Source organism: Mesoplodon mirus, assembly GCF_964341445.2.
Source record: "Mesoplodon mirus genome assembly, chromosome: 11".
Classification (NCBI taxonomy): Eukaryota; Metazoa; Chordata; class Mammalia; order Artiodactyla; family Ziphiidae; genus Mesoplodon; species Mesoplodon mirus.
Genome location: NC_138987.1, coordinates 82,463,880 through 82,535,968, shown reverse-complemented (window position 1 = coordinate 82,535,968; position 72,089 = coordinate 82,463,880). Strand labels below are relative to the sequence as shown.

General features: G+C 40.5%; 1 long non-coding RNA gene across 1 annotated transcript; it reads left to right on the top strand.

Annotated features, from left to right (window-relative positions):
- Window positions 1-48,912: 48,912 nt before the first annotated feature.
- On the top strand, window positions 48,913-71,730 carry LOC309812463. The gene is made up of 4 exons (XR_014295333.1): window positions 48,913-50,118; window positions 50,800-50,873; window positions 70,803-70,923; window positions 71,019-71,730. It is a non-coding gene; the product is annotated as an uncharacterized lncRNA (long non-coding RNA).
- The last annotated feature ends 359 nt before the right edge of the window (window positions 71,731-72,089 follow it).

Sequence of the window (72,089 nt, the reverse complement as noted above, 5' to 3'; positions counted from 1 at the left end):
TTTTGACAGATTGTTACTGATGAAAAATCAACTACTGTTTATCAAAATCCTATTATGTGTCACATATTGAACTAGGTACCTTCAACCAATAACTCTGTGAGAGAGGTGGTTTTAGTATTATTCCAGTTTCACAGATGAGAAAATTGAGGCTCAGAGAGATTTAAATGTTGAGTTTGAACCCGATTCTTTTTTACTTCAATTTTACTGTTCTTTTCACCATATCAATGTTGTTTTTCAAAACTGAGTAAAGAGGAAGGAAGAATCTTGAAGACCCCAGGTGCTGACGAATTATCTTTATTATAATACGATTTAAATATATATATAAGACTAGGTAAAACTCCTAATTATTGTGGCTCTCAAATGACAATAAACCAAACCAAATTTATAAATCAAAGTCAAGTAAAACCAACACAATATAAATCCACAACATTAACATAATGGTTGATGTTGTTTTACTGAAACTAAATTGTCACTTTTGCATTAAATAGTGGAAAGATGGATTTTGTGGGGTTTATTTTACTATCTACATGATTCCTTTGCTTTCCCACATGATGAATCCTTTGATGCACTGCCATTAGCACTGCAGTTATTTTTTCTTTCTGATATTTGACTATCACTACTATTTTGTTTTACTAGTAATTTTAATAATGTCCTGCAGAATACAATAATTAGAACAATTTTGTAAAGTTTTACAATTTTAAATATGCTAATGTTAATAAACTGTCATAAGTTGGAATGTACCTACAGAGACACAATATATACACTAGAATCCTGCTCTAAGATAATAAGTTATCAACCAGAGCAGTTTCTCTTGAGTTCAACAAGTCTATACACCATGCTCAATGTAATGATTCAATTTTCCTACCACTTTCCTCTATTCAAACTACTGGAAAATCTTTACTTGTGCAACATATCATGATTTTACTTGGCTTGCTATTAACCCCATCATAAACAGAAATGCAAGTGAGGACACTGAAATCATATGATGCTACTCAGGTATAACGTAGTCATTCTGATTTTTTTTTTTTTTTTTTTTTTTTGCGGTACGCGGGCCTCTCACTGCTGTGGCCTCTCCCGCTGCGGAGCACAGGCTCCGGACGCGCAGGCCCAGCGGCCATGGCTCACGGGCCCAACCACTCTGTGGCATGTGGGATCCTCCTGGACCGGGGCACGAACCCGCGTCGCCCTCATCGGCAGGCGGACTCCCAACCACTGAGCCACCAGGGAAGCCCAGTCATTCTGATTTTTCAAAAGATACTTGTTTTAATTGTTTTAGGTAACAAAAAGAAGCACACACACACAAAAATTCTCTTTGAACTTCCAGATTCCTGAGAAGACAAACATGGACATAAACATAGGTACCATTAGATGTTAGTAAGTGTGCTGTAAAACAAAACAAAACAAAACGTCTATCGTTGAATATGTTTGGGGAACTCATTACCACGTTAAAGGCTCTGAGAAACTCTCGTTAATTTTGTTTCACTCAGTTCAAACTGGAATGCATTTTGGTGAATGCCACTCTAAACAACAATATACAGGGTACTAGAATCAATACTGCTAGAGAGAATCTCATAATTTCAAGGACTGATCATCTTGAAATATTGACTGACGAATTGTTTTTAACTCAGACTTAAAAAATTTTTTTTCATGGCTCAGTCTTCAAAGGTTTATAGAAATCAGTTATCTGTTTATACCATATTAAGCACCTAGTAATAATATCTGGGTTTCACTCTTATTTTAGAGAGAACAATTGTATCTTTCATTGTGAATATGGCCCAGTGCCTAGTACAGTGTCTCGCCTGTGGTAAACATGCAGTAAATGTTTGATATTTGACTGTTGATGCAATTTCTCTATGCCCCAATTGTAATTCACAGGCGTGATTTCTTTGATAATAACCAAGACCATAGGGACTGAAGCACATGATTATAAGTGACAAAGCCATGGTACTGGCAGGAACCTCTAGCCCTGTTCCTATTGAATAAATATGAATAAAATTTATGGTATATGCATGAATAAAATATACAGGACATTTTTATTTATGAATACAATAAACAGGGTTGGAAAGAACACGGGATGTATTTTTAGCCTGTGTTTTCCCTTCTTATGAGACTGGATGGTTTGATGCTTCATGTTTTAAAAAGATGTTTTCATTTCCTTTGAGATTTTTATGAGTTCTTTTCATTTGGGAAAAACTGCTACCTCCTGTGGCACATAGGGCTGTGGAAGCTGCTGTGGATTTTGACTCTGGGGATGTAGGCGTTATTGTGTATTTCTACGATAAATTTTCAGGGATATTAACTTGCCTGTAAAAATATGCCTGTGGGCTGAATCTTGGCAGTTAGCATTTTAGTAAGAGAATATATTAGTAATATCTGAATGTCTAAACACGTAACACATAGGTAAGCTATTTTAAAAAATTGAGTGACAAAAAAATTGGTTGTCATTTCTACCTTTTGAATGTGTTTGGCTATAACTAAATATCAACTTTAAATTTATTTTTTAAAAAACATTTGAGAAGCAAGGATTTGAGTTAGCCCTGCATTGGCTCACCTCATCATGAAAAACAAATAACTCAAGTCCTTCATTTGGAAAATTGGTGACACTGAGCTAGACTCTGAGTCAGTATTAATACCTGTTGACTTAGGTTCTCGGGTTTAAACTTTGAAGGATAGCAGTGATTTGGGGCTCTCATTATGACTTCCTTTTTTCTTCATTAATTTAGTTAGTTTAATAAGTATGTATAGAGAGTATTTAACATCCCTAGCTTTGTCCTGAAAGTCTACAATGGCAGCACCTAAGAACCGGAGGGCATTAGCTTTGTTTAACAGGTGACTGTAACTTGAAGTGAAGATGAAACAAATACAAGTAAACCACATTGTAATGTAAGTCCATTGTTCAGAAGTATTGTCATTAATAGTTTATGGAAAGGGAGACAAATGAACTAATTAACCCACAAATTGAAAAAAACAAATGAATAAATAATAAGCATATTGGGAAGATAGGTTAGTGTGGTGAAAGCTTCATGCTTTGAATCCAGACTGTACCACTGCTACCTAATCTCTTTTAGCCTTAATGCCTTCTTTTGTAAAATTGGGGTAATTATAGCTACTTTTCAGGGTTGTTGTAAGGATTCGACAAATACAAATGCTCAATACATAGGGACTATATGATGAATATTATTTTCATGGCCAAGTCTCTGTTGGAGTTTCACAGCAAGTACTATGGGTAGTACTCAGTAAGGGAAGGTTTGTGAAGTGCAGAGCAGCCAAGAAATGCCTTATCTTTGCAAAGGTAAGAGCTGCATGAGCAATAGACGGTAGAAAAGGCAAGGGAAGAAGCTTGGCTTTAGGAAGAAGCCTTTCTTTGATCTCAAGACCTACGTGCTAAAGTCACATGGTGTTACCGAACAAAACTTGGGTCCCCTTGCCTGCTGCACAGCAAAGCCAATCTTCTGACACTGGGCTGTGGTAAAGGAAAGTACAGCATTTATTTGCAGGGCACCAAGCAAGGAGAATGGGCAGCTTGTGCTCAAAAGACCTGAACTTCCTGATGGCTTTCAAGGAAGGGTTTTTAAAGGCAACATTTGGGGTGAGGACTGCAGCTCATGGACTTTCTTCAGATTGGTTGGTGGTGAGGTAACAGGGTGATGTTTCTGGAATCTTAATCATTAACCTTCTGGTTCCAACCAATCTGGGGTCTATGTGCTTGTAGTCAGCATGTAGTCACCATCCTCCACCTGGGTGAGAATCTTAGTTTCTGCAGAACAACTCAAAGGTATACATCAGATTCGTATGCACATCCCTTGGGGAGGAAGTAGGACCCTCTTTTAATACTGAGCTATTGTTCAAGCTATCTTGCTTGACTGCTTTTCCTTTGTTTCTGCATTCCCTCACTTCTCTAATTAGTAACTGCTTGAGTCTACTCTTTGGGACTCAGGGAAGGCCTAAAAAATTAAAGCCTTTTTCTGCAAACAAGAAACGGGAGACCCAGAGGTGCTTTTGTACTCAGGAAGGCCCCATAGCGTCCTGCTTGGTTTCAATCCCCCCCTTTTCTTTGATACTCCTCAAACTTGAGGGGAACTGGGGTATGACAAGAAAGGGAATAAAGTTTTGGATAGAGAGGTTAATCATAAACTTGGCAAAGGAACTCCATTTTAGGGGGACTTAGTTTCAATGGGAGGATCGTAAATCCAAAATCTCTGCATTTTCACAGTCAGTAGTATAGTACATTGTTTTTAACACCATGTTTCAGTTGGATGTGGTTATTAAGACTAAAATTTCTTTTCTCCACAACTGAGAAAGAGCTGACAGGAGACCTGTTGCAAAACCAATGAAGGAAAATAATCAGACTATGGAAAAACTCATCTGTTATTGGCCATATTTTCATGTTTTGAAAAATATAATGGTTTATCATCCAATCACACGTGAAGTTGAGCACTAGGCTTAGTGCTTTCGAAGACATGATCTCATTTCATCCTGACAACAGTGTTGGGAAGTGTGCATGATTATCCTTATTTTAACTGTGATAAAATAGGCTCAGAGAGACTAGCAGAGCCAGGATTAGAACATAGGTGTTTGCCTTTAACCACGATCTTGCACATCACATACATGTCCATATTCATATCACATATCACAATGAATTTATACTCCGTTCTTAAATATCCGATGGATAACTCGGGGAAGGGCACAGAGGGTGGGGGAGTCAAAGCGTGGAGGGAGATCAGGAGCTATTGGGGTGGAGATGGGAGTAGAGTAGGTAGACAGAGGGACTGAAATGGGGATGGGTAGGGGGGAGACCATCAGACATATTCTAAGATCGTGGTCCAAGGTGCTATTAATTCACCAATCCTGAGGTTCTCATTGAGACCCCAGAAACATATTTCCTATTTTCTCATTTACTACAACATCTCACAACTGGGGGGAGGGATGCATAATTTGATATTGTGCTGATTTCTATGATAATCTTTGATACCTGTTTGTGAGATAAGCAGCTGCTGAAACTCCATCTCCTCCAGTAAGATTTCCAGGATGGCCGCCAAGGAGCAAGGACTCCCAGCAACTCCACCCAGTGCAGACAGTGGTGAACCCCTTTGACTCCTTCACATTTGTCACTCTTCCTCTTCAGGCCAGCTGACCTTTCTGTTTATTCACAGTAAATCTTACCCCTTTATTCAACATTGACAATAACATCTCTTTTATCGTCCACATAGTGTTATCTGGTTATCTGTCTGCCTCATCTTGGGAAACAGAAATTCCTATCTACTGAAAGGCTTGGGAAAGATCTTGAATTTGCAAACCTGTGAGCGTTTCCATTTCAAGGATGGAGGCAGAGCTCCCAGGAGCCAAACTGGCCTGTCACTGAAGCTTTGGGCTATTTTCTGGACTCCTTTCTCTCTCTGAGTTTCCAGGTTCACTCTTGTATGATATAGGCGAAGTTTTCAAAGACAATGAATTTCAGCCAAGTAGAGCCCCGGCCTCGAAAGCCTGTGGTGTGACACTGCAGTCTAAGCCCCTGCCACTGACAAACAAGAGCATCTAGACGACCAGTGAAAAAAGTTGAAAGCAGATTATAGAATTAAGCATAATTTTAAAGCCTATTTTACTTTATTACAAAAGGAACCCATGTTTATTGAACAAACTTTGGAAAATGGAAACATTTTGATATGATTAATTGATAACAAAGGCAGAGGCATCTCTTAGCTGGTTTGGGGACACTCTCCACTTTCTCTGCTCCCATTAAAGGACAGATGTGATAAGAGGAAGTTCTTTTTCCTCTTTCTTTTTTCAAAACCTCATCTTACAGGGAGTGGCAGATCTAGAATTTTACATAGAGGGGCCTAAGGGCCATGTCCTATTATTATAAGGAGAGGATTAAAGCTGTGAGTTTGCATAGCACTTGACATGAGACGTAGAACATATATTATTCATTTTAAAGAATGGCTCACGGAGATGTTTTGGAATATAACGTCCTCCTAAGCCATATTCCTAGTGTCAAAATTGTTGCAGAGGAATATTCGAGAGAGTATTCAGTTATCTATTCAGTTAACAAGCATTTATTGAACACCTTCTATGTGCAATGCCATTAGGTAGATTCTAAATGAAAAGGGAGACAAAAAAATGAACAAACTTTGGTCCCAGCCTTTATAGGATTTTTAAATAACAAAAAAGATTTGTTTGACATTTAGGTCATTTTCTACTAAAAATAATACTGTGATGAAATCCCTGTGGTTAAATTCTTTTGCACATATATAAATACTTCCTTGGAATACATTTTTAGAAAGGGATTTGTAAGGTGTCATTTTGATGATTTTAGAACTTATGGTAAAACAACCAGACAAATCCATGAGACATAGATAGAATTTAATGGATTGTTATTTTAATACCTACAAGAGTTGGGTGGCTCCAAAACTTTAAAAATATATAAAAAGAATACAAGCATTTGACTCAAAAGAACTTTACATATCTTGAAAGCCAAAGAAATACAAAATCAAATGAGGCAGTTTCAAGAGTGGGTGTCACAAACCTAATATGGCTTGAAAATTAGGGGATAAAATGATTCAAATCTAAGGTCCTTGGCTAAGTGACCACCTTTTGTTTTAAACGATGAACTCTCTGTTAGATGCTATAAATAGGGCTCAGTATGCCAGGTGCTCCTCCAGTGTTACAAACAAGGATCCAATGTTGTCTCAGCCTGGACCATCTGGTCCTTATGAAGCTTTGGCAAGCTGAAAAGACAATGTAAAAATTTCATGGGGAGGTAACCATCCAAACTGTGAAGGATGACATAATTACTTCCTTGGTGGCTAAGCATCTTTCAATTCCCAGAAGATTTAGAAAGTTTTTCATGGTATTAACATATTTTGTGTTAGGAAATCTGTGTATACTTAGTATTTTTGAGATGTTTGGAATTTGTTAGATCAGTTTTTTTAGTTACCACTTTCAAACCCCTAATACACAACGGATTTAGACTTGTGATTTGAGTTGAAATCTTATCGAGGTGATATATAATACATATTAGAGTAGCTAAGAGATCTTAAAGTGCATTGTACTTACAAGTTTATTTTATTTTATTTATGGTTTATTTGGTACTAGGAATATTTTTTTGTTAAATCAGAAAATTATAGTGTCAAAAAAACCCTATATTTTAAATTTGTAAATAGAATTTAAGATGTTCAAAGGAGTTCCTTTAACTGTAAGTGAGATCAAACATTAAGTGATGGCCCTCAAATGTGACTGAAAATATTTACTGAACTTAGAATATTATTTGTAAACTGAATTTAACACCTTAATTTAAAAAACTACTGTTTAGAAATTTGTAACTTTAGTTTAGAAATTCTGAATAATTCTTTCTACACAAAAAAATCCTCCCTGTAAGATTTTTTTTTTTTTTTTTTTTTTTTTTTTTTTTGCGGTACACGGGCCTCTCACTGTTGTGGCCTCTCCCGTTGCGGAGCACAGGCTCCGGACGCGCAGGCTCAGCGGCCATGGCTCACGGGCCCAGCTGCTCCGTGGCATGTGGGATCTTCCCAGACAGGGGCACGAACCCGTGTCCCCTGCATCGGCAGGCAGACTCTCAACCACTGCGCCACCAGGGAAGCCCAGATTTTTTTTTTTTTAATGTGATTTTTAACACAGGATTAATACAAATGAACAAGTCTAGGCCTTTTATAACTACTGGGTTGTCTATGTCTGAAGTTTCAAACTCTTTATTCCTGATTGAGTTATTCCTATGATACACGTATAAGCTCATCGGCATAATAGAGTTTTAAGTAAAGATAAATTATTTAAAGATACATAATTTTCTTCAGTGAGGATATAAATACATGTTTTGAATTCAGAGATTCAAAAGAAACTTACTGATTGAAAAGTTTTCATGTTATTCGGGAGAAAAGACAGAATTGAGATGACTTTATGAAAAAACTAATTAAAGAGTTGTGAAATAGGCCCCATAGGAAAAGGTTTAAAGGTCTGGAATATTTAAACTAGAGAAAACCAAGGTGAAGTGTCTCAACAAAGTGGGTTGACTAAATTTGGCTTATAAATACTGGTTGAAGTACCTACAGCAAATTCCCCCCTCTCTCTGCCCCACATTAAAGCAAATAAAGCTAATTTTTTATTCTTCAGCTGGCCTATTAAGTACAGAATTTGAGGATCTCTGGATATAGGAAGAGATATTCTATGAATTATTTGTTAAACAGATATTTTCTTTCCATTAGAGAGAGTACAAAGAAAGAATAAGCTTAAACTACAGCAAGAAGATTATAGGTGGACATTGAAAAAAGTTTCAGATCTCAGATGGCATTATACAAATGATGTATTATTTCTTTTTGCTGGGAAAAGGAACTAAAATACATAGAGACTAGTCTTTCTTGATTAGTAGAGACAACCATAAAAAGATGCTGAGAAAACTCACAGGGTAAAGGTGAAAGGGAAGGAAGGGAGAATTCGTAGCCCTTGGACATAGTCAAGTCCTAGGCAAAATTTTAGAGGGCAAATTCGGCCATTTAGTTCTTCCTACTTCCCCACCTCCCATTCAGGTCCCAGGAAACTAGCTCCTCAGGACCCTCACGTTCATAGTCCCTGTTCTGAACCACATGGTCTTACTCTAACCAACTTGTCCTCATCCCTCAGGGGTTTGTTTTTGATTAGATAAAAACCTGCCCAGGACCTCCCTGGTGGTCCAGTGGTTAAGACTCCACGCTCCAATGCAGGGGGCTGGGGTTCGATCCCTGGTCAGAGAACTAGATCCCGCATGCCGTAACTAAGAGCCCACATGCTGCAACTAAAAAAAAAAAAAAGGATCCTGCATGCCGCAGTGAAGATCCCACATGCCGCAGCTAAGACCCGGTGCAGCCAAATAAATAAATGTTAAAAAAACAAACAAACCCAAACAAAACAAAAACCTGCTCATCTGACAAACAGTGCTTATTAAGGTGTTAATGGGTACCCCTTGGCTAATGTTACCTTTGCTCAAATAGCACATTTACTTTATAATCAGATTCTCCTGAGTATTTATAATTTTTTTTTATTTCTTTTTTTTTCTTTTTATTAGTTTCTGCTTTATAACAAAGTGAATCAGTCATACATATACATCTGTTCCCACATCACTTCCCTCGTGCATCTCCCTCCCTCCCACCCTCCCCATCCCACCCCTCCAGGCGGTCACAAAGCACCGAGCTGATCTCCCTTTGCTCTGCGGCTGCTTCCCACTATCTATCTACCTTACGTTTGGTAGTGTATATATGTCCATGCCTCTCTTTCGCTTTGTCACAGCTTACCCTTCCCCCTCCCCATTTCCACAAGTCCATTCTCAAGTAGGTCTGTGTCTTTATTCCTGTTTTACCCCTAGGTCCTTCATGACATTTTTTTTTTTTAATTCCGTATATATGTGTTAGCATACGGTATTTGTCTTTCTCTTTCTGACTTACTTCACTCTGTATGACAGACTCTAGGTCTATCCACCTCATTACAAATAGCTCAGTTTCGTTTCTTTTTATGGCTGAGTAATATTCCATTGTATATATGTGCCACATCTTCTTTATCCATTCATCTGATGATGGACACTTAGGTTGTTTCCAGCTCCGGGCTATTGTGAATAGAGCTGCAATGAACATTTTGGTACATGTCTCTTTTTGAATTATGGTTTTCTCAGGGTATATGCCTAGTAGTGGGATTGCTGGGTCATATGGTAGTTCTATTTGTAGTTTTTTAAGGAACCTCCATACCGTTCTCCATAGTGGCTGTACCAATTCACATTCCCACCAGCAGTGCAAGAGTGTTCCCTTTTCTCCACACCCTCTCCAGCATTTATTGTTTCTAGATTTCTTGATGATGGCCATTCTGACTGGTGTGAGATGATATCTCATTGTAGTTTTGATTTGCATTTCTCTAATGATTAATGATGTTGAGCATTCTTTCATGTGTTTGTTGGCAGTCTGTATATCTTCTTTGGAGAAATGCCTATTTAAGTCTTCTGCCCATTTTTGGATTGGGTTGTTTGTTTTTTTGCTATTGAGCTGCATGAGCTGTTTATAAATTTTGGAGATTAATCCTTTGTCAGTTGCTTCATTTGCAAATATTTTCTCCCATTCTGAGGGTTGTCTTTTGGTCTTGTTTATGGTTTCCTTTGCTGTGCAAAAGCTTTGAAGTTTCATTAGGTCCCAAGTGTTTATCTTTGTTTTTATTTCCATTTCTCTAGGAGGTGGGTCCAAAAGGATCTTGCTGTGATTTATGTCATAGAGTGTTCTACCTATGTTTTCCTCTAAGAGTTTGATAGTTTCTGGCCTTACATTTAGGTCTTTAATCCATTTTGAGCTTATTTTTGTGTATGGTGTTAGGGAATGATCTAATCTCAAACTTTTACATGTCGCTGTCCAGTTTTCCCAGCACCACTTATTGAAGAGGCTGTCCTTTCTCCACTGTACATTCCTGCCTCCTTTATCAAAGATAAGTTGGCCATATGTGCGTGGGTTTATCTCTGGGCTTTCTATCCTGATCCACTGATCTATCTTTCTGTTTTTATGCCAGTACCACGTTGTCTTGATTACTGTAGCTTTGTAGTATAGTCTGAAGTCAGGGAGCCTGATTCCTCCAGCTCCGTTTTTCGTTCTCAAGATTGCTTTGGCTATTCGGGGTCTTTTGTTTTTCCAAACAAATTTTGAAATTTTTTGTTCTAGTTCTGTGAAAAATGCCAGTGGTAGTTTGATAGGGATTGCATTGAATCTGTAGATTGCTTTGGGTAGTAGAGTCATTTTCACAATATTGATTCTTCCAATCCAGGAGCATGGTATATCTCTCCATCTATTTGTATCATCTTTAATTTCTTTCATCAGTGTCTTATAATTTTCTGCAAACAGGTCTTTTGTCTCCTTAGGTAGGTTTATTCCTAGATATTTTATTCTTTTTGTTGCAATGGTAAATGGGAGTGTTTCCTTGATTTCATTTTCAGATTTTTCATCATTAGTGTACAGGAATGCCAGAGATTTCTGTACATTAATTTTGTATCCTGCTACTTTACCAAATTCATTGATTAGCTCTAGTAGTTTTTTGGTAGCATCTTTAGGATTCTCTATGTATAGTATCATGTCATCTGCAAACAGTGACAGCTTTACTTCTTCTTTTCCAATTTGGATTCCTTTTATTTCCTTTTCTTCTCTGATTGCTGTGGCTAAAACTTCCAAAACTATGTTGAATAAGAGTGGTGAGAGTGGGCAGCCTTGTCTTGTTCCTGATCTTAGTGGAAATGGTTTCAGTTTTTCACCATTGAGGACAATGTTGGCTGTGGGTTTGTCATATATGGCCTTTATTATGTTGAGGAAAGTTCCCTCAATGCCTACTTTTGTTTGATGGAAGATTTTTAATCACAGTTTCAATTTCAGTGCTTGTGATTGGTCTATTCATATTTTCTATTTCTTCCTGAGTCAGTCTTGGCAGGTTGTGCATTTCTAAGAATTTGTCCATCTCTTCCAGGTTGTCCATTTTATGGGCATAGAGTTGCTTATAGTAATCTCTCATGATCTTTTGTATTTCTGCAGTGTCAGTTGTTACTTCTCCTTTTTCATTTCTAATTCTATTGATTTGAGTCTTCTCCCTTCTTTTCTTGATGAGTCTGGCTAATGGTTTATCAATTTTGTTTATCTTCTCAAAGAACCAGCTTTTAGTTTTATTGATCTTTGCTATCGTTTCCTTCATTTCTTTTTATTTCTGATCTGATTTTTATGATTTCTTTCCTTCTGCTAACTTTGGTATGTTTTTGTTCTTCTTTCTCTAATTGCTTTAGGTGCAAGGTTAGGTTGTTTATTCGAGATGTTTCCTGTTTCTTAAGGTGGGATTGTATTGCTATAAACTTCCCTCTTAGAACTGCTTTTGCTGCATCCCATAGGTTTTGGGTCGTCGTGTCTCCATTGTCATTTGTTTCTAGGTATTTTTTAATTTCCTCTTTGATTTCTTCAGTTATCACTTCGTTATTAAGTAGTGTATTGTTTAGCCTCCATGTGTTTGTATTTTTTACAGCTCTTTTCCTGTAATTGATATCTAGTCTCATAGCATTGTGGTCAGAAAAGATACTTGATACAATTTCAATTTTCTTAAATTTACCAAGGCTTGATTTGTGACCCAAGATGTGATCTATCCTGGAGAATGTTCCATGAGCACTTGAGAAAAATGTGTATTCTGTTGTTTTTGGATGGAATGTCCTATAAATATCAATTAAGTCCATCTTGTTTAATGTATCATTTAAAGCTTGTGTTTCCTTATTTATTTTCATTTTGGATGATCTGTCCATTGGTGAAAGTGGGGTGTTAAAGTCCCCTACTATGATTGTGTTACTGTCGATTTCTCCTTTTATGGCTGTTAGTATTTGCCTTATGTATTGAGGTGCTCCTATGTTGGGTGCATAAATATTTACAATTGTTATATCTTCTTCTTGGATCGATCCCTTGATCATTAGGTAGTGTCCTTCTTTGTCTCTTCTAGTAGTCTTTATTTTAAAGTCTATTTTGTCTGATATGAGAATTGCTACTCCAGCTTTCTTTTGGTTTCCATTTGCATGGAATATCTTTTTCCATCCCCTTACTTTCAGTCTGTATGTGTCTCTAGGTCTGAAGTGGGTCTCTTGTAGACAGCATATATATGGGTCTTGTTTTTGTATCCATTCAGCCAATCTGTGTCTCTTGGCGGGAGCATTTAGTCCATTTACCTTTAAGGTAATTATCGAAATGTATGTTCCTATTCCCATTTTCTTAATTGTTTTGGGTTCGTTATTGTAGGTCTTTTCCTTCTGTTGTGTTTCTTGCCTAGAGAAGTTCCTTTAGCATTTGTTGTAAAGCTGGTTTGGTGGTGCTGAACTCTCTCAGCTTTTGCTTGTCTGTAAACGTTTTATTTTCTCCATCAAATCTGAATGAGATCCTTGCTGGGTAGAGTAATCTTGGTTGCAGGTTTTTCTCTTTCATCACTTTAATTATGTCCTGCCACTCCCTTCTGGCTTGTAGAGTTTCTGCTGAGAGATCAGCTGTTATCCTGATGGGGATTCCCTTGTGTGTTATTTGTTGTTTTTGCCTTGCTGCTTTTAATATGATTTGTGTTTAATTTTTGACAGTTTGATTAATATGTGTCTTGGCGTATTTCTCCTTGGATTTATTCTGTATGGGACTCTCTGTGCCTGCTGGACTTGATTAACTATTTCCTTTCCCATATTAGGGAAGTTTTCAACTATAATCTCTTCAAATATTTTCTCAGTCCCTTTCTTTTTCTCTTCTTCTTCTGGAACCCCTATAATTCGAATGTTGGTGCGTTTAATGTTGTCCCAGAGGTCTCTGAGACTGTCCTCTGTTCTTTTCATTCTTTTTTCTTTATTTTGCTCTGCAGCAGTTATTTCCACTATTTTATCTTCCACCTCACTTATCCGTCCTCCTGCCTCAGTTATTCTGCTATTGATCCCATCTAGAGTATTTTTCATTTCATTTATTGTGGTTTTAATCGATGCTTGATTCATCTTTAGTTCTTCTAGGTCCTTGTTAACTGTTTCTTGCATTTTGTCTATTCTATTTCCAAGATTTTGGATCTGGGAAATAGAATCTTGGATCATCTTTACCATCATTATTCTGAATTCTTTTTCAGGTAGACTGCCTATTATCTCTTCATTTGTTAGGTCTGGTGGGTTTTTATCTTGCTCCTTCTCCTGCTGTGTGTTTTTCTGTCTTCTCATTTTGCTTATGTTACTGTGTTTGGGGTCTCCTTTTTGCAGGCTGCAGGTTCGTAGTTCCCGTTGTTTTTGGTGTCTGTCCCCAGTGGCTAAGGTTGGTTTAGTGGGTTGTGTAGGCTTCCTGGTGGAGGGTACTAGTGCCTGTGTTCTGGTGGATGAGGCTGGATCTTGTCTTTCTGGTGGGCAGGTCCACGTCTGGTGGTGTGTTTTGGGGTGCCTGTGGCCTTATTATGTTTTTAGGTAGCCTCTCTGCTAATGGGTGAGGTTGTGTTCCTGCCTTGCTAGTTGCTTGGCATAGGGTGACCAGCACTGTAGCTTGCTGGTCGTTGAGTGAAGCTGGGTGCTGGTGTTGAGATGGAGATCTCTGGAAGATTTTTGCCGTTTGATATTATGTGGAGCTGGGAGGTCTCTTGTGGACCAGTGTCCTGAAGTTGGCTCTCCCACCTCAGAGGCACAGCACTGACTCCTGGCTCCTCAATTTGGGATGATTTGTTGTCTATTCATGTATTCCACAGATGCAGGGTACATCAAGTTGATTGTGGAGCTTTAATCCGCTGCTTCTGAGGCTGCTGGGAGAGGTTTCCCTTTCTCTTCTTTGTTCTCACAGCTCCTGGGTCTCAGCTTTGGATTTGGCCCCGCCTCTGCGTGTAGGTCGCCGGAGGGCGTCTGTTCTTCACTCAGACAGGACAGGGTTAAAGGAGCAGCCTCTTCGGGGACTCTGGCTCACTCAGGCCGGGCGGGAGGGAGGGGCACGGAGTGCGGGGCGAGCCTGCAGCGTCAGAGGTCGGCGTGACGCTGCACCAGCCCGAGGCGCGCCGTGCGTTCTCCCAGGGAAGCCGCCCCTGGATCCCGGGACCCCGGCAGTGGCGGGCTGCACAGGCTCCCGGAAGGGCGGTGTGGACAGTGACCTGCGCTCGCACACAGGCCTCTTGGCGGCGGCAGCAGCAGCCCCAGCGTCCCGCGCCCGTCACTGGGCTCCGCGCTTTCAGTCGTGACTCGCGCCCGTCTGTTGAGCCCCTTTAAGCAGCGCTCTTAATCCCCTCTCCTCACGCACCAGGAAACCAACAGGGAAGAAAAAGTCTCTTGCCTCTTCGGCAGCTCCAGAGTTTTCCCGGACTCCCTGCCGGCTAGCTGTGGCACATTAGCCCCCTTCAGGCTGAGTTCTCGCCGCCAGCCCCAGTCCTCTCCCTGCGCTCTGACCGAAGCCCGAGCCTCAGCTTCCAGCGCCACCCACCCTGGCGGGCGAGCAGACAAAGCCTCTCGGGCTGGTGAGTGCCGCTCGGCACCGATTCTCTGTGCGGGAATCTCTCCGCTTTGCCCTACCCAGGTATGTGGGGAGTTTCTTGCTTTTTGGGAGGTCTGGGGTCTTTTGCCAGCATTCAGTAGGTGTTCTGTAGGAGTTGTTCCACGTGTAGCTGTATTTCTGGTGTATCCGTGGGGAGGAAGGTGATCTCTGCGTCTTACTCTTCCGCCATCTTACCCGGAAGTCTCAGTATTTATAATTTCACTCAAAACAATGACTTTAACAATAGAATTCTCTGGAACTTTATTAGATCTGGGTGGGTAAAGCAGACTTGAGGAGATTAAATACTCCATGTATACAAATAATTATTAAGCGCTTCCTTTATTCTATAGAGGTTAGATAGTGATAAGTGCAAAATAGACAAGTAAAACAAGAAGGTGGGGTAGAAAGTGTTGGTAACGTTGGGGAGGCAGGTGGGGAAAATTTTCAATTTTATTTTATTTTATTTTATTTTTTAATTTCAATTTTAAATGGGAAGGTCTTATTGAGAGGACATTCACATACAGACTCGAGGGTGGTAAGGGAGCAAAAGCCATGCGGATATCTAGGGAAAAAGTATCCCCAAAAGAGAACAGCAAGTACAAAGGTCTTGAGACAGGAGCTAGCCAGGTGTGCTTAAAGAACAGCAAGGAAGGACATGTGACTGGAACAGAGTGAGCAAAGGTGAGAGCAGTAGGAGATGAGTTCAGAGACATAACAGAGTGCCAGTTATGAATGACCTTATAAGCTGACTTGCCATTGATGGAGAAGGAGACTGTGGGAGAAGCTGATCTGAGGAGGAAATATCAAGAACCCAACATGCAACATGTTGTGGAAATGTCAAGGAATTATTTTACCTATGAGTCTAGAACTCAAGAGAGGTCCAGTTGGGGCTATAATTTTGGGATATATATTTAGCTGAATTATTTATAAATTTTGGATTTATATCCATATATCTATATCTATCTATAGATATAAAGATATATCTATATCTGTAGACATAAAGAATTGTGAGGATTGAGCCCTGGGGAATACACCAGCATTTCTCTGTGACCCAAACAGGGCAGCTTGGCCTTATCTATTCTCCACTAGCAATCTCATCCACAAGGCTTAAAATGTCCTAGTTCCATCTCAATTAATTTAAAAGACCCTGTGGGAATACACTCAACAATACTGTATGAGTTTATTACAGTAGCTGCTGTGACATGTGGTTATTCCTTGGGGAGCTGTGTTTTGATCCATTTCATTTGCTCCAGACACCTTCCAGTACTGATATATTTCAAGACTGAGCACAGTCATGCTCTAGACATCTTCCAGTCCAGATATTTTCCATTCCTTGAAAGGTTACAAATAATGATATCAATTTCCTTACCATGAAATAAGAATTTAACAGCTACTTCACAAGATCATCTTGATAAAATAAAGAATGCATCTAGTACAGCATCTGGGGGCATAGTGTAAAATCCACAAATGTTTATTATTTCTTTTCCCAGATACAGTCTGGAAGACATTTGGGTTTTGTTTTTGGTTTTTCTGGTTTTTTAAAACTAAACTATAGTTGATTTACAATATTGTGTTAGTTTCAGGTATACAGCAAAGTGATTCTCTTAAACATATATATATTCTTTTCCAGATTCTTTTCTACTATAGGTTATTTTAAGACATTGAATATAGTTCCCTATGCTATATGGCAAATCCTTGTTGTTTATCTATTTTATATATAGTGGTGTGTATCTGTTAATCTCATACTCCTAATTTATTCCCCTCCCCCTTTCCCTTGAAGACATTTTTAAAAAATCCATTGGATCAGAGTGTAAAGATATGCTTCAGAAGATCGCCTAGTGGTACCTGCAATTATTTAAAAAAAAAAGGAAGAAGAATGTGCAAGGAACTTCCAAGATTATCTTGGAATTGTACAAAAATATTAAATGCATAATCTTCTCTCCCTTTGTATTGTAATGCTTTAATGCTTTGTATCACTGAAACGGTTCTTTATACTGCTCAAATTGTGTCAACAATCCTGTTAGCAATAATATTTGTGTTAATATTACAGACTGGTAATAAAAATCTAGGCTTTTAGAAGAAAGAGAACTTTCCTAATGTGGTGCTCCATCATACTTGTAACATAGCACTGCTTACCTAGTGGTCATTAGATTATATATTAATGGATGTCCATGTGTTCCTTCAACAACTATTATTTGAAGGATTTAACATGTACTGGGCAGTGTACTAGCCACTGGAAATTCGTTGGTGAATAAAACACCATCTGTGCCCTGGGAAAGATTTCTTTTTATTGGAGTATTGTTGCTTTACAATGTTGTGTTGGTTTCTGCTGTACAGCAAAGTGAATCCTGAAAAAGATTAATGTATGGTGAGAGTGAAGAATAAAATAGAGTACGGCAAATTTTACAGTAGGAATAAGTTCAATGCACTACAGAGGACAAGAACACCATGATTTTCCCCCAAATCTGCCATAACTCATTGAAGATTTAATTTATTAGAGGTCTAGCTTCTGATGTCACAACTCTATGAGTAGAAGATAATTTCAAATACAGCTTTGAAATGGAATAGCTCATTAGTATCCTTAAAGATTCCTTTTTCCTTTTTACAACCAGAAGCATGAATATGAATGCCTGATTCTAACCCAAGCTTGGCCAGCAACAAAAAGGATAGGTATTACAGTCATTTTGTCAGTCAAGCCTGAATCACTGTTTTAATGAGTAAATTAAAAATCACTGTTTTAATGAGTAAATCTTTCTGCAGATCTTTTTGTAAAGGTGCAAGAGTATAAATGTCTTGGCTAAAGAAAACCAGCCTTACTTTCCTCCAGGAAAATCAGATCTCTTAAAAGTATTTTGATTTTCTCCCTGGAGTATTTATATTCAGTGGTTCCTGGAAGCAAAATCTCTAACTGGACATAGTTCCTGTGTGTGATAAGCTCTTAAGCCATTTCACGGTTACTATTGTTCACCTGAATTTCAAGGTAGATTGCTAGCCTCTCTCAACACTTACTGAGCATTTACAGGTCTGAGTTCTCTAGGATGAGGAACCTGATAATATTCACCTCATAGCCTCACACCTTTCTTTCTGGACTTTGTGAATTCTCTTTGATCATTTTCAACCACAGAGGTCTTTGTGATCTTTGCTCATGGAGGTTTACCATGTGACACTCACTAAGGCAAGAGAAAGGCAATAATTAAAATTCAGCAATACTCTGAAGCACCTAGAAATAATCCATACTTAGTGGGGAGCAACCGTATTCAAAATTCCTTGCATATTTACTGACAAGTAACTTCAGAAAACATCCCTGAAAAGGCTGACATTTCCTACTTTTGAAAACATTAAGTAATTCAATAAGGTTGAATTAGGGGCAAAATTCTGAGGAAAATAGTCATGGTTTTAAATTAGTTCCTGTTTTTGTTTTTTTTTTTTTAATTTAGGAGTACACTTTCCATTTCAGTGGGAAAGAATTATTACAGTATTTGCCTAAAATAAAAAACATCTCATTTAAAGCTAGGCTTGTACCGTAATAATTTATCTTGCATATTTTCCAATGAAAAATACTACTCTAACGCTCAGATTCCTATCCTTCTTGCTTCCTCCTAGACGTCAGTGAGTCTATATATAGATTTGCATTTTGAAGTGGATTTGAGATTTTTAATCATGCTTCTAATTTTGTTAATAAAGATAAAGCACACACTAATGAGGTCAATTAGTGAAGGCCTTAGAAACCTGGACTTAATAAATGAGCTATATTGTCTGTGTTTATTTACATCTCTCTCTATTAGACTGTCACTTACTAGAGATCAGGGACTGAAATCATTAAGTATGCACAGACCTGGCACATAATGGAAGCTCAATAAATAAGTCTTGAACTGGACTCTCAAACAGGCCCTAAAGAATTAGACTATGGATAAGTAAGAATAGAAGTGAAAATTAAAAATAAACTTATAACTCTGGTCATATATTTCTTTAAGATATTGATATGCCCCAGCACTATATGTAGGATGACTAAGGTACTATAGGTAGGAGGTAATGCAGACCTCCAGGGCAGTAATGTACTTTATGAGCAAACCAATCTGAAAGTAGGTGTGTGTTGTTGTTGTTGTTTTCTTGGTTGTTGTTATTTCTAGTATCCGCAATTAAATGAACCGAACTGCTGCATCCAACAATTTTCGGTGCTTGTTCTCTATTTAAAACCATATATAGCAAGATTCCCAGAGAAGTGGAGTCTTATAATGCTTTCACTTCTTTCCTCTCTCAACAGCTGTGTGTCTGTGTGTGTGTGTGTGTGTGCGTGTACGTGTCTGCTTTTTCACATCATTACTTATCTATTTAATGGGGAAAACTTCTGAGAAAAATCACTGTAAGACTGAATTTTGCCTGCTGTGACAAACTAAAAAATCTGAAAACAAAAATAAATCCATTTCAGCAACTCATCTCTTGCTTCACTTTCCAACACTGGATCTATCTACAAAATTTAAAAGTTTTAACTTAAAAGTTATCTTTCCCTAAAAATATATAATATGAGAAGAAAGTATAATAAGGCCATACGATGAATGCAAAGGCTTTTGTTTGTGACAAGTTTCCATATTCCACATTAATGCATATGAGCTAACATCATTCAGAATGTCTCCCTCTAAAACGTTGGGCTCATTCTCTCCTCTTTGCCCAGAGGACAATCCTGGGTGTGAGGAAGAGGTCTTTTTAAAACAGCTCCTTGCCAGTTGTTTTCCTTTCATTAATTGATTAAAAGTCCATAACTATTTGTTGAGTGTTTACTAAGTATCCCCTCCACTACAAGGACACAAAGATGAAAAAAGCTAGGTCCTTCTCCTTGGAGCAATGGAAGAGTTACCCTGAGATGTATCCAGAGTGTCCTTTCAGCTGCATCTGGGAGGTGGAGGTACAGTTGGTGTGTGGGGAAAGCTGGGAAGAGGAGAGTAAATAGCACTTAAATTCCTTAAGAAGGAATGTGGGCTTGTTCTTTCAGATTTCAGATGGCTGCTTCTCAAACTGCTGTGTATGTACTCACCCAGGGGCATCTGAGGCTTTAGGATAAACATAGTGCAGCTCCCTAGAGTAGCAATTTACCATGAAGATTTGGGGAGAGAAAAACCACCATTTTTATACAAAAATAAACCTGTATATATTGTAAAGTAGAAAGCAAAATTTTCTGTTTGGCACAATTGCTTAGGGCTTTGCCCAGATTCTCAGATTTCCTCTCCCTCTATCTCTGCAGCCATTATGTGTCCTTTGTGATATCTGGGAAGTACTGGGCAGTCATTGATGAGCTGGCATACAGCCTGGCCCTGGGTATGGTCACACAATCCTCATCAAGAGGCTAGTAGTACCTTCAGACTGGCTGCCCTCCCCCTCCAAAGGAAAAACCACCTGTCAGTGCTAGGTCCATTTCATCTTCCTCCCTTCTCAGGTTTGTATTTGAGTAGGTGCTCAAAGTTTAAGTGAAGGGGGCTTCCCTGGGGGCGCAGGGGTTGAGAATCTGCCTGCTAATGTAGGGGACACGGCTTCGAGCCCCAGTCTGGGAGGATCCCACATGCCGCGGAGCAACTAGGCCCGTGAGCCACAGCTACTGAGCCTGCGCGTCCGGAGCCTGTGCTCCGCAACGAGAGAGGCCGCCATAGTGAGAGGCGCGCGCACCGCGATGAAGAGTGAGTGGCCCCCGCTTACCACAACTAGAGAAAGCCCTCGCACAGAAACGAAGACGCAACACAGCAAAAATAAATTAATTAATAAACTCCTACCCCCAACATCTTAAAAAAGAAAACAGTTTAAGTGAAAGGATAGTAATCATAGCAGCACTTACCAAGACTACTATGTGCCTTGCACGTTACATACGTGATGACATGTAATCCTTACCCTCCTGCTAGGAACTGTGTTTGTTTTGCATATGAGAAAAACTGAGACCTAAGGTCACATAATTTGGACTGGCGGTGTCAGAATTTGAGGTCAGGGCTATCTGACCCCGCAGCCCATTTTCTAAGTCTTTCCCTTTATGCAACTTGGCTTGGGAAAAAAAAAAAAAAAAAAAAATCAGACTTAGTCAACCATTTCTGCGGTCAATGAGTCCTGATGCTCAAAACATCATACTTGTACACGGTGTCCTAAAGCCACAGAGACAAAGCCATGCCTACAGGTATAAGCCTGTCCACTGTGCACTCGTGGGATCTCCACCCTGGTTGCCACACCTTTTTCAAAGCCACAGGACTCAAAACAAACACTGGACAGGGATGGTGAAATATAGATGCCTTAAGCTGGGGTGGAGCCCGACTTGGGCCCAGCTTCCCACATAAGGAGTGCGTTTTGTGTATTATTAGCCTTACACCTGTTATATGAGAATTAAAACCAAAATGAAAGAGCTAACACAAGCAGCCTCAGTGAGTGCCCCTCTAGGCTTTTGAGACCACCGCCTCTCCATATAAGTGGCGGGTGGGATTTGTTTGCAAATGTATGTAAATTGACACCTAATTTCCTAGTCAATCAATGTTTTTCTTACACCCTTATTGTAGAAAACCCTACTTTATCTGGTAAAGCATTAGTTCACTAGAAACTTGTATATTATTCTACAGAAACTTGCAAAATCATTTGACAAAAGACATTTTCAGAATCTTTACCTGCTTTCATATATTTGTGTGAAAGAAAATGAGCAGTTGAAGGGCAAGAAACATATTAAATATCTGGTAAGAGCCTAGTTATGGGACTTCAGTCTGCCTGAAGAGTCACATGTGAAGTTCATTAAATGTCACTTCTGATTTAGTACTACCAGAGGGCCCATGAAGTGGCACCATTAACAAGCAAACAGGAGATTCTGAAGCAGATCACATTTTTTTTTTTTTTTTTTTGCTGTACGCGGGCCTCTCACCGTTGTGGCCCCTCCCGCTGCGGAGCACAGGCTCCAGATGCACAGGCCCAGCGGCCACGGCCCACGGGCCCAGCCGCTCCGTGGCACGTGGGATCCTCCCAGACCGGGGCATGAACCCGTGTCCTCTGCATCAGCAGGCGGACTCCCAACCACTTGCGCCACCGGGGAAGCCCCAGATCACATTTTTGAGCAATATTGTTCTGGACTACTGTTCTGGAGTGCTATGTACATGATCGCTTTTCTTGCTTTCTAATTTTTCTAGTTTTGAGAATGTGTTATTTTGTAATCAGAACCAAACATCTAGTTTTAACAAAAAGAAAATTATCCAGCTGCTGCCTTAGGCTACCATAAATACTTTCCAAGATTCCCAACGTATCCTATGATTTCTTACTGAATTTTAGTCACTAAAAGATATGCAAGTGGTAGGTGCATCGGTACTGTGAACTAGGGATTGTGATGAAACCATTAGATTCTAATTTATTAGGATTTAAAAGGCACTGCTGTATAAATACTTTGTCAAGAACTAGGAGCAGGGCTTCCCTGGTGGCGCAGTGGTTGAGAGTCCGCCTGCCGATGCAGGGGACACGGGTTCGTGCCCCGGTCCGGGAAGATCCCACATGCCGCAGAGCAGCTGGGCCCGTGAGCCATGGCCGCTGAGCCTGCGCGTCCGGAGCCTGTGCTCCGCAACGGGAGAGGCCACAGCAGTGAGAGGCCCGCGAACCGCAAAAAAAAAAAAAAAAGAACTAGGAGCAGAGCTCCTGTGGAGCAGAACTAGAAAGTCAGCCCGTGCAGCAATATACCAATCAGAATGGGCAAAGCTTGCTCTTCATGGCTTTCTCTTCATGGCTTTCCCTTCATGGAGAAACCCCAGCTTTCTCCAGGCAGTCTTCAGGGCTCCTGGGCTTTAGGGTCTATGCTTCTCAGGTTAAGAAAACCTGGACTAGCCTGTTGAGGTAGTTTTGGAAAATACCTCATCATCCAGACATTTGCTCTCTTCCCAGGATAAGAAAGTCTATCCTGAAGGGAGTTGGACAAGTTTCAAGGACTCCTTGGAGAGAGACTCATCAGCTCTACACAGGTTCCCAGAGGTATGAGCTGAAGCAAGAGGACGTCATATTTGACGAGTACCTTGAACTCCAGACAAGATACTCTATTAGGCTTTCACATATATAGAACCACTTAATTTCATCCAAGCCTTGCAGTTACTGTACATTGTAGATAAGGCTCAGAGAGGTTAAGCAATTCTCCCAAGTTCACTCACCTGGTAAGTGGTAAATCCCAGTATCGAATGAAAGTCTGTCTGACTTTCAAGCCCAGAATACCTTACATCCAAGAGTGTCACATGGGAAACCCTGAATAAGATCTCAAAAGGCATAAAAAGTAATCTGGGGATGTTCTAACGTCTAAGGCCAGTGTAGCACTGGAGGTGGCAAATGGGAAACTGCAGAAATTAAGGAATGACGATGTGTGCTATGAGGTCAGTTTCAGCTTTTGGTTTGCTTTTGGACACTATGAAGCATATTTTAAAGGAAGACTTGCATCCATAACAGCTAAGACAGAAAATAGACCGAGGGAAGGAAGAGGTGTTTCTGCAACTAGTTTCTAAATAGAACTATGTAATCAACAACATCAGTAGCTTAATTAAAAAGAGATGATAGGGCTTCCCTGGTGGCGCAGTGGTTGAGAGTCCGCCTGCCAATGCAGGGGACACGGGTTCGTGCCCCGGTCCGGGAAGATCCTATATGCTGTGGAGCGGCTGAGCCCGTGAGCCATGACCGCTGAGCCCGCGCGTCCGGAGCCTGCGCTCCGCAACGGGAGAGGCTGCAACAGTGAGAGGCCCGCGTACCGGAAAAAAAAAAAAAAAAGAAAAGAAAAGAGATGATGTTAAAGGGGCACGTTTTCAATTAAGAGCAGCATATTCAAGACCAACTTAACTGATACCTGTTCCTCAATACTGAAAAACATTACATAGCCATACATTATATAGCCATTATATAGCCATATAAGAATACTATCTTATTCATAGAGAGCTTAATGTACTAGGAAAGATTTGTTCGATCTTGTTTCAGTTCAAATCAAAAGTCTATAACATTTTTTGTCAGATAAACAGTGAAAAGACATTAAATGTGGATCATAAAAAGGCTTCCCCTGACCAAGTCATCTATTATTGTCACCCCAGGTTTTCTCTATTGCATTGCCCTGTTTTGTTTTCTTCAGAGCACTTTGAACTACCTGAAATTATCTTAATTTATACATTGTTGTGTTTTATCTATATTCTCTACTAGAATATAATCTCCACGGGAGATGTCTGGTTCATCACTGTATACCCGGTGCCTACATCTGTGTCTGGCACCTTGTAGGAGCTTGTTGTAAATTTTATTCAAGAAATGAATAAATAAGAAAGTCAAAACACTTGCTTTAGAGATTTAAAAATACATATACCTGGCTAAGTTTTGTTTTGGATCTGGTAGTGGAAGAATGATGGCTACATCTAAAAATATTGCCTCATTATTTGGATTTTTAGTTACTATTTTGTATTTTTTAAAAGAATACCCTAAAATGTGTATTATGGGTAAAATATAGATATATATTACATATAAAGGCCAATATTTACTGTGTGCTTACTATGTTCTAGGCATATGTTATCACCTCAGTTAATTCCACTACAACACCATGAAGTAGGGCACTATTCTTACCTTCTAAATTTTATAGATGATAAAATTGAAGCACAGGGTGGTAAGATAACTTACCAAAGCTTTCCAGCAGAAAAGTGGTGGAATAGGGATTCAAACCCAAGCCATCCAAATCCAGAGGCTATAGTCTCAGGACTATATTCTATATTCTACTGGATTTCTACTAGATATGAATGTTATATATGGATATGTTCTATTAGATATTCTGCTGGATTTCTATTAGATATGAATGCTATATATGGATATGTTAACTTTTTTTTACACAAACATAGAAGGAATCATTACATATTTAGAGAAAAGAAACTTTGAACATTCTATAATGGTCCTGATATATGGTGCAAACCCTGGTCTAAAAGATAGATGTGACCCCATAGGTTGTGTACTAGTCACATGGGGGAAAACCAGTGACTACACAGGGAGAAATAAGACTACACCTTGACTAATTTACCAAAGTTAAATTGCCAGGGAAGAAAGACGGATATCACGTGTTCATCATGGATGGAATACCTTGAGAAGAACATAACATCTCTTATGTAAGGATGCATAACCTGAATCTAATCATAAGGAAACATCAAACAAGCCCAAGTAGAGGAATATTCCATAAAACAAACATCCGTTAAGCAAAGATGTCAACGTCATGAAAGACAAAAGAAAGCTGAGGAACTATTTCAGGTTAAAGGAGAATGAAGAGAAATAACAATCAAAGGCAATGCATGGCCCTACACTGAGTCCTGTATTGAAGAGAGAAAATGCTACAAGGTTCATTATTAAACACACTGACAAAGTTCCAACACCGACTGTAGATTAAAATATTCTAGCAATACTGAATTTCCTCCATTTGATAACTATACTGTGATTCTAAACACAAAGAACATCCTTGTTCTTAGGAAATACATACTGAAGTGTAAAGGGATAAAGGGGCATGATGTATGCCACCTACATTCAAATGGTCCAAAAAATAATAGAGTGATAAAATATGTAGCAAATTTAAAAAATTTGGTGAATCTGTATAAAGTGTATTTTAAAGTTCTCTGTATTATTCTTGAAACATTTTGGTAAATTTGAAATTATTTCAACTGAAAGTTTAAATTGAAAAAGAGAAAAAAATGCTTCAAAGAGGCATTGAGTTTATTACTTGATATACTGTAACTGATTTACACAGACAGTATTTCAAGAAAGAGGATTTGTTCAATATCTTATGCAAACTAGGGCACAGATATAGTTACTTTACAGGTTTGAGCTGTTGGATTGTCATCGTGATTCAGTCACAGGAAACACAATGTTGTCATTAATTGTGATCACTGGTTATTAGCATTGTTTCTCATTTGTTATACAGTGAGATGTTTGTACCTATATACTTTAAAGATTCTCTGATACTAAAAGTGCTCAGAATCAGCTCAAACAACTGGGTATCCTGCTATGAAGTAGAGAGAGTTACTGAGTGATCTGGGGAAAAGACTAACAAACTACAGCGTGTTAGACCTAGGATGTTACTAGCTCTCGAATTTACAAATTAAGCTGTGGATGAAAGAATGTAATAATTGGCCAGAATTATGTATTAGTATGAAATAAAGAAAAAGTGGATTTGGGAGGTGGGCAAAAATAAACAAGAAGTAGTAGAACGCGTATTTTTTGCACTGTTATGTAATAACTGTTATGTCTAGACTTTGGCTAACTCCTATATGGCACACATTGATTCCTAAACTTTATCACAGTTTGTGGAAGCAAGAGTTTGCTCCGGTTTCACTTGTTACTCTAATGTTTAAAAATTCCCAGTTTTGATCGAGTTCTTTTAAAAAAATAGCTATTTCAGGGCTTCCCTGGTGGCGCAGTGGTTGAGAGTCCTCCTGCCGATGCAGGGGACACGGGTTCATGCCCCGGTCTGGGAAGATCCCACATGCCGCGGAGCGGCTGGGCCCGTGAGCCATGGCCGCTGAGCCTGCGCATCCGGAGCCTGTGCTCCACAACGGGAGAGGCCACAACAGTGAGAGGCCCGCGTAACGAATAAAAAAAAAAAAAAAAAAAAAAAGCTATTTCAATCATGGGGTAATTTAAACAGAGTACCCAGGAGCTTCCCTGGAATCCTTTTTATCCTGAGGTCACATAGATTCCTTATAGTTTGAGACAGCCACTTAATTTTGTGTGATGGTAATCATTAGGGATAATAGAATGTAAAAATTTTCCCCCATACACAGTAAGAAATGGGGAAAAAATCTAGTACCAAGTCATTAAGATACATGTTTAAAATTGTCTGCAAATCTGCTTATAACAATGATTCTAGCCACCTAAATTTAGCTGTTGAATGGCGAATCTATCCAAGTGCTGTGCAATTCAACTTGATTTCATCATATTACCCTTCAGACAGGTGAGACTATCTCAAGACAGAATACAATCCAGCTAATATCTATTGAATGCCTACTACATTCCAGGCACCATAGTTCACATAATCATCTCATGTAGCCCACAAAAGTCTGCAAATTAGTTGTTGTTGCTATAAAATATGTATATCTATGTTATATATATATATATATATATATATATATATATATTTTTTTTTTTTTCGGTACGCGGGCCTCTTACTGTTGTGGCCTCTCCCATTGCGGAGCACAGGCTCCGGACACGCAGGCTCAGCGGCCATGGCTCACGGGCCCAGCCGCTCTGCGGCATGTGGGATCTTCCCGGACCGCGGCATGAACCCGTGTCCCCTGCGTCGGCAGGCGGACTCTCAACCACTGCGCCACCAGGGAAGCCTTGTTGTATATATATTGAAATTCATTTTTATATACCTAAATATATATGTGTGCATATATTTAAATTTAGATGTGGGAACTGAGGTCTATGAAGGTTAAGTCACATAGGTCAAAATTCACACTGCCAGGAGGTAGACCAGGATTGAAATGAACATTTATTCATGTTTGTCCCCACTGTCCCATACTTGAAGTGCACGCTTGGCAAATCCCTAGCCAACTAGTGCCCACCTTACCTTGGACCCAGGCCATTTTCTAAAAAGCTTGTCTTAGGTGTACAAAAGTCCCTCTGGAATTTCAGGGAAGAAACAGCTTTTCTTACCTACCTATAGAGACTGAGTCTTGTTGTTGTTACTATTCTCATTATTATTATTATTTTGCCTGAATACTGGAGTAGGACAAACATAACGTTGCAAAAGTTGCTCTCTTTCATTTTTACTTTCATATTGACTTTTACCTTCTTAGTGCTTTGATACTTAATGACATATTCTTCTCAACACTTACGACAGCTATAGTCGATCTGCATTCTTTCAAATGTTCACAATTGTGAATGCCACTTACACCTTTAAGATTTCAGTTTACTTCATGGGAAAGCACTTCACTGACAAAAGACAGTGTCCCTGAACAGCAAACACAACTCTTGCTGAAGAATTGTGCAGGAGAATACAGACTACATTTTGTACCCTATAAGGGATCTGGAACAAGTTAGTGTTCAATAAATACTGAAGAATACACCAATTGAACTTAAATTACCATTAAACATTTCGGGCTAATTTTATACCTAAATGGAATGATATCATTTTCATAACAGTAGAAAGAAATGCTTGAAACTGCTCCTTGTATTTTGCGTTTATTTGATATTGGAGCCCTCGCTCCCCGCCCTGCACTGGTATATTAAACCTTCAGTAGTATTGGTATTGTTATGCTCATTTTTGAATAAGAAAAGGAAGTCAGATAAATTGTGATTTTCCCAAGGTAAGACAAAGATTTCAGGTCAATTAATAGCTCCTGGTTTTGTCAACTTATGCTTTAGGTCTTATGTCCTAATTTTTTTGTTTCACAGAGAAATGTATATTCACTCATTCTTCACATCATCACTGAAGATATGAAGATATTCAAGCCCCTGGTCCAGGACAACATAAGAAAGTACTTTGTATTAGTAGTAGTCAAACCAGATGATTTCTGAGGTTTCTTACAAATTTGATATTACTTCAGGAGAAAGGCATTTAATACTGAAACCAAACAAGCATATAATATAGATTAATGTCTTTTCAAAGTGTTACCTATCTGTTATAAAGTATATGAACAATATAGTGTTGTGGTTAACACAAAAATTTGGCATCTGTTGCCATACTTTTAATGATTTCCCCAGTGACTATGTCAGAGCCAGTTTTTCTCCCTATTTCTCTTTCTATTTAAAGGACAATTCCTTCTCCCTCACCCTAGACATTGCTTCTAAACAGTAACTGCCAAGTTCTTGAGTGATCCCATACCCCTGGCCACAGGCTTAAGGAGAGGGCATGTGAACCAATTTGGGTAATAATAGTACCTACATTCTTGGCCACAGGAATGGTGCAGGAATGGGCATGTGACCCAAACCAGGCCAATCAGAATCCTTTCCTGAGATTTTTGCTGACCTAAGATGGGACAGGAAGAACTTTCTTCTCTGATACCGTGAACATGTGGGTCTAGAATCTGCCAGCAATGACCAGGTTCCCACTGGGTGAAAGAAGCAAGCCCATAGTTCAGGAGGAATACAGCTGAGATCCAGAAAGAAAAATAGCAGAGAGTTTTGATGGCATTTAGATCCTTGATTCCAGATATTCCTCAGGCCTGCTTCACCCATGTCCTTGATACATTTGGAAACGTGATCCAGTAAACTGTCTCTTTGTTTATGCCAGCTCAAATAGGGTTTCCATCATCTACAGCCAAAAAAATTCTGAGTAGTACAATTAGTACATAAAATTGAAAATGGAATCCTCCTAAACCCCTTGTCAAGAGGTATTCGTCAAGGCTTATGGACATAAGTGACAGAAACCCAATCTGGTCCATCTTAAACAAATAGGGAGATTTACTTGCTCCTATAACCAAGCTTCGGAGGGGCAAGGGTGTGAGCTGGCCTTGAGGACTCTGGAAGCCAGGAGTCATGACTAGCTCTGTGCCATCTTCACTTTTCTCTGCTTGTTAACTCCATTCTCTCAGACTGATTCTTTTCCACCAGGAATGAAACTGGCTACTGGAAGCCCAAGAATCATTTTGTGACTGGGGAGAGAAGAGGTCTTTCTCCTCTTAAAAGAAGCCAGTTACAAAAACCCTCAGCAAGGACTCTGATTAGTTTGACTTGAGTCACAGTCTAATCTCTGAACTAATCACTGTGGCCAGGGCCCCTGGGGTAGTACAGTTGAGCAATTCCTGCAGCCAGAGAGACAGAATTGAGAGGAAAATGGCAGCTTCCATTTGGAACAATTGACAAGAGCAAGAAGAGGCGCGGTTTATTAGATAGAGTGGGTTGCTGTTTCTAGAAGAAAAGAAAGGTGGGAAGCAGATAACTACTGTTCACATGCCCTCTGTTAGCAGTTTGATGCATGCCTTCCTTTTCTCTTGTGAGCAAATGTAGAAAAATAGGAAAATTCCAATGTATCTACTCATGCTGGATGCATCCCGATATTCAAAACAAAGCGTGTCTAGAATCGACGTTTCTCTGTGAAAAGGGGACATTTCATACTATATCTGGTGTTAATAGGTAGGGACAAAATGTCCTCGTTTCTAATAGGTCCTGCTTTCTTTCAGGACCAGGAGAAAAACAGAATTTTCCCCAAAGAATTTGGAGCTACAGGCATAAACCTGAGGATTGGGGTTGAATTCCCTGTCTAACTTTTGGCAGAGGACATCATTCTTAAAAGATGTTACAAAGATATCCTTCAGATAAAATTCTGAGATGATTCTGTCACTTCTGCCACATCCCTTAACATATGTTTCTAGCCTAGTTCTAGACTAATAGCATATTTTCAATGAGTAGATGATAACTGCCTTGGAATCTAAAATAGGTATGTATTTTCACCAGGCCATTGTTGTGCACTGGGGAGATCACATTATATATATAAAATATTACATATATATTTTACATATGTGTACTATAATACACATTATATTACATATATGAAATATATAATGACTACATATATTTAATATGTAATATATAAATATAGTTAATGTATAATATAAATACTTTTTTTGTGTGTGTGCGTGGTATGCGGGCCTCTCACTGTTGTGGCCTCTCCTGTTGTGGAGCACAGGCTCCGGACGCGTAGGCTCAGCGGCCATGGCTCACGGGCCCAGCCGCTCCACGGCATGTGGGATCTTCCCGGACTGGGGCATGAACCCGTGTCCCCTGCATCGGCAGGCGGACTCTCAACCGCTGCGCCACCAGGGAAGCCCAAATACATATTTTTTATATATAAAAAGAAAATAATGTCTTTGCATTCTGGTAACATTCAAAAGTTATCTGCAAGGCTTTATAGTATAAGCTCTGTAGCCAGGCTCCAAGAGGGCCCCGGGATTCTCACCTCCTTGGTGTTCATGCCCCTGTATAGCCTTTTCTGACAATGAACCAAGGCTGCTCTGTGTGACCAATAAAGTAAGACAAAGGTAATGGTTTCTGAGACTAGGAAACTCTGAAGCTGTGCCTTGTCCTCTTATTATTCACTCTGGGAGAAGTCAGATGCCACATCACGGGTGCTCAATAGCTCTACAGAGAGCCCTACGTGGGGGAAAAACTAAGGTCTCCTGCCAACGGCTCCCACCAACTTGACAACCACGGGACTGGGTCACCATCAGCCCCAGTCAGGCCTTTACATGAGGTCAACCTCACGGGACAGCTGAGAGAATCTCTTGAGAAGACTGAGCCCGAACTGCCAGGAGAGGCCTTTCCCTAATTCCTGGTCTATGGATAGCTACTGTGAGAAAAAATACATGTTTATTGTTGTTTTAAGCCTCTAAATTGGGGGGGGGGGCGGGGGTTATTTGTTACACAACAATAATAACTAATATACAAACTAACCAAAATAAATTTAACAAATGTATCTCAATTAAGTTTAATAGCAACCTTTTTTTCTGAAATCCACTTTTCCTCCGAAGTCCCCTTTAAGACGTCAGATTGGACCACGTTACCACAAAAGGAATATGTTTTCTGATTCCTTCCTCCTGCTGAGTCTACTATTCTGAGCAAGGCATATCCCTAAGGCATGCTATTTCTAATAATTAAGCATTTGTCTTCAGCCAATGAGATCTCTGTTACAGAGAGAACTACAAACACTGTTTTCTTTGCCAGTAGTAAAAATTCAGGCGCCAGCTGAGGTCACTAGTAAAAGAATACAAAGTAGCAGTTAGGCAACATCTCTCCACCCCACCCAACAGGTTTTCCTTTAAACGCTAAACAGAAATAAACCTTTAAAAGCGCATATAACAAAAATGCTGCTGTTCATATATTTTAAAATTTTTGTTGTTTACTTTCACTAAGTAACTTGTTGAGCAAATGTGTGTTACTGAAATATTTTTAGTTATGTAAACTTCTTGTTAATTGGTAAAGGAAGGGGTTTTTGGAAATATTCATGCTAATATTTGCTTTCCTGAGCACCAAACCGTCCCTTAGCTACATGTCCAAAGGATTCAAAGAAAGAGCGTTAAAAATTGCAAAGAAGGAAGAAAGGGAAAGATCTATTTTTTTAAAAAAAGAACTAGTTTCAGAAAAATTCAAATTGATCTAGGCATTCTAACAAAGGTAACAAATTACGCCAAGTTAATGTTTAAAATTACAGAATTTAACATGAGTAAATATTAAAATGTGGCCTCTTTTTAGCTACAGGGTTAAAAAAAAAAGTCTTATGTTAAAAATCATTGTTATTCAGAAAGTAGATTAGCCTAGGGCTGGGGGTGTGAGGAATGGGGAATGAATGCTAATGGATTCAAGGTTTCTATTTGGGGGTGATGAAAATGTGCTAAAATTAGATTATGGTGATGGTTGCACAGCTATGTAAATATACTAAAAAACATTGAATTGCATACTAGAAATGGGTGAATTTTGTGAAATATAAACACATCTCAATGAAGCTGTTTTTAAAAATTGTCATGGATGACCCTGAAAACATTCAGTTAAAGGATTAGCTGCGTGCAAAAAAGTCACCAAAAGAATGATTCTAGTTCAAATGTTGTTTTCCTCCTGCTTCTAAGCAGTTGCACGTTCACAGCCAAAGCTGAAATCAAATTTTAAGATGCCCCAGTGGTACATTTAAGAAATTCTCTAACAAGAAATACAACTAGGAAGATCTTTTAAGCTGAAAGTTATGCTTCACTCTGTGCTCAGACAATAAATCTGACAGACTTTGAACTTGCCTTCAAAACTGAAGAGAGAATAGCTACAGTTGTTTGCAGTTACTATCAAGGCAAATCTACAGTGCAAAACTGAAACCCTTACAAGTGAAAAAGGCATGCTTTTCGTAGACATTACTGTCACCACAGCAAAGTGTACCAGATATTTTGCATTTCAATTCTTTCAAAGGATTATGAGGAAATTGTTTTTCTGTAGGTTACCTTATATATGTAACAGTGGCTCCAAACTATGCAAAAGCCCAGTTTTTTGTTTAGTTCAGTTTTTTACTTCTGGAACAACAGCAACAACAAAAAATCCTGTTAATTAGACTTTGTTGATTGCCTGTCATGTAAAAGTTTTTGAGGGTTAGTTCTTAAATAAAAGGCCAAAGCTAACTAAAGGCACCCTAACTATAACTCCATGTATACATTTACAAGTTAGTTAAAAGCTTCTTAAATATCCAAGGCCCAACTGTATATTTCATTTAAAAATATAAAATTTATCATGAAAATATAATATTTAAAATAAAATATAGTATGTATAATGAAAGAAGCCAAAGACAAAAGACTGCTACTTGTTGATTCCATTGATATCATGTTCTGGAAAAACAAAAGTACAGGAACAGAAAATAGATCAGTGCTTCCCAGGAGCTGTGGGAGAACGGCACTGACTACAGAGGCACATTAGGAACCTTCTGGGCTGAAGAAAATGTTCTGTATCTTGACTGTGGTTGTCATTCCTTGACTTTGTGCATTGTCAAAACTCACAAAGTGGAACTGTACATTAAAAGAGATAAATTTTAATGTAAGTAAATTATAGCTTGAACTCTAATATAAGTAAATATATTATAAATATTAAGCTATTTTGAACAAGGAGTATGCTGTTAGAGTTAACTGAATGATGCTGAAAATACATTACGACATGAAAAAAAATTGAGTCTACAGGTAATGGAGGTTTTATGATGTCCAAAAACTTTTTATCTTCATTGTAGAAAACTTGATGAGAAAAAGTTTTTAAAAACCAGGCTGGGGCTTCCCTGGTGGCTCAGTGGTTGAGAGTCTGCCTGCCGATGCAGGGGACACGGGTTCGTGCCCCGGTCCGGGAAGATCCCACATGCCGCGGAGCGGCTGGGCCCGTGAGTCATGGCCGCTGAGCCTGCGCGCCCAGAGCCTGTGCTCTGCAACGGGAGAGGCCACAACAGTGAGAGGCCCGTGTACCGCAAATTAAAAAAACAAACAAACAAACCAAAAAACCGCCAGCCTGGATGGTTTAACTCTACAGGCTAAAATTAGCTCCTACAATGCAGATGATCAAATGTTTTACAGGGTAATTAACCTTCATCACTCACTTGATTATTTATCATTTTCTGCATCCTCTTATTATTTATCTTTGCTTTTATTATTACAACTACTTAATAGCTATAGTTTATTAAAGTCCTACTAAGCCATTCTCTATTTTCCTTTTCATTCTCTCCCTCTCTCTCTCTCTCTCTCTCTGTGTGTATATATATATATATATATATATATATATGTATATATATATATATATATACATATGGAAATTTTTAACAAGAGTTCATTTGACTTAGTTCCCTTGATGCAAACACTTTCTTACTGTTTATTGGGGTAGTAGACTACGTACATTATAATTATTCTTGGTATGTGTACATATCTATGGCAATGTTACACATCTGTTAAGTAAAATAGGAGAGATGAACCTAGATTTTTCAATTGGAAAAACCTATCTTTTCATGTTTATTTCTTTCTACTTCCCACTATAATGTGAGTTGTAGGAAGGGGCAATGTGGGTTTACTCATTTTCCATCTCTACTATACCTACCTCAGCGTAATGCAAAGAGCAGATGTGTACATACTGTTGCACAAGGACAGGACTGACCATTAACAGTCATCACAGAGACTAATGTAGGCTAATGTAATATTAATCTTATATCAAAATCTTTTTGGAGGTATATTTAAGAGTTACAAAGAAGGGCTTCTCCCATCATCCATAACAAAACTGATTTATAATTTACCCTTGAAAGTGACGGTTGTTTTATTTTTTAAAAAGTAGTTCCACTTATCATACAAGGCTTGGAGGTATAACTTGTTTCCATTCCAATGAATTTATGATGCCATTTGATTGCGGTTGTGATGGCTTTTGCAGATTGGTGCTCAACATCCTTGCCATCATCTTTCTAACGTGCCTGCCGATTCTACAGAGGCTGGAAAGTCTCCCAGATTCCTTGCAGTTGGGTCCTAGAATTTTAGGGTCAGCAAGAGAGGCTGCGCAGCATGCGGGATCTTAGCTCCCCAACCAGGGGTCGAACCCTCGCCCCTTGCGGTGGAAGCGCAGAGTCTTAATCACTGGACCGCCAGGAAAGTCCCTCCCTGGTGTAGTTCTGTAACAGCAAATCATTCTTCTCTCGCCTCTGCTTGCAAGCACAGTTCTGGAGGTGCTGAGTTTTTCTGTGGCAGCATCAGTACAGCACCCCTGCCGTCCAGTCACTAGCTTCAAAGGCAGGGGCTGGAGCATCTATTTTACTGGTTTGGGCTGTAATGAGTATGAAGGGGTTCTGAAACCAGCACCTGTGGCAGTGGCTCCCTGGGTTTGGCAGTGGTAGTGTAGCTGGTCCAGTGGAGTGGCTTTGCGAATTGTCCTTAAAGCTCAACCTTGAGTCTGTTTCTTCAGCCATTTCAATGATTCTTAAGCCAGTTAATACCCCGTAATAAATCCTTTCCTCCTTAGACTAGCTTGAGAAGATTTTATTCTCGGCTAATGAACCCTGACCAATACAGAAATGAAATGGGTTATAGTGATCTATAGACAAAAATTAAATGGATGATGGCACAATACTGTCAATCAATATAATGACCGAAATGACTCCTGAGCCCAGCTAAAAGGAATAGATTTACATTGTTTAGATGGATATTGTCTATTTGTAATCTAATGAACTCCAAAGAGAAGGCTAGATATTACAGGCAAACTGAACATTGCCTGAAATAAGAAAGCATTGATTAGGACCCTTAATGTACTCTATTTTCCTTTTTTTTTTCTTTCTTTTTTTTTTTTTTTGCGGTACGCGGGCCTCTCACTGTTGTGGCCTCTCCCGTTGCAGAGCACAGGCTCCGGACGCGCAGGCTCAGTGGCCATGGCTCACAAGCCCAGCCGCTCCGCGTCATGTGGGATCTTCCCGGACCAGGGCACGAACCCGTGTCCCGTGCATCAGCAGGCAGACTCTCAACCACTGCGCCACCAGGGAAGCCCAGCCCTCTGTTTTCCTTTTGATAAGCACTATTTAAAAGTGATTTTAGGCATGATTATTAGAAGTAGGAGGGAGGACAATAAATGATTGAACCATGTGAAAAATATTTTTGAAGAGAAAATTTTCTGAGATATGCTAATTTTATGAAAGTCTACTGATTTTAGTTAGTCATGAGAAGTCTTAAGCAAGGGCTGTGAGAAGTCAAAGCCTCCCAAAAAGGAGGACCCCCAAGAACTAATGGACAAAGTATTTGAGAATACTAGAGGAAAAGGGGAGCCCTTCATGAAAAGTTTTGCTTGGGGGTCTAAAATCACATATGGAATATAAGTGTAAAATTTTATTTTGAAACCATATAATTAATTGATGTTAGACAACTTATTGCAAAGGATTTTGAACTATTAGAAGTAAAAATAGCCTTACAATATAGACTATGATGATGATGATCTATTCTGAAGCACATTTTTCTTGAAGGGTAGTTACAGCCACCATAACAACTTTCATGATGCTTTAACTTAAAACAGTTAAAAGGAAGTCTTACAATACCACCTAGGTGTGCAGGTTATGTCATGGTGAAGGTGTCAGCAGTGTGGACCTGCTATTTAAAAAGAGTTGACAGGGGCTTCCCTGGTGGCGCAGTGGTTGAAAGTCTGCCTGCCGATGCAGGGGACGCTGGTTCGTGCCCCGGTCCGGGAAGATCACACATGCCGCGGAGCGGCTGGGCCCGTAAGCCATGGCCGCTGAGCCTGTGCGTCCGGAGCCTTTCTCTGCAACGGGAGAGGCCACAACAGTGAGAGGCCCGCGTACCGCAAAAAAAAAAAAAAAGAGTTGACAGGATCCTACTGTATACTAACCAAAATAGGACATGCAAATACCATGCAGTAATTTTTCCCAATATATGTAGGGATGGTTAAACCCATATTAGAAACTCACATCCAGTCTGAGGCTTCATATTTTTAAAAGAATGTGGAGAAACCAGAAAGGGAACAGAGCGTAGCACAAAGACTGATTAAAGAGCTAGAAAATAGGGCATAAAAATGGTAAGGAATGGGAACTGGTTTTATTTAGCCATAAGAAGGTTAAATGGTCTTAATATGTAACTTAGATGGCTATAAAAATAAAATAGACAAATACCTCTAGACATCCTAACCACCTAGACAGTAATAGCATAGAATTAAATAAATAGGAACATAAAATTTGCCACAAAAATCACTTAAGTGAGAATAGGTTCTACCTTTTGATTCCAAAATAGCTGGCCAGATCAGCTGAGAGAATCTCTACAATGCAGAAACACCAGGAAAGTGGAACTCTGGCTGAATGATGGAACTCCTGTGGTGTCTATGGATTGCTAGATAAATATTCAAGTATTTCATTATAAGAAGAAATACTCCACCTATTATTTATTATGGGGAAAACCATGAATGGAGAGACTAGCATACTGTACCCGTTGTAGATATTTCCAGAAGTAGAATAGCTAATTCACATAGACATCTAGCTAGCTGTATTAGCAAGTTACAGCAAGTTCTGTGAATAATTGCGTAGGGCATACTTAACAGGTACTGACAGATTTGAACATCCAGTAGTAGTACTTAGGCTTTAAAGCTAGGCTCCATGCCAACAGGAGAAAAACAAATGATTGGCTCGTGGGTCCCTGTCTACTTTCTGTGAGGTATCTGCCTCGCCACAGTCTCAGCGTTTTAAAGAATAAACTTGGTCATTTTAGGCTGGTTTCTAAAATAAACGAGGCTAGAGTTAAAGATGGCAAAACAGCACATGGCTGTATCAAATGTTACTTATTACTTCTTGTGAAATCTTCTGAAACATTTTGATAATAAAATGAGAGTCTTTAGTTGTTTCCTCCTGACCCCCCTCAAAAAAAAGCACGACTGATTTTGCCAGAACAATGTCTTAGACCCTAGACCCCCCCTAATGACCACACATATCAAGAAACCCAGTGTTTCTATAGAATCACGATTTAGATTCCTCAAAGGAAGATGGGAGGGGAGTGTGGAGGGGAGAGAGTGGGGAGTAGAAAAGTGCTGTTGCTAGAGAGGTTCTGGATGTTTTCTGGAGTTAGATATAACCCTGATGCTTTAACCCTGCCCTTACAGAACCTTAGAATTCCAAGTAAAAGTGTTACTAAAAAAAAGAAGTGTGAGGAAATGTCCTCTTAGTCCAAATGAAGGAAAAAAATGCACAATTATCCAATGGTCTTGAAATAGTTTTAGGACTCTGTTTGGACAAGCAGGCAAAAGGAGAGTTCCACATGTTCCCTGTTGTGGAAATCTGTGACTTTTTTTGTTGCCCTATAGGCCCTGCTCTGAGCAATTGCTTCTGTTCCCCACTCCACGGGCTTCTGATAGGACTGTCAAGCAGACAGCTCTGCCCGCCCCATCACAGGCCTGAGCATCAGAGGACTCCCTTCCCGAGATACAGTGGTTAGTCTAGCATGGCTACAGGTTCAGGCTGGAGCTTGGAGATTAGCATGGTTTCAGGGGAATAGAGGTCATTTCTCCTTCTGGGACAACCAGCTAGCAAGGCTATGTACACCTGGGATGATGGAAGATGACCTTTCTTGCCACTGGGGGAGCGTCTGCAAGAGAATGAATCCAAGGAAGAGATGAAGCTAAGAGATGGAGAGTAAAAGAGAAGCCTGATAGCAATGTCTGAGACATGTAGAGCCATGGCAGAGACAAACCAACCCTGGGAGTTTTTATTTCAAGTGAGCTCAATAAGCTTCTTTTTTTGTTTAATCTATGTGCACTTAGATTTCTGTCACTTGCCACCAAGAGTCCTGACTAATACATTTCCATTTTACAGATTGGGAAACAAAAGCACCATAACTGTTAAAATCTATAGTGAACAAGATGTGAGAAAACCCACTGAAATGTTCACTAATCCATAAGCAACTGGATGTGTGGACACAATGATATTATCACAGTTTTATTTATTTGGACTTAAACTCTTTTGGAGTTTGTGCGAGGTTTTGTAGTACACAAGTGAAGCGCATAGGCTTTGAGTCAGACAGCCCAAAAGTCCCAGTCCCAGCTGACACTTATTGGCTGAGAGGCTTAGGTGGGAAGGGGAACCTCCCCAGACATCAGTTTTCTCAACCGTAAAAAAGGAAGAATAATCATCTCAACCTCATAAAATTATTGTAAGGCTTAAATGAGATAGTATATGTCATCTTTTGTTTGTAAACTCTCTGTAAACCACCCAGTGGATGGCACATGGTAAGGATTCAATACATTCCTCCTATTTTTTTAAATGGATAGCAAACACTAACATTACAAATGAGACCTAGGGGAAGGTTAAAGGACTGGGGAAAAAACTTTGTGCTTTTTAAAGCATTGAGGACTTTCCCCCATCTTATTGTAAAAGACACTTGTTCTGAACACAAAGCTGTTCTGAACACTTGTTAAAACTATCCTTTTAGGGCTTCCCTGGTGGCGCAGTGGTTTAGAGTCCGCCTGCCGATGTAGGGGACACGGGTTCGTGCCCCGGTCCGGGAAGATCCCACATGCCGCGGAGCGGCTGGGCCCGTGAGCCATGGCCGCTGGGCCTGCGCGTCCGGAGCCTGTGCTCCGCAACGGGAGAAGCCACAACAGTGAGAGGCCCGCATACCGCAAAAAGAACAAAAAAAACAAAAAAAACCCCACTATCCTTTTAAAATAAATTCTACCTTCGAATCCTGTGTATAGATAGCAATACTACTGTGAAGGAGTGTTGAAAAGTCAGGTTATTTTTGTCCTTATCTGTCTCTCCCACACCCCTTTCATCCCCACCAGCTTCCTAATCTCGGGTTCCGACACTACCATCCAACCTCAATCCAAGCAAGGTGGCAGGAAGGAATTAATCTACTTCTCCTTCACCGTTGTGCCTTATTAATTTGACTGTTTATGCTTGGATCTATTTTTTCATCACCTTCTGTTTGCTCTTCCTGCAAAAGGCCAAACACAGCAAGCCACATTTCCCAGGCCCCCTTGCCAACTAGCTCCTAGTTAGGCTTGGACAACAGAGATAACAACAGGGCCAGGGGAGGGCATGTCTTCCCTCTCTTTGCTTCAGGTGACTGCATCTCTTTCATGGCCCAGCTTCCCCCCAGCAGCCTCAGTTCCTGGATGCTGGTGACACCACCTGACCCTCTAGTCTTGGGGGTAGTATCCCTGCTCTTCCTAATCTTGGGGTTTCCAACTGTTTCCTATTTGCCCTTTCATTTTTCTAACGCTCCTTACAATAATTCCCACGTTAAATTTCTTCTGTGAAACTTGCCGGCCTGGGTTCTGCTTTCCCGATCAGACACTGACTGACAGGATTTTCTCTATCCAACTAGTGACCACTCCTTGTCAATTTTTGACTCTCTTTTTCTTCATCCCTTTCTCACTGCCCTAATGCAGGCATCATCTCTCACCTGGACTGATCTAATATCTTCAGTCTAGCTCCCCTTAAAGACCTTTTCTACATTGCAGCCAGAGTAAGCTTTCTAAAACACAGTCATCGGGCTTCCCTGGTGGCGCAGTGGCTAAGAGTCCGTCTGCCGATGCAGGGGACACGGGTTCGTGCCCCGGTCCGGGAAGATCCCACATGCCGCGGAGTGGCTGGGCCCGTGAGCCATGGCCGCTAAGCCTGCACGTCTGGAGCCTGTGCTCCGCAACAGGAGAGGCCACAACAGTGAGAGGCCCGTGTACCGCAAAACAAAACAAAACAAACAAACAAAAAACCTTCAGTGGCTCTTCCTCTCATACAAGAGCTAAGCTCCTTAGTGCGACAGACAAAGCTTTTCACAACCTGTCTCCTTACCCTTGCCAGCTTCATCTCTAGCTTCTCAGTGTTCTGGTAACACCAACTTGCTTACAACAGTGGCTCACACACCCACTCACACAAGATCATCCTGCTGTTCCACCTCTCTGGCCTTTGTTATAGTGTTCCCGTCCTACCTACCTACTTGTGGCTAACTCTCCTTCAAAACTCCGCTCAAAGATGTCTCCTCTGGAAAGCTTCTGTGAGGACCCAGGCCAGGCTTCCTCTGCCTACGTTTACCCTATTTTATTAACATACCCTGTGATGAGTCTCTTTCATCTAGGTGGAGTCCCTCAAGAGTTACGACCGTGTCTTCCTCATTCGTCTGGGTTTCTGTACTTCCTATCAAGAGATACTAGTTGAAGTGAACTGAACTATACCCCCTTGCACCTGGGCAGGCCAAATTAGGAACCCATGAGTTATCCCAATTTCCTTCTCCTTTATCCCCACATCCAATTAGTTAACTGATCTTAATTTTACCTCAGAAATTGCTCTGATACCTCGATCCTTCTTTCTCACCCCACAGCCGCTGCCCCAGTCTTCTAAGCCATTGTTTGTAAGCTTCTTTGACCATGACCCACGCTGATAAATACATTTTGCATCATGACACAGGATATACATTCTGCAGTTCAAGTTTTTAATAAAGTCGCTTCTAAGACACAGATAATTTGCAAAATGCAGCCAAGAGAAAACTTACTCAAGACTGAAATCTAATAATTAATCACCCATTTTTTCTCACTTTTTTCTTTTATTTTCCAGGTAATAAACCCTACATTATACTCAATGGCTTCAATCCTGTCATGCTTTGTATCTAAAGCAATGGTGGCTATGTTAAAACATAGAAACTTAAACATGCTAAATTTTAAGTAAATCCACTTTGTTCATTTTGAAGATTTAAATCTATTGTAGAAGTGAATTTATTAAAAATTCAAATTGCCCAGAAAGTTTATGCATAACAAAAAAGTAAATCAAATAGAAGCTTTATGAAACACTGATCCTTATTTCATAAGACTCTTTATATTTTCTTTTCCATTTAACCTTACTTTTTCTAAATGCAAGTGTGACCCTTGAAAATTACTTTAAGATCCACTTATGGGTTGTGACCCACAATTTGAAAACCACTGTTCTAGGCTTTCGTGATCACATGCTTGAACTACTACAGCTACTCCCCAACTTGCCTCCTTGTCTCCTGTCTGGCTTCTAGGCCACTACCTTTCTAAAAGAGACAAACCTATGTCACTTTCCTCCCCCCCCCCAAAAAAAAATGTCCTGGGAGTCTGACACCACTACCTATAGAATAAAATCCATATTTTTTGGCATGACATATAAAAAGGACCAGGATCAGTGCCAGTTCCACTTTTCACCCTTATCTCTACCCACTGCCATCACCCTCCACACTATACCCTGCAACTTTTACCTCTCCCCTCACTGACTGACACCTTCCTAGCTCCATCCTTTTATCACTGCAGTTTCCTCCACTTGACATGCCCTTCCCCTCCTTATGGGTCTGTTTATCCTACGTTATTCTTCAAGGCCCAAGTACCAGTGTCGTTATTTCTTTTTGTCTCCCTCACCTTTCCCCCTCACCTCTGAGAGACTAGCAGATTAACAGCTCTATCATCTGTATTCCCATTTGACAATTTGACATTATCATAGTTGCTTTATATGAATTTTTATATGTACCTGTGCCATCTTTCTGAATATGAGCCTCTTGAGTGCAGAATCTTGGTGCTGTTAGAGAGATAATGACTATAAAACACTTGGAACAGAAGCTGGCAGGATTAGTAAATATAAATTCCTTTTCTCTTTCACTCATATTTGCGCCCTATCACTTAACCACATGATACACAATAAATGTGTATTAACTTCCAATCTATAACTTAATACCTTATATTTACAATTATTTAGTGTATGAAAAATATCCTGCATTTATACAGTACTTTACAATTACATCTTACACGGTATTTCTGCAAATGTACCCCATTGGTCAACCAATGGGGCATACTGTAGGACAAATGGAATCCTACTTTATCAAGCAGGAAACCAAGGATGGACTCAGTGAAGCTGTACTATTATTGACCAAGGCCACATAGCCAAACTCAAACACAGACCTGACTCCAAAGCCAGCTGCATCTTGTTCTCCTTTGGGTAGAACTACCCCAGGCCATTAATGCCTCGCAGCCACCCATCTGCTGGCAGAGCCCCGCCCAGACTCAGGGAAGAGCCATGGCTCTCATCTGCCTCCAACTTACACCCTTCTATCTCCAGTCTTGACTCCCCCTACTTCTTCAAAGACAATCTGAACAAAGTTCCTTTTCTGAAGATGGCTTCCCTTCGAAAAAGGATTTGGGGAGACATACTTCTCCTTTAAAAAACAGCAAAACAAAACAGAAACAAACCAAAAACCCCACAGCAACAGAGAAACAATAAATATGAGGCAGTTTGCTTACTAATAACAGGGTCAGTCAAAAATCAGGCCCAGAAAAAAAAAAAAATCAGGTCCAGGTTCCACAGGATGTTTTTTAGTTTGTTTTGTTTTTGCTTTTTGTTTGTTTGTTTGTTTTTAACAGCTGCAGTGAAGTGGCAGGGCTCTAGGAACCTACTGTAAATATCTTTCACTTTCACTCACCAGGGGATAAAGGGTGACAAGGATGGCAGACACGAAGCATTACATAACTCCTAAGCTCTATTTTAGCAAGTGGAGGGCAAGACAATCCAGATTTACCCAATGCCTGTTATGTCCTGGGGACTCAATATACATATTTGATATAATCCCCACATCCCCAATCAATCAATCAAGTACTTTTTTTTTCTTTTTTTTAAACATCTTTATTAGAGTATAATTACCTTACAATGGTGTGTCAGTTTCTGCTTTATAACAAAGTGAATCAGCTATACATATGCATATGTCCCCATATCTCTTCCCTCTTGCATCTCCCTCCCTCCCACCCTCCCTATCCCACCCCTCTAGGTGGTCACAAAGCACCGAGCTGACCTCCCTGTGCTATGTGGCTGCTTCCCACTAGCTATCTATTTTACGTTTGGTAGTGTATATATGTCCATGTCTCTCTCTCACTTTGTCCCAGCTTACCCTTCCGCCTCCCCATATCCTCAAGTCCATTCTCTAGTAGGTCTGTGTCTTTATTCCTGTCTTGACCCTAGCTTCTTCTGACCATTCTCTCTCTCTTTTCTTTTTTTAGATACCATATATATGTGTTAGCATACGGTATTTGTTTTTCTCTTTCTGACTTACTTCACTCTGTATGACAGTCTCTAGGTCCATCCACCTCACTACAAATAACTCAGTTTCGTTCCTTTTTATGGCTGAGTAATATTCCATTGTATATGTGTGCCACATCTTCTTTATCCATTCATCTGTTAATGGACACTTAGGTTGCTTCCATGTCCTGGCTACTGTAAATACTGCTGCGATGAACATTGTGGTGCATGACTTTGTGGTACGTGGTCCTCTCACTGTTGTGGCCTCTCCCGCTGCCGAGCACAGGCTCTGGATGCGCAGGCTCAGCGGTCATGGCTCACGGGCCCAGCTGCTCCGCGGCATGTGGGATCTTCCTGGACCGGGGCACGAACCCATGTTCCCTGCATCGGCAGGTGGACTCTCAACCACTGCGCCACCAGGGAAGCCTTACATGAATTTTTTTGAATTACGGTTTTCTCAGGGTATATGCCCAGTAGTGGGATTGCTGGGTCGTATGGTAGTTCTAATTTTAGTTTTTTAAGGAACCTCCATACTGTTCTCCATAGTGGCTGTATCAATTTACATTCCCACCAACACTGCAAGAGGGTTCCCTTTTCTCCACACCCTCTCCAGCATTTATTGTTTGTAGATTTTTTGATGATGGCCATTCTGACCGGTGTGAGATCATACAAGTACTTCTTGAGTGTTTTCTACTCTGTGCCTCACACTGAACCAGGTACACGGGAAATAATGATCCTTTCCTTACGGAATTGCCAATCTAGTGCAGCGGTTTTCAACCTTTCTTCCACCCTAATACACCTGAGGGATACAGAACGTCATTAGTACCAAGGGCTCATCGTGTTCCGATTTTTAGGATACACTTATGGCAGACTGGGAGTGGTGAGGGGTGGATGGGGTTTTGTGGTGCAGGCTGATGAAGTATCCTGAATGATTTTGATGGAGTCCCCTTCTACACGAATGAGGACACAGATTCAGCTAAGTTAAAAGACACTCAGGGGCTTCCCCGGTGGCGCAGTGGTTGAGAGTCCGCCTGCCGATGCGGGGGACACGGGTTCATGACCCGGTCCGGGAGGATCCGACATGCCGCAGAGCGTCTAGGTCCGTGAGCCATGGCCGCTGAGCCTGTGTGTCCGGAGCCTGTGCTCCGCAACGGGAGAGGCCACAACAGTGAGAGGCCCGCGTACCGCAAAAAAGAAACAAAAAGACACTCAGTCTACAGGGTATCGGTGCTGTGATGGGAAAGCACAGTTCTCTGAACAAGCTGGAGGTGCGCCCACAGTGCAGCTGGGTGGAGCTCAAAGAGCCTTCTGGAGGAAGTGACACACAATGAGAACTGAAAGCGTTAGTAGGAGCCTTTAGTCAGAAGAAGGGGTTTGTGGATGAGGTGACATGGGACGGCAGGCAGCATTCTCAGAATAGCCTCTGCTAAAGCTCAGAGAAACAACAAAAGAATTTGGCGCCATTAGAAAAACTGCAAGGGACTTCCCTGGTGGCGCAGTGGTTAAGAACCCGCCTGCCAGTGCAAGGGACATGGGTTCAATCCCTGGTCCGGGAAGATCCCACATGCCGTGGAGCAACTAAACCTGTGCGCCACAGCTACTGAGCCTGCGCTCTAGAAACTGCGTGCCACAACTTCTGAAACCCGCGCGCCTAGAGCCCGTGCTCCACAACAAGACAAGCCACCGCAGTGAGAAGCCCGTGCACCACAACGAAGAGTAGCCCCCGTTCGCCGCAACTAGAGAAAGCCCGTGCGCAGCAATGAAGACCCAATGCAGCCAAAAATAAATAAATTAAATAAATAAATAAAAGAAAAATTTCAAGAATTTAAGAATGGCTGAAGGGTGGAGTGTGAGCAAGGGGAGCAGCTAGAGACCTCGGTCTGGACCCACTCTTGAGTTGCTTTGTAGGCCGTGCCAGGCTTCATTCCAAGGGCAATGGCACCCACTGAAGGGGATTGACGGAGGGGATATGGCTGCATGGTGGAGGAGGTTTTGGGGATTGGTAGACAGAAGGCACTTAAGATCCTGACCCATGGTAGGAGTTGGCCATTAGTTGGATATATGGGTTAAGAGAAAGTGGAATTAGCCAGGCTTTGGCTTGAATAACTGAGTAGGGATGTGCAGAGATAGGGCTGACCTTTCATCGTAGGTGGCTGGGAGACAGATAACGAGCAGTTCAGTTTGGAACATTTAAGTTTGAAGTGTCCAAGTGGGGATGTCCTGCATATAGATCTGGAGCTCAGGAAAGAGACCTGGGCAAGACAGAAAGACTTCCAATGGTAACAGGGCACATGACCTGGGTAGAACCATCCAGGAGAGTGTGTTGAGTAAGAAGAGACTGAGCCTAGGAGGGAACTTGGAGAAACACAAGCGTGCAGAAAACTAGAGGGGGACGAAGAGGCAGCAGAGGAAAATGTCAGGAGCAAGGCTAGGAGTAGATGGGTAGCAGGTTACTTCCATTTTACAGATGGGGAAATTGAGTCTCATGCTCCACAGATGGTCTACCGCTTTCCAGCTGGCATGAGGCAGAAACGTTCTTCAACCTCCATCAGGTACCTGGCTTTCAAATCACTTGTTTCTAGTGTACAAAATTGTCATTGTATAAACAGGTATAACCTTCTCCTCCTTAACTCTTCCTCCTTTGAATTTGCCTTCCCAGACACTAATCACAGACAATCTGCCAAAACCAGTTTCCCTTCCGTGGCTTTCTCTCCTGCCTAGATGATAATGATGGCGGAATAATGCAACCAGGGGGAAAAGCAAAGAGAGGACTCACCGGACCTTGAATTAGGCCCCTCTCCTAATTTACATGGTAACTCACTCAGTTCTTTAGATCTGACATTATCCAATGGCCTGAGCTAGGAATGAAGTGCTATGTAAAGTTTCATCATTAAACGACTTTATAAGACTGTTGCAAACATGGGAGCAATGAGAAAATTGGCTTAAATAATTTGGGTGTCCAGGAGCAGTCTCTCTTACTTGAGGGGATTAAACATGCCACCTGACACCCACCATGTTTACCCAGGACTAGGTTTATTGTAGTTGACAGGTAGAAGGGCTGAATGAAGGCTCTTGCCTTCTTGGTGTGATGCGAGGCGAGCCTGGAAGGTCCCCTGATCAAAGCCAGCTCCCGGCCCCCAGACAGTGCAGGCTTCGGAGTCAGACTGCCTGGTTCCCATTCACGGTCGGGAACACACCGATCCTCAGAATCTGTTTCCTTATCTGCAAAATGGGAATAAGAGCACTCACCTCCTCCAGCTATTGTGAGAAATAAACGAGACAGTCTGCCAAAGCGCTCAGCACACAGCACGGATAATCATGAGCTGTTGTCACCACCTTTTTTTGTGCTAAGCTTTGCTCAACGGTGGAGTGGGCCCGGACCCTAGGAGAACTGGTAGTAACCCTACCAGGATTACTAAGGGTAGTAACTGCCCTTACTTTATAATGGCCCTGAGCCAGGAATGAGGGAGCAGGTGAGACTGCTCAACGTTTTCCAAGAGAATGTACTAATTCACGATATTCTCCTGCTTTGTGTCTGTCCTCAAGAGATTTCTAAGAAGCAGTGGCAAGGCCTCAGGAGCTGGGTCCCTGGCAGAGAACAAATTTCGCGTGACCATGTCCCTCAATACTGAGAAAAGATCCCTGATAAGGTGTGGAGAAGCCGTCCTGCTCTACACACGGCTGGGATTCCTCCCCCTTGGCCACCTGCTTTCCTCAGGGCAGCAGCTGACATTTGGTGCGCTTCGCCACCCCCCTCCCTCCTGGAATTTAGGACATCCAGCTAAGCGCGGGGCTAGCTTTAAAAGGAATTAGTCGTGGTTTCTAAAGAGCCCGCCGGGGACGGCATGTGGTGGCCCAGGGCTGGGGCTCCGGGCACCCGGGCCCGGGGTCCCGTGGGCGCCGCCAGCGCCGGCCCTAAGCGTGAAAGCCCGCAGTGCCGCGCCGGGGCAGCACCGAGGGCCCGAGCCCGCGGAACCTCTCCAATGAAAAAGGAAGAGCCAGCCCTGCAGATGCAACCGTTGCAATTTGGGTCTCTTTCTCTCCTCTGACGTAATGCCAGTTTCCTGCTTTCGCACTGCAGTGTGCAGCTCGCTGGCCTGGAAGTCTGAAGATCAATGGACTGAACGCCAAGATAATCACGGCCACTATCTTGCAGTTTATTTTCCACGAATACACCCCGCCCCCAAATTCCACGACTCTTGGCTTTTCAGGCGGTATTGTTCTCCCTTCCCCCCAGGAAGGCCGCCTCTACACATAGCCCAGCACCAGGAAACGGCGTCGGTTTGTGGCTCAAATGTGGGGCCGGGGCGGGGTCGTTCAAACCTTCTGTCTCCCTCTCCATCCCCACCCGCCCTACAGCTTTGAGATTCCATATCCCTGGCTTTGTTTTAAGCAACACTATTGTCGGAGCTGCAGCATCTCCTCCCCCTCTCCAGAAGCCGAGCTGGGAAGTGGGTAAAAACTACTGAGGAACGTGCTCGGACGCTCCTCCACGCCTATCACCCCCACAGGGAAGAGACCAGCAGCGACAGCCCCGCCACCGCACTCGCGCAGGGCCAACTGCAGCGCCGCCGCCGCATCCGAAGCCGCAGCGGCCGCCGCCGCCCAGCTGAGCCCGGGGAGACTCCCAAGGGCTCTTTAAATACGATCTATAAATACTACGGGCTCTCGGCGCGCGCGTCACGGCAGAGCCGGCCTCCGATTGGCTGTCGTAACCCCGCTATTTGCATAGCCGGATTGCTCAACCGGGCGGCGACAGCGGCCGAGCGCACCCCTCCCCCTCAGCGGGCGCGCGGGGCGCGCGGGCCGGCGGGTGGGGACAGCGGGGTGGCGGCCGCGCGGCCCGGGCGACGAGTGCGAAGCGGCGGCGGCGGCGGCGGCGGCGGCGGCGGCGTCGTCCAGAGTGGCTTGAACTCGGGAACCTTTCGAGCCTTGAGTCATGCAGCCGGTCTTCCGGGACGCCGGCTGCCCCCCAGAGGATCAATTTTGGCAAGCAGAGGGCCGGCGCTTTTTAGACTGGGTCTTTTTGCTTTCCACAGAAAGAAAAAGAAAGTTTGCAGGGTTTCACCGGAGCAAACGCTCTGGGTGGCTCGCGAAGGCACCACGTGACACCTGGACACGCAGCTAGAGCCCTGTCCAATGACTTGCGACTTGGGGTGTTCAAAAAAGGCTTTTGCACGATCACTAGTAAGACCTCGTTAGCTTGAAAACGAAACAAGGCGTGTTCGGAAAATGCAAGATGTTTAAAGCTAAGTTTTTTAAAAAAGCACCATTAGCCAATATGAAGCGGCGATGCGGAAAGTTTCCCCACTGTGGTTCTATAGGGGAAGAGAATCTCTTGTAGCGACTGGAAATGTTCAGCTACTTGGCCCTGACCGGAGCTGGTTGGCTCTGGGAAGGCGGGTGGTGGCAGAGAGGGTCAGAGAGGGAGAAAAAGACCACGCTTTGAAATTCGGGAAGCAACCCGATGCTGCGGAGTATATTGACACCCAGGATTCTGTCGAGAGGATGCCATTGATCGCGGGTGATAAATGTGCAGATATTGTTTTATATTAGTATTCAGATGTTACAAAATCATTTATCTCTACAGAAGGTAAACTGAGAATAGGAACTGTATCTGCCGTTTGTTGCAAACATTCTAGGTAGAATCTGTGACATAGTGAATTCCTTACTTTTGAATGAGAGAAATACGATGACTTCCAGTTTCTTCATTTTGTTTTAAAATGTCCTCCCCTTAAAGCGCACACAACACATGCGAAGGTTACAAGCCTTCCCGTAACAATATCCGGGGATGACGCTGAAAGTATATGTTGGTGTCTTACACCTAGTTGGTCCTCAGAAAATAGTGGCGTGAATCACACAAATACATAATTTAGAAGAGATTTTTTTTTTTTGCTAAAAAATCTAAGGTCTCATTCAGTTATGTTTCATAAATGTTCTACTTCGATGTCCTTCTCCCTTAAATAAAACTCAAAGCTCATACGGACTCGTTTTTTTGACACTTTTAACTACGGTTATTTGGAGGCTGGCGTGTATGCGGCTCTAAAAGCTTTTAAAAAAGAACTTCGGATTTTGACAGAAGAGCGCCCTCTGCTGCCGAATAGTTTATGGGCAACGTTCCTGAAAAGTGAAGCACTTGGGGATGCCCATCGCAAAGCTGGCAAGGTGAACTTTAAGATATTTTTCACTACTATCTTTTTGGTAAGTTACTTTGTAATTGTAGCCATTTTAATCATTACTTCTAAGCTAGCAGAATCATTCAGTTGTGAATACTACCTTAAATACCATTCTCATTTCCATAGTAATTCATACCAGTTTATGCTTTAAAACCAATACTAAAACAGAAGATAGACCTGTTTTACAGTCGTTATTCTCTGCGTTAACAGATACCAAAGTAAGAAAAAAACGCTTTAATCATCTAAATACTTTTTCCAGTAATTTTAGCGCTGTGTCATATGAATCATTAAAATGGACTGATTTGAACACAGACTACTTGCAATCATCTTACATCAGCCTTTTGCTTCTCTGCTTGTTTCCCTCTGTCTTAGTTAGTGTTTCTGATGTCCCAGGCCAAGTATAAATGCACTTATAATCGCTGACTTTTTGGTTATCGTCTCTTCACCATAAAGACTGTCATTTTATTATAGTATTAATTTATTATACTTCCACAGTATTTTCCTTTTTCCTTAAGTTTTTTTCTAATGTTACATTTCTTTTACTAATTCATTTCTTTGTTGTCTGTATTAATATGCTCAGATGAAAACAGATTTTAAAAAGTCCGAAGTAACTGTGTAAATTGAAAACTGCACATCTTGACTGCTACTTCCACTGGTTCTCATTTTTTAGAGCTGCTCATCTTGAGGTGGAAAGAGCTCCATATTCAGAGGTTAGCTGCTGGTACAGCTTTGAGTCACTAGGAGGTAAGAGGATAACTGGTAAACCACAAGTGAAGAGATAAGGGAGGTGTATATCTCTTGCTGTAAATGCTAATATGGGCATTTCAGCTGCGTTCCTCACAATAAGCATTTTACTACTCTATAGAAACATACAGATAATGATCATGAATTAGTCTGTGGTTCTCAATTCTCTCTCAGTAGCAGAGGCAGAAATGGAAATAGAGACCATTATTATGCTGAGAAATGTACTTAGAAAAAGTAGCCTCCAGGGCTAGAGAGAGACTCTGTCCCTGTATAAGCGGGGGGTGGGGGTGGGGGTGGGGGGGGTGGGCTGTGTGTGTGTGTGAGCAGCCCAGTACTCTCACAGAAGTCAAGTGTTCCAGATGCTCTGTGAATTGGGCTCCCTTTTCCCAGTTAATGGTGCAGGAACTGCATCTTCTTCACATGGATGCTCATATGATCACCACATCTCAAGCCATCTCTAAAGGTGGAAAATAAATGTTGGAAGTTGCTGCCATGGGAATATGCCTGGCAATTGTTTGTCTATTTTCCCCCATTTATTTAGTGGTCATTACAAATTGTTCTATCCACATTCTACTGTGCACACATAGTTGATAAACATGTCAAGCTAGGGGGCAGACTGGATACATGACAGAAGGCTTATGAATTGGCCTAACTTCATTGCAGTTAGGTCAACACATCCCTGAGATCCTGGGGTGATTAATAAATTAATTAATTTGCAGTGGACTGCAATGCTGGCTTCTCAGTCCATTGACCAAGGGGTAGTCTCTAAACCGTGTTACCAATGTCCTTGCTTGACAGGGAGATTATGTGACCCATAGCACGTGAATATGGGAGTATGTATACTCACTATTGGCAAAAGCGGTTTTCTTTCTGTATTAAAATAGGACTCGAGTTTTGTATACACTGTCTATTGAGGAGCTCATAAATTCTGCTTGTAATCCAAAAATACTTTTGTTTTGGTAAAAATGAATTTATAACAAAAATCCAGTTGACTTTCATCTTTTTAAATTACTCCTTCACAGTTACACTTCCTCATTTAAATACACCCCCCCCCTTTATGTAATTTTGCCCTGTATATCAGATGGCCTAAAGAATATTATTAGTAGAATTATGATTTAATGAGAATTTAGTATATATCAGGGACCAACCAAGGTCTCTTGTAACCCTTATTTTATAAGGGCAGTCCTATTGCTATTTGCATTTTACGAAGAAGGTAACTGACCCTTAGAGAGGGTACATAACTTGCTCAAAGTTAGTGTCAGAGCTGGGGTTCAAATCCAAGTCCATCTGACTCCAGGTCAAACCCTCAGAGAATATTGCAAACATATAAAATTGAAAATGAAAGCCATAGGCTTAATACTAATCACTTTCTATGGTGTCCTAGAGCAATACTTCCCAAATTATATATCAGAAAATGTTAGTTCCACATGATCTGTGTGAATGGCATGAAGAAAAAGAAAAGTTCCATGATCAAATGTTTTCCAAATAATGGGTTAAACCAATATTTTTAAACTGTAGAACTGTGCAACGTTAGTGGGAGCCATTCATGCTTGTAGTCATTGTGGATTTGTATAGTTATTACAGCATTTTTCTAGACGATGACAAAAACATGTCTTTGTGTTTTGCACAATGGTGCCATTTGAACTCTCATTGGTGCTAGAGGTGGGAATAATATGAAATGCCTAACAACTGGATACTGTTCCCTTTTGTGCATTGCTAACATCATCACTTTCTGGTGTTTCTTGAACTGACAGATTATTTGTATCAGATGGATTTAAAAAAACAGCCAATTATTTTTAGTGTTCTAAATGCCTTACACTATTACTTGTTACACCTAAAAGATATGTTTGGAAAGTTCAAAGATTTTCTTGCTAGTTAGAGACTTCCCAAACATAGTATAAGGACATTGGAATAATGAAATGTAAAACTATTTTTATTATTTATTTATTTATTTTGGCAGCGCTGGGTCTGAGTTGCATCAGTGGACTCTCTTAGTTGTAGCATGCAGGCTTCTTAGTTGCAGCATGCACGCGGGGTCTAGTTCCCCGACCAGGGATCAAACCCAGGGCCCCTGCATTGGGAGCACGGAGTCTTACCCACTGGACCACCAGGGAAGTCCCTAAAATTATTTTTTAAGTAGGCTAAGAATAAGTAATTCGTTCAAGTAAAAATACTTGAAATATGTGTGCATGCACTAATACGTATGCATAATACACATTCGTTTAAACTTGTTGAGAGGAGAGGCTGTTTTTGTAACACCTGGCCCACAGAACGCATTTATGCATTTAGTTAGTGTTTATTGAGTGCTTTTTTTTTTTTTTTTTTTTGCGGTACGCAGGCCTCTCACTGTTGTGGCCTCTCCCGTTGTGGAGCACAGGCTCCGGACGTGCAGGCTCAGCAGCCATGGCTCACGGGCCCAGCTGCTCCGCAGCATGTGGGATCTTCCCGGACCGGGGCATGAACCCGTGTCCCCTGCATCGGCAGGCGGACTCTCAACCACTGCGCCACCAGGGAAGCCCTGAGTGCTTTCTTTTACCCAGGCATGGTTCTGTTCCAGACGCTAGAGATAAGGGTGAAAAAGTCCTCATGGAGCTTACATTTTAATGGGGAGAAACAGACAATAAATGGAAAGAGGGATGTGAAGCCAAAAAAGTGAATAATGGATATTGAAACACTTGTAGGGTTAGTAGATCAGAATTCTCAGTGAGGCAAAAGCACTTTTGAAATGGGTACCAGAGGAAATGCACTGGGAGGAGAGGAAAGGTTTGAGATCACTTTTTAGGAGGTGGTGTAATGATTGGTAATAATAAGGAGAAGTTATGACTTTAGGGTTGAGGGGATTAAATGGAAGAAAATAAAAGGACTATTGGAGAGAAAAAGATCAAGATGCTGAGGGGCCTGCATGGGGCAGCGCGTGGGTGATGCAGTCATTGGAGATGGAGACAGAGACAGAGTGAAGAGGAAGACAGTGAGCTCTGTGCTGCTCTTCATTGAAGCGACTGAAGAGATCGTAGGTGACGGCGTGAGGAGGGGCAAGTGCTGGTTAAGCTGGAAACTTCATAAAGGATGGAGTTTCTGAGACAGAGGAGGAGAAATGGTTTGGAAATGGCAGTTTATATAAATATAAAAAAGTAAAAGGAGGTGAGAGGACCGTGGGGAGGTGTGTTCCCAGGAGCAGCCAGAGTTCAATTAGGCCAAGACTGTGATGGAAACATCATTTTGATGAATGAATAAATATTGAATTAAAAATTTTTTTTTTTAATTTATTTTAGGTTGCATTGGCTCTCTGTTGCTGCACGCGGGCTTTCTCTAGTTGCGGCGAGTGGGGGCTATTCTTTGTTGCTGTGCGCTGGCTTCTCATTGCGGTGGCTTCTCTTGTTGCAGAGCACGGGCTCTAGGCACATGAGCTTCAGTAGTTGTGGCACGCGGGCTCAGTAGTTCGTGGGCTCTAGAGTGCAGGCTCAGTAGTTGTGGCGCACTGGCTTAGTTGCTCCACGGCATGTGGGATCTTCCCGGACCAGGGCTCAAACCTGTGTCCCCTGCATTGGCAGGCAGATTCTTAACCACTGTGCCATGAGGGAAGTCCCTTGAATTTTCATATAGATAGAATTATTTTGAATAATTTTTAACTTAACCTTTTAAGTTAATTTTAAAGTAATGCATTCCAATTCCCTTTGTTCATGCTGTGATTTGTGTTTCAATACACTCATAAGGATCAAAGTTAGAAGTAGAAGAGAGACTTCTTAGTTTAAAAGTATGTGTTGAGAGGGCAACTATCTATTTTTTACTGTATACATGTCAGTATTTTTGAATTTATTACAAGTAAGTACTCCTTTTATAATAAAGGGGAAAACGAATTATTTTTCTTTACCATAAATATCTGAAAATAAGGCCATCAAAAATTAACATGGATATCCTGAACAATTTTCCTTTTATTCTGGAGTAGGAGAGTTTCAGAAAAGGAAAATAGTCAATACGTTTTTTAAGATTGTTCTGCCGTCTCCATCTCCCTACCCAAACATGAGTTGGGGTTGGATTTTCTCCAAATACTTGAGCAGCTGCCCCTAGCTCTTTGCAGAACAAGATGCTCTAACAACTTCCCATATTATATCCAGGCTCTCTTTGATATTCACCCATATTAAGGAAGGGTATATAGGAGTTCTGAGGAGAAAAAAGACTCCCCTCTGTTTCCCATTTTCTAAGTAATTAACTCACTTGTGTATTGTGCTAGTGAGCTCTACCAAGTCTTTTTTGATTTGTTTTATTTTGTTTTTCCCAGCTTTGTTGAGATACAGTTTTCCTCCACTATCCGAAAGTAGAGCTTTCCTATGAAACCTTCGTAAGCCAAAATGGTGTAAAGCGAGGAAGCAATTACCTTAGGACACATCTTGCTAATGGATGCACAAAATAAATTGAGGCAAAGCACAGATGCTCACAGACACAGTGCAAAGCTATGGTGGCTTGATGCTGAGACGCTGAGTGTAGTTCCAGGGAAGGAGATTGGCAGGGTCCCTCTCACCGCCCTGGGTGCCCTGGGCCTCTACAGTGGCTCACTGAAAAACACTGATCGCTATTTTTGCTTTTCTCCTTTTTTCATAAAAGTGAAAATCCTCTTTGGATTTCTTTCAGTTGGCAAAAACAGGTACTAATTTAGGTCTTTTGTAAAAACTAAGTGGCTTAAAGCAAACTTTCAGAAAACAGGGATTCCTGCATAATTGACAAATAACATTGTATAAACTTAAGGTGTACAATGTGATGATTTGATATATGTATATGTTGTGAAATTATTACATTAAGGTTAATTAACAGATCCATCACCTTGCATAGTTATCATTGTGTGTGTGTGTGTGTTTGTGTGTGTTGAGAACATTTGAGCTCTATTTACTCTCTTATCAACTTAAAAAAAATTATTACTTTTTAAAAATATATTTTTAAGTTAATTAATTTTATTTATTTATCTTTGGCTGCATTGGGTCTTCGTTGCTGCACACAGGCTTTCTCTAGTTGCAGCGAGCAGGGGCCACTCTTCATTGTGGCACACAGGCTTCTGATTGTGGTGGCTTCTTTTGTTGAGCAGCACGGGCTCTAGGTGCGCAGGCTTCCGTAGTTGTAGCATGCAAGTTCAGTAGTTGTGGCTCATGGGCTCTAGAGCTCAGGCTCAGTAGTTGTGGCTTGTGGGCTTACTTGCTCTGCGGCATGTGGGATCTTCCTGGACCAGGGCTTGAACCCATGTGTCCTGCATTTGCAGGCAGACTCCCAACCACTGTGCCACCAGGGAAGCCCTCTCTTATGAACTTTTAAGTATACAATGCAGTATTGTTAACTACAGTCACCAGGCTTTACATTAGATCCCCAGAATTTACTCATCTTATAAATGAAAATCTGTACCCTTTGACCAACATCTCCTCATTCCTCCTGTAAAAATAGAGCTACCATATGATCCAGCAATCCCACTTCTGGCAGATGAAATGAAGTCACTATGTTGAAGAGTTGTCTGCATCCTCATGTTCATTGCAGCATTATTCACATTAGCCAAGATAAGGAAATACCCTAAGTGTCCAACAACAGATGAATGGATAAAGAAAATGTGGCATATATACACTGGAATATTATCCAACGGTAAAAAGAAGGAAATCCTGCCGTTTGTGACAAAAGGGATGGACCTTGAAGGTTTTATGTTAAGAGAAATAAGTCAGACAGAGAAAGACAAATACTGCATGATCTACTAAATCTTTGAGTAAATAATTCAACAATCCTTTAGGCTGAATATTGCTTCCTCTTGGGTCATACTTTATCAACTATAAATAAAACAGACCTATTTAATAAATAAAAAGGAAAATGAGCACTTACTATGTGTAAGGCATTATGCTAAGAGCAAAACTTAGATTACCTCATTTAATCCTTGTAACATCTCTTTGAGGTAGGTTGTTGTTTAATTTACAGATGAAGAAACGGAGACACAGAGAGAATAAGTAGCCCTAGATCATACAATTATTAATTCCTGGGACTAGGATAGGAAACCAAGTCCACCACACCCCTGAACACACAGTCCTCTGTTTAGGTAGATATTTTCATTTTTTTTCAGTAGGTATTTTCATTTTTGCTGTGTTTTGGAGCTGAGATTGTCACTAGAACTGGATATTTCTCCAGAGAGCTTTAGGGAAATGTCTTTAGGGTAGGAGAAGCTTCAAATTTCCATAAAAGATTATCTCAAAATCACTATATAATGATAAGAATAAATGATGTTATCTATAGTGAAATGAGTGCTATTCATGATGTTGTTTTATGTGACTTGAACCAAAAGTGTTGAGTATTTGTGACTCTTTAGAAAAAAAAAAGAAGAGAAAGCCTATTGAAACCCCTCAATGATTTTAAGTGGCATATCTATGCCAGAATCCTGACAGCACACTCAGCTGGGATTTCCGCCCCCCCCCCCAGCTTTTTTTTTTTTTTTTTTTTTTTTTTTTCTTTTTGCTGTATGCGGGCCTCTCACTGTTGTGGCCTCTCCCGTTGCGGAGCACAGGCTCCGGACGCGCAGGCCCAGCGGCCATGGCTCACGGGACCAGCCGCTCCGCGGCATATGGGATCCTCCCAGACCGGGGCACGAACCCGTATCCCCTGCATCGGCAGGCGGACTCTCAACCACTGCGCCACCAGGGAGGCCCCCCCCCCAGCTTTATTGAGGTATATAAATGACTAACAAAAATTTGGCATATATTGAAGGTGTGCAATCTGATGTTTTGATATACATATACATTGTGAAATGATTGCCACAATCAAGCCAATTAACTTATCCATCTCCTCACACGGTCATGATTTTTTTGTGTGGTGAGAACACTTAAGATCAAGTCTCTTAGCAAATTTCAAGTATTTAATACAGTATTATTAAGTATTGTCACCTTGCTGTGCATTAGATCTCCAGACTTATTCATCCTGCATAACAGTGGAATTTTTTAAACAGATGTGTTTATTAAAAGAATTATTTACAGAGGGGTGGGTGTATTAAGGGACCAAGGGACCCAACAAGGGATGTTAAGATACCCAGGGGTAACAGCAGGAAGCCATTACTTTCATAGATCTGGAGGGCAGGAGAGGAAAGGGTGCTATCAGAGCAGGTGAGAGTGGTGATCTTGGAAGTGGCCTCCAACAAGAGCTATAGTTGTTGCAGGACCAGCCATGGCCAGAAGGGGGTGAGCAGACACATAAACAGGAGGAATCAACACTCCAACCAGAAGCCAGGGGGCAAGGGCCTGGGGTAGGGGTGAGGAGTTTCCTACCACAGAGGTCACCCTTCTAGGGCACAGAGCAGGATGGAGAATGGATTTGGGGACAAACTGAGAAAAACAGCCAGTTATCTATCAAGCACAGACCTAAGAGTGGTAATTTAGAGCCAAATAAGTCTCCATTATTTAGTAGGAACACAGCTATATTCAATAAAAGGCAATACTTTAGGAAATAACTGAGATCTATAGAACATTATTTTAGATTTGAACTACAGTGAAAGGCACTTTGGTATATGTCACCACTTAGTAGCTTAATTGGTGTGTGAGTCAGCTCCAGCTGCCATAACAAAATACCATAGAATGAGTGGCTTAAACAGCAGACATCTATTTTCTCACAGTTCTGGAGGCTAGAAGGCCACAATCAGGGTGCCAGTAGGGTTGGGCTCTTGTGAGAGCTTTCTTCCTGGCTTGTAGATGGCTGTCCTCTTGCTGTGACCTCTTTTCTGCATGCTTAGGGGTGGGGGTGGTAGAGATTGGGAAGGGGAGTGAGGGGAGAGAGAGAGAGAGACAGAGAGAAAGAGAGAGACACCTCTTTCTCTTCTTCTAAGGACACTAATCCTATCAGATTAGGGCCCCGCCCTCATGACTCCATTTAATTGTAATTATCCTTCAAAGGCCTCATCTCCAGATACCATTACATTGGGGATTAGAGCAACACAAATTCTGGAAGAAAATTTAGTCCATAACAATTGAGATCTCATTCCCCAAAAAAAAAGAAAAAATAGACAGAAAAAAGAATGTTAAGAATTTGTTCGGTGATACTTCTTTTTAAACTTTTTATTTGGAAATAATTTTTTTTTAAGTTACAAATATAAGATAGGGAGTTCCTGTATACCCTTCACCTGGCTTCCCCTAAGGTCAATACTTATATAACTATTGTATAAGTATCAAAACTAGGAAACTACTATTGTGACAATACTATTAACTAAACTTATTCAAATTTCACGAGTCTTCCCCCTAAAGTCCTGTTTTTATTCCAGGATCCCACACTAAATTTAGTTGTCTCTAGTCTTCTCCAATCAGTGACGTTTTCTCAGTCTGTCTTTTTCTTTAATGACCTCAACATTGCTGATGAGTACTGGCCAGTTACCTTGGAGAATGCCTCTTATTTGGGTTTTTCTTAAGATTAAATTGAGATTCTGCATTTTTGGCAAGAATACCCAGAAATGATCCTATATCTTTCTCTGTTTATCATTTCAGGGGACACATAATGTTGATAATGTCATCTTACTGGGTTTTTCCAGTATAATATTACTGTTTTTCCCTTCATAGATAAATATCCTCAGGGAGATTGTTCTCTGCTTCGTGATTGTTTTGTGATACCTTAAAACAGAAGTGGGGAAGGGAAGGAAACTTCCTGCCCTTAATATTTTATGTACTATCATTCTGTGAGACACACAGAGTATGAGAGAGAGCAATGTGAGGTTATTATTCCTATTTTAAAGAAGAGGAAACTACATCGTTTTTAGATTAAGTGATTTGGCCAAGGTTACAGAGGGAAGCCTGTTTTTAAAATTTTGAATAACTGTTGGATTTTCAGAAGAACTTACAAATATAATCACATTATGTGACAATAGACTCTAAAATTCAAATTGTTTGATACCAGAACATAAATTGATTTTTTCATTCATTTTCAGGTGCCTGCAATGCGCTAGAATTTATACAGTCTTTAAAAGTAGATCACAGCTCAGACTGAAGCACTAGTTTAAAACCATGGCACATCTCCAAAACTCATTTAAGGAACCAGGTGGTTAGTTAAACCTTCAATCAGATTATTATTTAAGTGCTTCTTAATAATCATTCTATGGTTTAGGCAAAAATGATAGAGGAACACTCTTTGAAAATGTTGTGTCATGATTCGGGGGCCAATACAAGGACCATTTACCACAGATAAATAATTATAAAATGAATAACTATAATGATGACAGCAATTTTTGAGCTATTTAGGATAAGAATTTGTCAAGTAAATTGTTGTGAATACCTTCTGAATAGATGTTAAATTTGAGTGAAGGTGGAAAATGGCACCTAAATTTAAATTATATTTATATTGACATAGATAATTTTGTAACATTGCCTAGAATATCTAAGGATCAGAAGGCTAAACGGATGTAAGCACTAGATATGTGAGTATATAATAATTACTCCCACTGAAGAGATTTTAAAATAAGTTAACCCAATTCTCTGAATTGAGATTTCATATAATAAAAGCAAGAATTAAAACTTTAAAAAAGATTTAATAGTGATATTCTTTTAAAAATGATTTTAATCTCTCACTCTCCCTACATCTGATTCCAGTTCCCCAGAGGCAAGCATTTTCTTAGAGCTTCTAGTATTTACTTCTGCAATTGGAATGACCTGCTTATACTGTTATTTCTTGATTTTTAATAAATGTTTAATATTACCAATTGACTTCCTACTGTGGAAGGTGAGGATTTAGCTCACTTACAGCCAATACTTTACTCCCATTTCCGCTTTCTTATCATACTGATATGATGTTACCATAATTTTTGGTTAGATGATACTCAGTGTTGAGAGTAATAGGACTGTGTAAAGTTTACTTGCAATTGAGCCATGTAGGGGATTATGATTCCATTTCCTTCTTTGAGCAACTTTTTGTTTTCCCTGGCATTCATGATTGTCTTTTTTGTTGCTTGCTTAGTTTTCTTTTATTAATTAATCGTAAAACTCTCAGCTATTAAGTATCACACATTATAATAAGGTGATACAATTGCTTCCTTCCCTTCTTTTCCTTTCCTATTTTCTCCTCCCTCTGCCTGATGATTCATAATGCTGAGCGCCTGTTCACAGACCTGTTGTCCCTTTGTGTGACTTCTTTGAGAAATATCTATTCAAGTCATTTGCCCATTTTAAAATATGATTATTTGTTTTCTTGCTATTGTGCTGACTTCCATCTGTATTTTGAGTATTAACCCCTTATCAGATATATGGTTTGCAAATATTTTTTCCCATTCCATAGGTTGTCTCTTCACTCTGTTGATTGTTTTCTCTGCTGTGCCGAACCCTTTTAGTCTGATGAAATCCTATTTGTCTATTTTTGCTTTTGTTGCCTGTGCTTATGAGTAATTATTATTTTTGCTTCTTTTTTTATTGTGGTAAAAAACACATAACCTTAATTTTACCACCTTAACCATTTTAAAGTGTGCAGTTCAAGAGAGGGACTTCCCTGGCAGTCCAGTGGTTAAGTTTGCATACTTCCACTGCAGGGGGAGCCAGTTCGATCCCTGGTTGAGGAACTAAGATCCTGTATGCTGCTTGGCCAAAAAAAAAAAAAAAGATCTTAAAGTGTGCAGTTCAGTAGTGTTAAGTATATTCACGTTGTTGTTTGACAGATCTCTAGAACTCTTTCATCTGTACCCATTAAAGACGAATTCCCACTTCCTCTCCCTGCTAGCCCCTGGCACCATCATTCTACTTTCTGTTTCTATGAATCTGACTACTTTAGACACTTCACATGAATTGAATCATACCAATTTTGGCCTTTTGTGACTAGCTCACTGTGCTTTGCATAATGTCCTCCAGGTTCATCCATGTTGTAGAATGTGACAGAATTTCCTTCTTTTTAGAGGCTACATAATACCCATTGTATGTATATACCACATTTTCTTTATCCATTCATCTGTTAATGGACATTCTTGGCTACTGTGATTAATACTGCAATGAACATTTTTATGCAAATATCTGTTTGACATTTTTCTTTGAATTCTTTTGGATATATACCCAGAAGTGCGATTGCTAGATCATATGGTAATTCTATTTTTAATTTTTTGATGAACACCCATACTGTTTTCCATAATGGCTGCAACGTTTTACATTCCTATCAGTACTGCACAAGGGTTCCAGTTTTTCTGCATCCTTCCAATGAAAATGTTATTTTCTGTTCTTTGAATAGTGGGCACCCTAATGAATGTGAGATGATATCTCACTGTGGTTGTAATTTGCATTTCTCTTAGGATTAGTAATGTTTTCATATGCTTGTTGGCCTTTTGTATATCTTAATTGGAGAATTGTCAATTCAAGTCCTTTGTCCACTTTTTAAATAGAGATATTTGTTGTTGTTAATTTGTAAAAGTTCCTTATATATTTTGGATATTAATCCTGCATCAGGTATATGATTTATAAATTTTTTTCCCATTCCATAGATTGCTTTTTCCCTCTGCTGATTGGTTTTTTTTAATATGCAGAAGTTTAAGGTTTGCTATAGTCCCATTCATCAATTTTTGCTTTTGTTCCCATGCTTTTGATGTTATATTCAAGAAATCATTGTCAAGTCCAAGGTGCTAAAGCTTTTTCCCATATTATCTCCTAAGAGTTGTATAATTTTAGATCTTACACTGAAGTCTCTAATCATCTTGAGTTAATTTTTGTCTATGGTATAAGGCAAGGGTCCAAGTTCATTGTTTTGCATGTAGATATCCATTTCTCACAGAACCATTTTTTGAAGAGACTGACCTTTCCCCATTGTGTAGTCTTGGCACCATCGTCAAAAATCATTTGGCCATATACAAAAAAAATATTATATAAAGTAAAAAAATGAAAATACAACTTACATTTCTAGGAAGATGGTGTAGATGTACATTTCCCTATTCCTCCCACTATGTACAACTAAAACCCCTGGATATTATATGTAAAACAAACATAAGAATCTGAAAGGTAGAGATAAGAAGGCAGGCTTACTAGGGATCTTGCAACTCAAGGACCAGCATGATGGTAAGTATTCTGAGTTTTCTCTTTGCTTCATATATCCTAGACTTGGAGCTGAAAAGCCGGCAACTCAGAAACACCAAAGAGCATTGATAAAAACCCCCAAAACAAAAATCCCAAATTGATATACAGATTTAACATAACTTATATAACAATTCCTACAAGAAGTCTTGTAGATTTGTATAAGATTTTTCTAAAATGTATATGGAAAGGTAAAGAAATAAGCATAGTTAAAACAATTTTGAAAAAGGGGAAATCCATCTACCTAATTTCAAGACTTATGATGTACCTGCAGTAATCAAGACTCTCTGGAGGGATAGACACATGGATCAGTGGGACAGAATAAGGGACCTAGAAACTGCCTCAATCACACAAATATGCCCAATTGATTTTTGACAAAAGTGCAAAAGCAATTTGATTAAGGAAAAACAACCTTCTCAACAAGTGGTGGTAGGACAGTGGGACATCCATAGGCAAAAAAAAAAAAAAAAAAAAAAAAAGCCTTGATCACACCTTATATAAAAATTAGCTCATAAAGGGCCACAAAATTAAATGCCAAATGTAAAACAGTAAATTAAAAAAAAATAGGACAAAATCTTTGGGAGCAAAGGGTTCTGAGCTCTTAACTGTTTGTTAGGCAAAGAGTTCTTAGACTTGAAATCATAAGTAAAATTCATAAAAGGAAAAAATTGATAAATTATACCTCATCAAAATTTAAAAATTTGCCCTGCAGAATACCCTGTTAAGAGAATGAAAAGATAAGTTGTAAATATGAGAAATATTTGCAAAACACATATCCAAAAAAAGGACTAATAACTAGAATATACAGAGAAACCTAAAAAGCCAACAGTAAAAAAACAAAACAGTCCAAAAATATATGAAGAGACAGCTCACTGAATAGTATATACAGATGGTCAATAAGCTCACGAAGAAATGTTCAACATCATTTGCCATTATGGAAATGCAAATTTAAGCCACAATGGTATATTATTACATACCTATCTGAACGGCTAAAATAAAAACTAGAAAATGGCAACGACTGGAGGAAATGCTGAGTAACTGAGTCCCTCATACATTATTGGTTGAAATGTAAAGTGGTATAGTTACTCTGGAAAACAGTATGGCAGTTTCTTAAAAAATGAAACATGCAATAACTGGCTGACCCAGACATTGTACTCCTGGGCATTTATCCCAGAGAAGGAAATACTTTTGTTCACACAAAAACCTGTAGACAAATGTTTATAGTAGCTTTATTTGAAACAAAATCTGGAGATAATTTAGATGTCTTTCCACAAGTGAATAGTTCAATAAACTGTGGTACCATGGAATACTGCTCAGAAATAAAAAGGAATGAGCTACTGATATATACAACAACCTAGATGAATACCCAGAGAATTATGTGAGTGAAAAAAAGCTTAATCCCAAAAGGTTCCTTACTGTGGGATTCTATTTATGTAACATTATTGAAATGACAAAAGTATAGATATGGAGAAAAGATTAGTGGTTGCCAAAGGTTAAGGAGGATATAGGGGTGGGAGAAAAGTGGGTGTGGCTATAAAAGGGCAATTTGAGGGATGCTTATGGTGATGCAAATAATCTGTGTTTTGACTATGTCAATATTAACATCCTGGTTGTGATATTGTACTATGTTTTTGTGAGACATTACCAGTGGGGAAACCTGGGTAAAGAGTACATGTGATCTCTGTATTATTTATTGCAACTGCATGTGAATCTACAATTATCTTAAAAAGTATAATTGTAAAAGTGTAAGTACTTCCCTTACTTTTCTTCAATTTAACTACCATTAAACATTTTGGTGCACTTTTTCCAAATGGTATGTCAAGACAAAATCCAGATTTCAGATAAGGACTCCATGGTCTTTTAGACCATGTTATACATACTTGTCTGAAATGCTTACCTTTTCCATTTGATAATATATCTCAGACAGCTTTCCAGGTCAGTACATCTCTCCCTCTCTCTCTCTCTCTCTCCCCCACACACACACCCTCCTTAAAGACTGTAGGGTTATCCATTGTAAGGATGTAGAATTCCATTCCCCTGTTAATAGACATTTATGTTTGTTATGGATTGAATGGCACCGTCCTTTCCCCTCTCTCCCCAAAAATATATGTTGAAGTCCTAAAGCCCAGTACCTGAGAATGTGACCTTATTTCTAAACAGAGTCTTTACAGAGGTAATCAAATTAAAATGAGGTCATTAGGATGGGCCCTAATCCAATGTGACTGGTGTCCTTATAAAAAGAGGGAATTTGGACACAGAGACAGACATGTACAGAAGGAAGATGATATGAAGACATATATTCTCCATGTAAAACAGAGGATGGGAGTGCTGCATCTACAAGCCAAGGAATGCCAGAGATTACTAGCAAATCACCAGAAGCTATGAAGAGTAAAGGAAGGATTCCCACAAATTTTAGGGGGAGCATGGTCCTGCTGACATCTTGATATCAGACTTCTAACTTCTAGAACTGTGAGATAACACATTTGTTCTTTTAAGCCATTCAGTTTGTGATACATTGTTACAGCAACCCTAGGAAACTAATACAATGCTGTTTCTTTATTTTGCTATTACAGATTGCTACAATGAACATTCTTATACACACAGCTTTATGCCTTCTTGTTATTTCTGTAGGGTGAATGCAATTATGACTCATTGTATATTTGTATGATGCATGTTAATATGTGTATTAGTCTTCGTGGGCTGACATAACAAAATACCATAGATTGGGAGGCTTAAACAACGGAAATGTAATTCTCACAGCTCTGGAGCCTAGAAAGTTCAAAATCAAGGTGCCAGCCAATTCAGTTCTTGATGAGAGCCTTCTTCCTTGCTTGCAGAGAGCTGCCTTCTTGCTGCGTCCTCACATGGTGGGGAGGGAGGTAGCAAGCTCTGGTGTGTCTTCCTATAAGGACACTAGTCCTAGCAGATTTCAATCCCACCCTCATGACCTTATTTAACCCTAGGGTCCCAAAGGTCCCATCTTCAAATACCATCACACTTGGGGGTTAGGGCTTCAACATAGGAATTTTATAGGGACACAATTCAGTCCATAGCATTCTGCCTCTGGCCCTCCAAAATGCATGTCCTTATTGCATGCCAAATACATTCATATCATTCAAACAGCCCCCAAAATTCTAACTCCTCTAGCATACACTCTAAAGTCTACGTCTCATTTAAATATCTAAATTGGTGAGATTTGAGATATAATTCATCCTGAGGCAAAAATCCCTCTCCAGCTATAAACCTGTGAAATCAGACAAGTCACATGCTTCCAAAATAAAATGGTGGGATGGGCATAGGATAGACATTCCCATACCAAAATAGAGAAATAGGAAAGAAAGAAGGGATGATGCATCCCAAGCGAGTCCAAAACCTAGAAAGACAAATTCCATTAAATCTTAAGGCTCCTCTTTGACTGAATGCCCTCCTTCCAGACCCACAGGGGCAGGGTCCTGCCTTCTGGACCCACGGGCATGGTGGTCCCACCCATCAGGCTCTTCTGGGCAAGGTCTGCTCCCAAGGCTCCAGGTACCCCTAATCCCTTGGCTCTGCAGGGTGGCCCCACCTCTGAGGCTTCAGGCAGAGACCATCTGGCTGGTTGAAACCAAGCTGGTAGCCCCAGCCTTTGAAACTGAGGAGGCAACCCCGATGATCTGAATCACCTTTGGCATTATTTTTTCCTTTTCTTTAAAAATAGTATAAATTCTCAGCCAAATAGCTCATGGTCCGTTCCTGTAGGATCTAAGAAGTCCAATAGTCTTCCTTCATTCTGTCCCACGTCTTCCTGTTTCCTTTAGTCTCACCTGTTAGTAATCCCATCTCTATTCCTGGCTTCTGCTGAGATGGCTGATTAAATCCATGAGTCTCACCCCTGATCTTTTTATCTAATGGTTGTCCAGCCACACCCTTAGTGTTCCGTTCAGAACGAGCTTTCTCTCTCTCTCTCTCTTTTTTTTTTGCAATATGAATAGACTGAGAAATTTCTAAATCTCTTAAGTTCCTTTTTGTTTAACAATTCCTTCTTCAATTCATTGCCTTCCTTTTGCATTTTACTATAAACAGCCAGGGGGAACCACACTGCTCTTTCAACACTTTGCTTAGAAACCTCCTTGGCTAAATATCCAATTTCATTGCTTATAAATTCTTCCTGCCACAAAACATAAAATGCAATTCAGTCAAGTTCTTTGCCACATTAAAACAAATGTCCTTTTTCCTCCAGTTTCCAATAACCTATTCCTCATTCCTTCTGAGACCTCACTAGAATGGCCTTTAATATCCATATTTCTACCAACACTTTGTTCATGATTATTTATGTATTCTCTAAGAAGATGAAAACTTTCTCTCCATCTCTCCTCTTTTCTGTCTGAGCTCTCATCGGAATCACGTTTAACGTCCATATTTCTAGCATGCACCTCAAAACTCCTCCAGCCTCTACCCACTCTCCAGTTCCAGAGCTGCTTCTACATTTTTAGGTATTTGTTACAGCAGTATCCCCACCTCTTGGTGCCAAAATTTGTATTTGTCAGCTTGGGCTGTCATAAAAAATACCATAGACTTGGAGGCTTAAACCACAGAAATCTAATTCTCACAGTTCTGGAGGCTGGGAAATCCAAAGTCAAAGTACCAGCCAATTCTGTTCCTGGTGAGGGCCCTTTTCCTGGCTTGCAGATGGCTACCTTCTTGCTGTGTCCACACATGGTGGAAAAAGAGGCAGCAAACTCTCTGGTGTCGCCTTCTTTTTTTTTTTTTTTTTTTTGTGGTACGTGGGCCCCTCACTGTTGTGGCCTCTCCCGTTGTGGAGCACAGGCTCTGGACGCACAGGCTCAGCGGCCATGGCTCATGGGCCTAGCTGCTCCATGGCATGTGGGATCTTCCCAGACCGGGGCACGAACCCATGTCCCCTGCATCGGCAGGCGGACTCTCAACCACTGCACCACCAGGGAAGCCCATGGTGTCACTTTCTTAAAGAACACTAATCCTATCAGATTAGGGCCCCACCCCATGACCTCATCTAAATGCAGTTACCTCTCAAAGGTCCCATCACCAAATACCATCACATTGGTAATTTGGACTTCAACATATGAATTTTGGTGGTACATAATTTGATCCATAGCAGTACGTATATGACACATGATTCACTTCCAAATTACCCTGGTTGGCATTATTTTAATGTGTGTAACCAGGAGAAATATTTTCTCTTTTGGGGATTGGCGCTGAGTTGCAGGATCCATAGTAATGCACTTCCTTATATAGCAATTATTATACTGCCTAGACATTTTAATCACAATTATGTGTAAATGTGTGTTATTGTTTATCTGTTAACATTGACATCTTAGAGAATAGCCACACCTTGCTACTACAGATACCATGGATTCAATAGCAGAGACCAAAAACAGAGTTGGTCTTCTCTACTTCCAGCCTGGCCTTTCTATACCCTTTCTCTTGGCCCATCACAAGTCCCCCCCTCATTCCTTTCTTCTCTCTCTTCACAAAACCTGTCAAAATTTCCTTTCTGAAAAAGACTGTAGTAACAATAATTTACACAATTTTAAGGATTTAACCAAATTACCTTTTCATTCACAAAATTTTCTTTTTAAGCCTGAAATTTTAGGCATTAATGAGCAGGCAGAAGGAGGGCTTGGAAAAACGAAGGACCAGTCCAAGTGCACTTAAAAATCAGATACAGGTGACCTCTAGTCCTGGGCCTGGTTAGCATGGTACTTCCTACCTTCCTTCCATTTCTGACCCCTTAGGCTGTGCACATATACGATGTGCTGCTGCTGATGGTTGATCTTCAGGCACCTGTGACCTATTCCCCCTCTCTCTGTCCAACTTAAGAGCCAGGAAAGGGGAAGGAAGAAGACATTTCAACATGGAGGAGGGGAGAGGACAAGTGGCCGAGCACCTCACCAATTTCTAAGCTCAAGTGAAATCTTCATTCTCCTGTTGCCCTTTGGAAATACAGTAGGTAACACATGTGGCTTGTGTATGGAGAAAATTCTCAGAGGACAAGCTATGAAAAGATGTTGAACTCCAAACCCAGCTTTAAAGTAGGACTCACATCTTTTCTTTTTTTTCCTCCCAGCACCATCCCTCTCTTCTAAGGGTTTCTCATCTGCTTTTTTCTCCTGGTCATGAGGTTTTTTCATTTGCTGCTGACAACATAAACTATGAATTTAGTAAGGGTTTGGTTTAACTTTGGAGTAAAGCTAAAGCACAGCTGTTTCCTTTCTCTTGTGCCTTTTCCTCCTCCCCATCATTTTTTCCTATAAGTTTGGACATTTACTATTTTAAAAATTTAGCCAAATATCTGTATTTTACAATCAAAACTGTTTTTTGAAAACATCAGTCTCATTTTTCTTTGCTAAAGAACTGACATGCCTGAAAGTTCTAGGATTCTAGCCACTCACTGCTACATATTATTAAGAAAAATGATTGTTGGACTGTTTTGAATGGGAGTGTAGCTGTGGAATTTTTTTTTTCTTTCCCCTGCGCACACCTCAGGAAGGAAAATACAGAAACACCCTTTTGACTACTCTCTTGAGAAGTACTCCTTAAGCCCAGAATAACCCCAAACAAGTAAAACCTTTGTGTTTAGCATAGAGTGGATCTGGAGGAGAAGAGGATGTTGAGAAAGACACAGAGCATTGGGCTCTTCTCACAAAGAAATTCTGTGCTTTTAGTCTCTGGGCTTTTAGTGTCTGTAAAAGCTGTTTACTGAGGGGAGGGTTGGTAGAAAATGTACCCGTTACAGGGGTTGTTTGAATCTCTAAATCTGACTTCAGTTTCTAAGGTGAATGACCTGTGTAAATAAAATTGAAATTACCCTCAGGTTTCTTTTTGCGGTATTCTTCCCTCCTTGTTTTGCCCATGGTTGGCATTCCAGTTCGGGTTGTGCTTATAAGTAAAGCACCAGGTGTGTAGACAGTAAATAGTTCCAGAGTGGACTGGGGCTTTTTATACTGTCAGATTCATCAACTCACAACACCTCAGTGGAAATCGATCTTCATTTGGGGAAGCAAAATACAGTTTTGATATTAGTCCCGTGGAACAATGGACTCTATTCATCATGGAATTCCCACATTTTCAACTATTACAAATTTTCTAACTTCTTGCCTTGTCGTTATTTCTGATTCAGTCTGTCTAAAACCGAATTTATCAGCCCTCTCTGTTCCCTCACTGAATTTGTTGAAGAAAAAATTGGGTGTTTTCTTCTAGGCACTGGGCTAGGTGCTTGGACTACAGTGGTGAAGAGGCAGTAATTCTCAGCCCTTATGGAACTTCCATTTGAACAGGAGGGGTCAGATAGTTAACCATAATGGTCTTAATGACTATAATTTCAATGGAGACAAATGCTATGAAGGAGATGCACAGGTACTATGAGTGAGTTTGACTGGAGGAATCTGTCCTAATCTGGGGGATCAGGAAAAGTTCATTAAGGAAGAAGTGTCCAGGCTGAGCTCTAAAGATGCTTAGCTATCCACTGTGGGGTACTGTGTCTCCAGGGGAATCAATAGCTGTGGAAAGTGACTGTGAGGAAGCATGTGTTAAAGAAATTGAGCCAAAGCTGTGGTTTCTGGAATAGAGAATGAAGGGAGAGTGATGTAAAATTTAGTCTGGTGAGGTAGGCTTGGAGCATGAAGGCCTTTGAGCCACCTGGGAGATTTTGAATTTTGTTCTAAGAGTAGTAAAAAGCCATAGAAAGATTTGAACCAGGAGAGTAACTTAAATAGAATAAAATAGAATAACTGACTGCTGTCAGGAGAATGGAAGCAAACTCTGGTAGTTAAGATTTTTGTTCATCTACCACACTTCTTGCCCTCCACTACTGGTAACAGTACACCTCTCCTTGTTTTTGTTTTTTCTTTTTTTTTTGGCTGCAACGTGGCTTGTGGGATTTTAGTTCCCCGACCAGAGATCGAACCCAGGCCCCCTGTAGTGGAAGAAAGGAGTCTTAACCATTGGACCACCAGGGAAGTCCCAACACCCCTCTGCTTGTGGAGAACCCCTTCCGTGTGATTTGGGTAAGGTTTGACTCTCCCTCATCCCCCATCACAGGGATGGGCACATAATCCATCTAAATGTAACTAATCAGAGTTTCCTGTTCTCTTGGCCTTAGGGTTTGGTTCAGCAGTGGGCAATGACCCAAGTCAGACTAATCAACATGCTCTCCAGGACGTCTGCTCAAATTCTCAGGAAAGAGATAAACCCTGTCTCTCTGGGATTGTCAGCTGTAAGGATCAGGTCAGATCAATAGGGGGAAGATCAGTAATATTTTCTATCATTTGGAGAGAGCCATCTGAGACTAAAACCAACCTAGAGGGAAGTATATCTAAGAGATGGAGAGAAAGATGGATTCCTGAATAAATTAGGCAAATCTATAGACCCAATCATGAATAGTTCATTCCCTCTTGGTTATGTGATGCAATGAATATACTTCCTTTTAAAAAAAGTAATCTAGTTTGAATAGAATGTCTGTCATTTGCAATCAGAGTCCAGACCAATACTGGAAGTAAGAGTAGATGCAGGGAGATGGATTCAGTAGGTAGTAGAGATATAGGTGAGAGATGATGATTGGACTAGTGTGGTCATAATAGAGATGGAGAGAAACCAACACACTTGGAATCTGTTTAGGAGATACAATTGGAAGGATTGAACAATTGATTAGATAAGGGGGTGAAGGGAAAAGGGGAGTGTCAAAAATATTGGCTGGTTCTCTACCTTGCATATCTGAGGATGCCATTCACTAAGGCAGGAAACACCCAAGTAAGAATAGTTTTGGGCTAGTGGTGAAAGGAGGTTTTTAATTCAATTTTGCTCATGTTCATGTTGAGTTTAGTGTTCCTGAAAGACATGTGTCTGTTAATGGCACTATCAATTCTGCTAATAAGTGATACTTAAAACTATTACCTTCTTTGACTTACCTCTCACTATCATTTCTGAAAATCCAGGAAGACCTTAAGGTCTACATTTTAAAAAATCATTTTTTTTTGAAGCATAGTTTACCAAAAAAATTGCATACATTATGTATGTACCGTACAATGAGTTGTGATAAATGCTCATATCTATATAACCATCAACACAATCAAGATACATTTCCAGGCTTCCCTGGTGGCGCAGTGGTTGAGAGTCCGCCTGCCAATGCATGGGACACGGGTTCATGCCCCGGTCCGGGAGGATCCCACATGCC